The sequence below is a fragment of the Nicotiana sylvestris genome, chromosome 8 (genome assembly GCF_000393655.2).
Source record: "Nicotiana sylvestris chromosome 8, ASM39365v2, whole genome shotgun sequence".
Taxonomy (NCBI): domain Eukaryota; kingdom Viridiplantae; phylum Streptophyta; class Magnoliopsida; order Solanales; family Solanaceae; genus Nicotiana; species Nicotiana sylvestris.
This window is the reverse complement of record NC_091064.1, coordinates 183,096,845-183,168,933: the sequence shown is the minus strand read 5'-3', so window position 1 is coordinate 183,168,933 and position 72,089 is coordinate 183,096,845. Positions and strand designations below refer to the sequence as shown.

At 37.0% G+C, this 72,089-nt stretch overlaps 4 protein-coding genes across 4 annotated transcripts; 3 read left to right on the top strand and 1 right to left on the bottom strand.

The window, feature by feature from the left end:
- Positions 1-3,056: 3,056 nt before the first annotated feature.
- Positions 3,057-6,502, top strand: LOC104234452 (G-type lectin S-receptor-like serine/threonine-protein kinase SD2-5). The gene has a single exon (XM_009788015.2). The coding sequence runs from the start codon at positions 3,835-3,837 to the stop codon at positions 6,274-6,276; it is 2,442 nt and encodes an 813-aa protein (XP_009786317.1). The 5' UTR covers positions 3,057-3,834; the 3' UTR covers positions 6,277-6,502.
- A 25,217-nt stretch (positions 6,503-31,719) lies between these two features.
- On the bottom strand, positions 31,720-32,199 carry LOC138876106 (uncharacterized mitochondrial protein AtMg00810-like). The gene has a single exon (XM_070155001.1). The coding sequence runs from the start codon at positions 32,197-32,199 to the stop codon at positions 31,720-31,722; it is 480 nt and encodes a 159-aa protein (XP_070011102.1).
- Positions 32,200-36,293: 4,094 nt separating this feature from the next.
- LOC104234451 (putative L-ascorbate peroxidase 6) lies at positions 36,294-42,337 on the top strand. Its single transcript, XM_009788014.2, has 10 exons — positions 36,294-36,605; positions 36,701-36,812; positions 37,906-38,021; positions 38,373-38,443; positions 38,601-38,643; positions 38,722-38,818; positions 39,190-39,273; positions 40,980-41,101; positions 41,464-41,530; positions 41,724-42,337. The coding sequence occupies exons 1-10, from the start codon at positions 36,452-36,454 to the stop codon at positions 41,827-41,829; spliced, it is 972 nt and encodes a 323-aa protein (XP_009786316.1). The 5' UTR covers positions 36,294-36,451; the 3' UTR covers positions 41,830-42,337.
- A 1,226-nt stretch (positions 42,338-43,563) lies between these two features.
- Positions 43,564-49,811, top strand: LOC104234450 (calmodulin calcium-dependent NAD kinase-like). The gene is made up of 8 exons (XM_009788013.2): positions 43,564-43,995; positions 44,305-44,528; positions 44,627-44,691; positions 46,914-47,135; positions 47,257-47,386; positions 48,195-48,517; positions 48,782-48,926; positions 49,436-49,811. Exons 1-8 carry the CDS (start codon positions 43,812-43,814, stop codon positions 49,673-49,675), a joined length of 1,533 nt encoding a protein of 510 aa, XP_009786315.1. The 5' UTR covers positions 43,564-43,811; the 3' UTR covers positions 49,676-49,811.
- Positions 49,812-72,089: the final 22,278 nt, after the last annotated feature.

The window sequence follows — 72,089 nt, the reverse complement described above, 5'->3', positions numbered from 1 at the left end:
CCTCAAAACATCATTTACAATCATTACTCACCTCGAACCAGTCAAATCTCTAGCTCACGACGCCTTTTCCCCTCGAATCGGCCTTCACTCGCATCAAATCTATCCAAAATCAGAACGAGGACGTCAAAATATGCTAAGGGAATGAAGCCCAAGCGAAAATAATCAATTTACAACATAAATTCCGAAATTACCAAAACCCGACCCCCGGGCCCACGTCTCGGAATTCAATAAATTTTTCATCAATAGATTCCTTATCTCCCCACGAGTTCATACATATCAAAAATTCTGAAATCCCACCTCAAATGGTCCTTCAAATCCTCAATCAAAGGTCTAAATTTTCAAGCCCTAGTTCTTCAATTTTTGGCTAAATTTTCATGATTATTTAGGTGGAATTCACATTAGAATCAAGTTTTAAGTCCAAGAATTTTACCTCCAAGTGATTCCCCTTGAATCGCTCTTCAATCCCTTTCAAAAAGCTCCAAAAACGCCCAACAATAGAAGAATAAACCCTAAAATTGCGGACAAAACGAGTATTTAAACATTCTGTCCAGGCCTAAATTTCCTTCTTCGCGAACGCGGTCAAAGCCTCGCATTCGCGAAACACAAAAATTCCGTTGACCAAAATTCTTCTACGCGATCGCGACCACCCCATCGCGAACGTGATGCTTTACCCAGACAGACCTTCGCGAACGCGCTCCCTCGCCCGCGAACGCGATGAACAAAATATCCCAAAACACAGCTGGCCAATTTCTTCTATGCGAACGCGGAGCAGACCTCGCGAACGCGATGCATCGTTTCCTAGCCCTTCGCGAACGCGAAGGCCAAAGTCTCAGCCTTCTCCAGCTAACCCTTCGCGATCGCGGCTCCCCTCTCGCGAACGCGAAGAGCATTTGTCTGCAACACCGAGCAGCAGATTTCTGCAATTCTAAACTTTGATATGGTCCGATTGACCATCTGAAACTTATCCGAGGCCCTCTGAACCTCAACCAAACATGCCAACATATCCCATAACCTCATTCAAGCTTGTTCAAACCTTCGGAACGCTCAAAACAACATCGAAATACCAAATTCGCATCGGATTCAAGCCTAAGAATTCCAAAAATCTTCCAAATTACGCTTTTGATCAAAAACCCAACCAAACCACGTCCGAATGACTTGAAATTTTGTGCACACATCCCAAATGACACAACGGAGCTACTGCAACTCTCAAAATTTCATTCCGACACCTATATCAAAATCTCGCCTACAAACCGGAAATCGCCAAAATATCAACTTCGCCAATTCAAGCCTAAATCTACTCTGAGCCTCCAAAACTCATTCCGATCACACTTCCAAGTCCCAAATCACCTCCCAAAGCTAACCGAACCATCAGAACTCACATCCGAGCTCTATAACACACAAGTCAACATCCGGTTGACTTTTCCAACTTAAACTTCCTCAAAAGAGACTAAGTGTCTCAAACCTTACCAAAATCATTCCGGATTCGATCCGACCAACCCGATACCACATAACACGGATAAACAAGCAGAAATGGGGAAAACGGAACGGTAACTCATGAGGCAACTGGTCGGATCATCACAAAAATATATGTCCAAATACAACTACAATTGCGAAAAACTATTTTTCAACACAACATAAAAACTTATTTTTCCAAGTTTCAATCAAATCTATGTTCTAATACTAACTAAATCTTTTGTTTTAAAAATCATACCTAAATAACAATCACGGTTGAAGTGTAGAAGGTAAAAGTGGGAGGGTAATAATCCAAGAATTTCAATTGCAACTTTCTCATCTTTAGAAACAACCTTTACCAGCTGGTACATGAGTTGTTGCTACGGTCATTGACTCTTGTAAAAAGTTAAAAATAATTTGGTCACATTCGTGCAATCTCTGCATTTAATTATCCCAACTTCCAAACCCCTACTCAGCATTCATATCTCCCTTTCTTATAGTATTAATTAATCCCACTAGCCTACAACCCCATCTGCCCATTTAATTTTAAGTTTTCCAGATGGGTGCAGCTCAATATTATTCGCATTAATTATCCAATAAATTATTCATTAATAAGTCCAACAAGTTAACTATCGATCTGTAAGACTGTGGCTGTGGCCCACCTATTAAGGAGTATGAAAGAAAGAACTCTGTTTTTGTTTTGTTTTATTTTTTTAATTATATATTGACAACTTGATAGTGCCTGTGAATTTATATATGAATAAAGATTTTTTTATTGATGACTTTAAATTGCATATAATCTTAATAAATAAACTTATTTACACGTCAGATTTACTTAAAATTAACTGTAGGTAGATGCTCACATTAGACATATATTAACAATTTTTCAAAAAGCAACATGTTACAATTAGTTTAAATATTACTCCTAAATAATGGTTGGCCTTATAAGAAGATTTAGCCACCAAATAAATATTGGTTGCTACTTTTGTTTTTTTCCTCATGAATAACATTATACATATTTCATCCGTCTCAAATTATCTGTCATATTTCTAAAATAGTTATCTCCAATTTTTGTCATTTTACAAATGCAAGATAAAATAATTATTTTCCCCCATTTACCCTTAATAGTAGTAATTGTCCTTAAAGACTACTCAACAACAATAACAAGTCTAGTAAAAACTCACAAGTGAAGTTTGGAGAGGATAGTGTGTACACACACCTTACCGTTAATTGAAGACTACCCCTCAAATATAAAATAAATATTCAATAAAGAGAGATTATATCTAAGACATAAATAAAGATAAAATTGTAAAAAATCCATCCTATCTAATATTTTCTTAAGAGGCATTAGATAATTTGAAACGAAAGGAGTATAAGCTATACAAAAATCTACAAAATGTGAAATGTGAATAATCATGGATTAACCCCCCAAAGATTATGATGAAATGATATGTATTTCTCAAATTCGGCATTAGGTATGAGCTGCTTTTGGTCAAGAGTCGGCTTTATGTATTATAATTCCTATGTTACTACAGTATTTATTATGTAATTTTGGTTTATAATTTGTATCTAAACCAAACCACCCCTTCCTCAGTAAGTATACATGACATAAATTCTTTGTTTATAGCTAGTAGTAGTACTTTGCACGGCTATTTCTACAATTGCTGCCCAACTTCAGATCTCTCCAATTCTTTGACATAAGCATAAACAAACTAATTCATCGCTTCTCTTCCCTTTTTTTGTTTTCTTCCTCCACCCCTTATCTTATATCAAGAAAAAGCCACAGAAAACCTGCGTCTGCACTAAAAAGATCCAATTTTGTTACTTTCTTCTATTCTTTAGAATTCTTGATAGCTTCTGTCCTTCATTAATTACACGTAGTTTTTAACCATCTTCCTTCTACTTTCCTCTTTCTGGTGTTTCATTGATATTATCAGACTAAAGTTAGAAGCTTTGCAGGTTTTTTGACAACTTGGTCTCACTAGTTGGCTAAATGAATAGTACCCACCAAGTCTTATTGGTTAGTCAAGTTGTTTCTTTTGGTCTTTTTTGTGGGTCCTTTTTGTTCATTTTCCAGTCTTCACGTTTTTGGATTCTTGGACGATAATTTCAGAGCCATGTGTTTGGTTCCTTCCCAACAATATCATATGTTAGTTTCCTTGCTTCTCTCTTATCATAATTCTCATTGAGTTTTTTTCCTTTCATTTTTGGTCCTTAGCTTTCAACTGTTCAGTCTTCCTTTCTTTTTCTGTGCTTCCCTGAGAATTTTCGCTTGTTAATTATCCTTTGGTCAAAATATCATCAAATTGCTATTTCTAGATTGTTCTTGGCTTCAAAGTTTCTGAATTTAGCAGAATCTTGTTCTTAGTTTTTTTCTGTGTGATGGGGTCTTGGAGATTTTTCTATTTAGTTATCATATTCTTGTTTTTCCTATTTGTGCCTGAGACTTGTATAGCTAGTGTTCAGAATATAGGCAGTCTGAATCTTGGGTTTCAAGGGTCTCAAATGACTTGGATAGACAATGATGGGTTAATTCTTGTTTCCAACAATTCCAATTTTGCATTTGGATTTAACCCTACTAAAGATGTTACCTTGTTCCTTCTTGTGGTCATTCATGTGAGTAGCTCAACTATTGTTTGGTCTGCTAATAGAGCCTCCCCGGTTCGAAATTCGGATAATTTTATGTTTGATGAAACTGGAAATGCCTACTTGCAAAGTGGTGGATCAACAATTTGGTCTACTAATACTGCTAAGAAAGGTGTTTCTGTTATGGAATTGAAGGACTCTGGGAATTTAGTTTTGCTTGGGAAAGATGGTAGTATTATTTGGCAAAGCTTTAGCCATCCTGTTGATACAATCTTATCAGGCCAAGAGTTAACTCAAGGAATGAAACTTGTAAGCAGTCCAAACAACAATAACCTGAGCTATTCACTTGAATTTAAGTCAGGGGATATGGTTATTTCTGCAAGTTTTCAGCCTCCACAGCCTTATTGGGCTATGGGGAAAGATAATAGAAGGACCATTAATCAAGTTGGAGGAGATGTCACTTCTGCAATTCTTGATGGTAATTCTTGGAAAATTTATGATCAAAAGAAAGTGTTGCTTTGGCAGTTCATTTTCTCTGATAATAAAGATGCAAATGCTACTTGGGTGGCTGCTCTTGGAAATGATGGTTACATTACTTTTAGCATTCTTCAAGAAGGCTCCAGTGCCGCCTCCGCGACAAGAATTCCACAAGATGAATGTAGCAGGCCAGCATCTTGTGATCCGTATTTCGTTTGTTATAGTGGTAACAAGTGCCAGTGCCCATCAGCACTTCCATCTTGCAAATTTAGGATTGATTCCTTTTGCAACAAAACAAAAGATCCTGTGGAGCTTGTAGATGCTGGGGATAGTCTTGGATATTTTGCACTTGGATTTGTTTCTCCCACTGCTAAAACTGATTTAAATGGTTGCAAAGCCTCTTGTCTAGGAAATTGCTCGTGTGCTGCTATGTTCTTTGACAGCAGTTCAGGGAATTGTTTTATGTTTGACCAAATAGGAAGTTTACAAGGTTCGGCTAATGGTGCTGGTTTCAAGTCATATATTAAAGTTTCAGCTAGCCAAGGGAATGGAAATAATGGTGGAGGTGGAAAGGGACGATTACCTATTATCATTGGTATAGTCATTTCTACAACTTTTGTCATTCTTGGCCTAATTTACGGAAGTATCCGTTATCAGAGGAGAAAGAACAACAAGTTGCCGGATTCTGCAAAGGAGAGTTCAGAAGAAGACAATTTCTTGGAAGGTCTATCGGGGATGCCAATTCGTTTTAGCTACAGAGAACTTCAGAATGCAACTAATAACTTCTCAATAAAACTTGGGCAAGGTGGATTTGGTTCAGTTTACCAAGGGGTTCTTGCAGATGGGACTAGAATTGCTGTGAAGAAATTGGAAGGCGTTGGTCAGGGAAAGAAAGAATTTCGGGCAGAAGTTAGTATTATAGGCAGCATCCATCATCTTCATCTGGTGAGACTGAGAGGCTATTGTGCTGAAGGAACACACAGGCTCCTGGCTTATGAGTATATGTCCAATGGTTCTTTAGAAAAATGGCTTTTTAAGAAGAACAAGGAATTCATGTTGGACTGGGATACGAGATATAATATTGCAGTTGGTACAGCAAAAGGCCTAGCTTACCTCCACGAGGACTGTGATGTTAAAATTGTGCATTGTGACATTAAACCTGAAAATGTGCTTCTTGATGATCATTTCCTCGCCAAGGTCTCCGATTTTGGCCTGGCTAAGCTGATGACGAGAGAGCAGAGCCATGTTTTCACTACAATGAGGGGTACAAGAGGATATCTCGCGCCAGAATGGATCACAAATTATGCCATATCAGAAAAGAGTGATGTTTTTAGTTATGGGATGGTTTTGCTTGAGATAATTGGAGGTCGGAAGAATTATGATCCTTCAGAAAGTTCAGAGAAATCCCATTTTCCCTCGTATGCATTTAAGATGATGGAAGAGGGGAAATTGAAAGACCTTATCGATAGGAACTTGAAAGTTGAAGAAGAGGATGTGAGGGTTTCCACAGCAATTAAAGTTGCTTTGTGGTGTATACAGGATGACATGTCCCTTAGGCCGTCGATGGCTAAGGTTGTGCAAATGCTGGAAGGTATCTGCACTGTCCCTTCACCACCAACTGCTGCTCAAATGGGGTCGCGGCTTTTCTCAAGTTTCCTGAAATCACTAAGTGGGGATGCTACTTCATCCGGCACCTCTGCGCCATCAGACTGCAACAGTGATGCTTATCTTTCTGCTGTTCGACTCTCGGGTCCAAGATAGCATTTGCAGGAGCGACCATTGTAGATGGTTGACAGACATGTACAATGGTTTCGTACCTTTTCGTTTCTCTGTATGTATATTATTAGATTACTAGGAAAATTTTTGCCATATTAGCCATGACAAAGGTTGGAGTTTAATTGAGAATGTTTTCTATGTATATGGATCAATAATATAAATCAGTTCAAAATATACAAAGAAAAATGCATGATCTCTACTGAGTCAAGTACATCATATGTTATAATAGAACTAGCTGTCATCAAACTTGACTAAGAAACTTCATGGTTCTGTATCACATTCAAGAACCAGCAGTATCTTAGAAAATCCTATCCAACTTTTCCCACTTGGTTTCATTTCAGAGTTCTTGCAGATATGCATTAATCCAAATGAGTAGCGTTTATTTGGAGGTTGTACATGAGATAAGTGTAAATGGTAAATCAGATTCATTAACATGCAGTGAAGAATATAGCTACTTTCATCTTTTAGGTCAGATTCATTAACATGCTGTAAATAGTAAATCAGATTCATATTCTGTACAGTTTTATCTCATAATACCTAATAGCAAAATATCTATTGTAATTATGCTTTGCTTCTTCAACTGTACAAAATCAGTGTATGCAGGAAGTTGCCTGTGATTTTTTATCATTTCAAGGAAGGAGATCATTATTTCTTATTATGCTTACTGCATCATCTTGTTGACAAGATATAACACAGAGCACATAATATATATGTTATGTTGTCAAAATCTATTGTATGTAGCTACTCTTCGTTTATTTTTCTTGCAGGAGATTTTTGCTGCAAAGCTGGCTTACCTGCAACATAACTCAAGAAAACACATACAGTCGGGCTCAGTTTGTCTCGTGCAGGAGATGGAATTTTAACAAATTGTAAAGAAACCTGAGCGTGTTGAGCTTATATGTCTTGAATAAGTTGAGTAATGAAAGAAAGAAAAAATAGAAGCTTTAAAAGGGCAGCCCAGATGCACTAAGCTCTCGTAGCCGGACCACAAGTGTCTATTGTAAGCAACTTTAAAGACTCCCTTAAAAAAAACATACCAAGCTTTACTTTCTTAAAATACTAGAGAGCTCATTTTGTTAAAATATGTGTGACAGGGTCCCACAGTTTCTGGCTTAAGTCATTCTTGTTACTACAAAATAGCATAACATACAATACCTTCTTTAAGATTGGATTCTTGTCATCTTATTCATCTTAGATTTGATCTTCTGGATGACATTTGAATTGGCAATAATACAGAAAGTCAGTAACAATTGTTTTGATGTTTTCAAAACAATTGGTATTAGGTAGTTTTCATAACTGCTATGAGTATCAGATGATATATTTTTATTTATAGATATGATTTTGCTTTAGCAGCTTGTGATAGATATTCTTAAACCAACTTTCACATAAATATGACCAAGTACCTTCCTCAGTTCCATCAAAGACAGGCCATCCACATCAAGATTAGAGGATTTACAAAGAAATTCTCGTAATTAAATTACACTAACAGTCAATGTATATAATTTAAATTCATACTTTTATGAACCAAAAAAAAAAAAAAAACGTTCTTGTCAAGTTTGTTCAGTACTGACTGCTCTAGTCACCATAATAGCATTCTTATTAGTCTTGATTATCTTCATAAGAAATTATCAAGATGATTCAGTCATCATATAAATTTCAAAATGATATATTTATGCATACATCATTGCAGACCAAATAGTAGATTTAGTTGTTGATTATGGTTGAGGGAAGTCAGGCCTCAATTTAAAATTTCTTATCTACACATGATCTTCTTGCCCTCCAAGTTTATAATAAACTAGTTTGTGTATCTTGATTCATTTAGTATAAGATTTGGAACAATCACATAAGATTAGTAATTAAGGGGAAAGGGTCAAATATATCCCTCTACTTTGGTATATAGTTCATATTTACCTGTCGGGCTATATTTACCCTTACCGTTAGCCAAACTTTTTAAAAATACTCTCCACCCAATGGAAAGCCACCAAATTAATAAAATAATCATTTTAAAAATATTCATTAACTCATAACCCGTTAAGCCCATCATATAAAAATACGAAACCTAGATTTCTGAGACGTCTTAATACATTTTATTCAATTAGAGAGAAACCGAGAATGGATGGTGGTAATAGGATTAGTAAGAACTTATATTTTTGGTTCTTAGTTGTTCATGGTGGCATTAAGATGTTATTTTATCACTTTTATTTTTATATTTTTTGTGGTTATAATATGACATTCCTTTCTAATGTAATGCACACTTGAAAGTTGGTTTGTATGTTGGTCACAACTGATATATACTTTAATAATACTTGTGTTTGATTCTCCTCTAATTATTTTTTAATTTTTGTTTATTATAAGTTCAGTTGTTACTATGAGTTATGAGTATCCTATCCCATAGCTTGGGATCTAACTTTGGTTCTTAAGGCATGATTTAACGATAATTACTCATTGCCCAAATGCTCAAAGCAGAATAAGAAAATCATGGTGCGTGAATACTCATTGTCACACCTCCTTTTTCCGCCCCCGCGGGGGGTGTAGGAGTTTTTTCAGTTAAAGGACAATCGAAACGGGATTTGTTTGTTTATTTCAGAGTCGCCACTTGGGAGATTTAGGGTGTCTCAAGTCACCAATTTAATCCTGAATCGAGGAAAAGAATGACTCCATATTACAGTCTGCCCACCAGAAATCCGGATAAGGAATTCTGTTAACCCGGGAGAAGGTGTTAGGCATTCCCGAGTTCCGTGGTTCTAGCACGGTCGCTCAACTGTCATATTCGGCTTGGTTATCTGATTTTATATAAATATGAACTTATGTGCAAATTTTAACTTGCTACCGCTTTCATAATTATCATTATTATTTTTACAAGGAATTGCAACGTTGTGAAAATGTATCTCGAACCGCGTCACAATCAATGTACACGTGGTCGTCGACACACTTTGACTCCGTTGAGATTTGAATTTGGGTCACATAAATGTGCACCCAAGTTTAAGGAAATTAAATTATTAAAGGCGCGCCTAAAATGACTAGCGTATCATTTACTTTGGGTAGGGCCGTGGAATTTTGCTAAACGGTCCATCCCGAAGTCTAAGAAATTTTAAAGCAAATACTTACTGAGGGCCCCGCAATTTTGTATTTTTATTCGGCGAGGCTCATCTCATTCTTATTTTTTTAAAAGGAATTTGCAACGTCATGGACACGCATCTGGAACCACGTCACAATCAATGTACCCGTGATTAGAGACACATTTCGACTCCGCTGAAATTTGGATTTGGGTCACATAAATGTGCACCCGAGTTTAAGAAAGTAATTTAATTAAATCGCGTCTAAAGAGGCTAACGCGTTATTATCTTTGGGGAAGGCAGTGAAATTCACTAAACAGTCCATCCCAAATTCTAAGTAATTAACGCATGCATTTATGAGGGCCCCGCAATCTGTGTGTTTTATTTGGCGAGGCTCGTCTCATTTTATTTAAAAGGATAAACCTATAGTGACTACATTTCTTCTATTAAGTTCGTCTCTAAAAATAAAAGGAAATCCCTCAATTAATTACATGCTGAAAAAGTCGAACTTATTAGTTATTAGTTTACGGCTAATGCAAATGGAAAATTGCAATCGAGTTTGTACAAAGAGAGATTGCTTCCGTTCTATATTCTATTATTTAATAACACTGGAACATGAGAGATTGACGCACAATAATATCAAAACAGATTAACTATTCTTCGATTAATTTAAACTAACATTATTAGATGAAGAAGTTATACATATGCAACCTCATTACTCATTAATCAGTCAACTACATTTTTATACAAAGAAAGGAAAATTATATTCAAACACAAATCTAAACAGGAGGAATTCAACAGGAACAAAGCCTGATTAATATTTCATTTCGCTTCAAGCCGAGAGTGTACAAATGTGTACCTGGAAATGGCAGTACAAGAACAAAAGAAGGAGAAGTCAGCAGCAATAATAACACAGCAACAGCAGGTTCAGCAACACCGCAAAACCAGTAACAACCATTAGAATAACCCAGCAACGGATTGAAAAATCAGCAATACCAAAGTGCAATCGCAGTCAAAGCAGAAGAGAGACGGATATAAGATGCAGTAGTTTACTGATTTTGAATAACACTCGAGAAAAGGCAAAACGGAAATTATTCAAGTGAAAGTTCAAATTGTCTTTCTCTTTTACTCTCAAATTCTGATTTCTCAAAATTCAGTCAACTCTCTCAACTTTTTCTTCTTCTAAAAGTCTCTTCCTTTCTCTCTCTCTATGTTCTCCCCAAAAAATCTCTCTAGAAAATAATCCTCCTAATAATAATCTTCTTCTTAAGAATGTGTCAAATGACTCTATTTATAACAAGACTCTTGTCTTGAATCCTCAACCCGAAATATTCCCCAATGGCATGCTTTGTCCCCACTAATTAATGTTTTCTTTATTTTAAACCTTGTCCCCCATGCCTACATGCTTTTGTCCCCCACTATATTAAATAATTATATCAAACCCCACCCCATTACATCTTGTCTCTCATGCCTAACATAAACAATTATAATATTCCCTCACTAATTTATGTCTTGTCCCCCATTATATTAAACAATTATTATCAACCCCCCCCCATTACATCTTGTCCCCCATGCTTAACATAAAGAATTATTCAAAATGTTCAATTACCAAACTACCCCTCCGACCTTATTGCAATTACCATTTTAACCCTGAACGTACTGCAATTTACCAAACTACCCCATCAGCTATAACCAATTTACCTAATCAATCTCAACCAAAATATAGCCAATATGACCAATTTCTAAACAAATTCAACAACAAATCATATGAACACAGATGAATCATACAACTTCAAATTAATGGAAATAAATTAACCATATTGGGAACCAATCCTAGTTAACTTATACCAAAAATGGATGAGCAAAGAAACAACAATATTAACAACACAAATACATGATTCAAAACAAATCAACAAATCAAAAACCAAAACATAAACTCACATTAAATCACTAGATTAAAAACGAACTTCAAACAAAGATGAACATCAATTAAATCTATTTTAAACAACAAACACGACGGATTCAAATGATTTAAACTAACACTCTTCTATACTAAATCCTTTTAAAATTAACAGAACAAACTAAAGACAAAATTCATTGAACTTCAACTTAAAACTGAAAACCTTATAATTACTAACAATTTCTACCAGAACAAATGAAACAAACATGAAACAAACTGAAGAAAAATAAGAAAAACGATAAACACGCATTGGTCAAACAACTAACCGGATTGGAACGACGATAATCCTGAACAAAACAAATCTGCCCGGAAAGAATTATCGTGCCAACATAACCTGACAAACTCGACCCGTGTATGAACTGTTTCGACAAACTCCGACCAAAGTGAAGTAGCGATGAGCTACTGTGATGGAGAAGTCGAAGAAGAAAGCAACAATGTTCGACGAGATGGACATGGTTGGACATAGCGGAAGCAGCAGAAGGATCTTGGTTTGGGGAGTAGCCGTGACGACACAGGAGGGCGTTTGGTTGGGAGCAGCTGCGCGTCATGGCTGGATCGTAGCAGAAGCTACAAGAAGCAGTAACAGGAGCAGATTGGCCATGAAGACGATGAAGTGAAGCAGCAGCGCCATTTGCTGTTGCTGTGTCGCCTGGAGGTCGTCGAAGATGAAGGCAGAAGCAGCGGGAAGCAGAAGCAGCTTGGCCATGGCAGTCGTGATATAGTGGTGACACTACTGGTGGATCTCGACGGAGCAGCAGCAGCAGCAACACTGCTGGAGCAGCCATGGCTGCTCGTCGTAGCTGGATGCGGGCAGCAGCAGCGACGAGGAAGCAGCAGCGACGAGGAAGCAACAGTGACGAGGGTCGTTTGGACGTGACGACAATGGTGGAGCTGCTGGGAGACATTGCTGCTCGTCATGGCTGCTCGTTCATGGCTGCTTGGGGCTGTTTGAGGTCGTCCATGAATGGACGTGGTGGAGAAGACGATGAAGAAAAAGGCAAGGTGCTAGGGTGCTGTTCGTCGAGGAAGGCAGCCATGGGAGCTCGAGCTTGAGCTCGACGACGAAGAAGAAAGCAGCCTGCTTGGCTTTTGGTTTGGAGCTGTGTGTGTTTGTGTCAAAGAAGATGATGCAAAGGCAGCCATGGATGGGGTGTGAGGAAGCTTGGAGAAGATGGGGAGAAAAGAGGGGGGGATCTCTTTAAGCTTTTTTTAGGGTTTTTTGTTTTGTTTTGTTTTTTGAAATGCAAGATAGGGGGTGTTGGGTCTTTGGGTTATGGACCGGGTCGACCCGGTTTGAAATGGACCGGGTCATGGGGAAGGTTGGGCCATTTTTTGGGCTTGTAGCTTGAATTTGAAGAAGAGGTCCAATTCCGATTTTTTGTATTTTTTCTCTCTTTTCTTCTTTTATTTTTCTAAAACTAAATTCTAAAAATCCTTAAATTATTATTAAGTTATAAAAGCGCAAATTAACTCCCAATAACAATTAACGCACAATTAAGTAATAATTAAGCATAAAATTGTACAATTGGACATTAAATGCTAAAAATGCAAAAGATGCCTATTTTTGTAATTTTCAATTTTTGTAAAACAACTTAATTACTAACAATTGTAGAATTAAATCCTACATGCAAAATGCGACATATTTTTATTTTTTTTATTAATTTAACAAATAAACATGTACAGACAAATACAAATAATTATCCAAAATGTCACAAAAATTCTCAAAATTGCACACCAAGGAAAATCATTTTATTTTGAATTTTTTGGGAGTAATTCTTTCATAGGGCAAAAATCACGTGCTTACAGCTGCCCCTCTTTGCCCGAAGACACGAAGGGTTTTCGTGCAAAGATAAAGTGAGCGATTTTTGCCCATCCGAGTACTCCGTGTGAAGCATTTTTTTGAAAAAGATTTAACCGAACCTTTGCTTCAAAGGTTTCCTACATATCCCTGGCTAAAGGGGAATCAGGTTAATGTAATTCGGGAAGTTTTGGTAGCTGGGACTACCGTGGGACTGCAAGGTTACTGTTGTTGCATGCTATTACCACTGCTTACCGATCTCCTTGTTACACCGTGCTTAAAAGAATGTATAAGACTAAAAAGTATTCCTCTCGTTATACAGGTGGGCGCCTGACTTCAACAAACAACTTTGAAAAATAAAACGTCTTTCCTCTCTTCAGGCGGGCTCCTGACTTCAACAACAACTTTGAAAAATAAACGCCTTTCCTCTCTTCAGGCGGGCTCCTGATTTCAACAACAACTTTAAAAATAAAGCGCCTTTCCTCTCTTCCGGCGGGCTCCTGACTTCAACAACTTTGAAAAGTAAAACGCCTTTCCTCTCTTCAGGCGGGCTCCTGACTTCAAATAAACAACTTTTAAAATAAAAGTCATTCCTCTCTTTAGGCGGGCTCCTGACTTCAACAACAACTTTAAAAATAAAACGCCATTCCTCTCTTCAGGCGGGCTCCTGACTTCAACAACTTTGAAAAGTAAAACGCCATTCCTCTCTTCAGGCAGGCTCCTGACTTCAACAACTACTTTGAAAATAAAATGTCATTCCTTTCTTTAGGTTGGCGAGATTTAAACAACTTTTTTTTAAAAAAAACGCCTTTCCTCTCTTCAGGCGGGCTCCTGACATCAACAACTTAAAAAAATAAAACGCCTTTCCTCTCTTCAGGCGGGCTCCTGACTTCAACAAACAACTCTGAAAATAAAATGCATTTCCTCTCTTCAGGCGGGCTCCTGACTTCAATAATAACTTTAAGATAAAAATGTCATTCCTTTCTTTAGGCTGGCGAAATTTCAACAACTTTTAAAAATAAAATGCCATTCCTCTCTCAGGCGGGCTCCTGACTTCAACAACTTTGAAAAGTAAAACGTCATTCCTCTCTTCAGGCGGGCTCCTGACTTCAACAACTACTTTGAAAATAAAACGCCATTCCTTTCTTTAGGTTGGCGAGATTTAAACAACTTTAAAAATAAAACGCCTTTCCTCTCTTCAGGCGGGCTCCTGACTTCAACAACTTTGAAAATAAAATGTTATTCCTTTCTTTAGGTTGGCGAGATTTAAACAACTTTAAAAATAAAACGTCTTTCCTCTTTTCAGGCGGGCTCCTGACTTCTTCAACTTAAAATTTAACAAACTCCGTTCTACAGGCGGGCTCCTGACTTCTTCAACTTCAAAATGTCAGCCTCCATTCTCCAGGCGGGCTCTTGACTTCGACAACAACTTTTTAAAATAATTCAGCCTCCGTTCTCCAGGCGGGCTCCTGACTTCAACAACTTTGAAAATAAAATCCTATTTTGAGGGCGGATGAACCCAAAATATCCTATTTGAGGGCGGATGAACCCAAAATATCCTATTCGAGGGCGGATGAACCCAAAATATCCTATTCGAGGGCGGATGAACCCAAAATATCCTATTCGAGGGCGGATGAACCCAAAATATCCTATTCGAGGGCGGATGAACCCAAAATATCCTATTCGAGGGCGGATGAACCCAAAATATCCTCAAAACTTGAAAATGTCTTACCTCAAAACTTGCTGGGGATTATTTTGCTGGGGATGAATTTTCCTTTTCTTCCTTACCCACTCTGGGTTGTTCGACCCTCTTGAAACTTGGTCGAAACTCTGTCGAGGATGCTTCTACATCTCGATGATCCGCTGGGGATAACACTGCGAACTGCTGAGTAACCCTGCTAGGGATAACACTGCTGAGGATAACTCTGCTGAGTAAATATGTTATCTTACTCCCTCCAAAATTACTTCCTTTTAAGTAGGATGTTTCATTCCTCTGCAAACTACTTCCCCCTTCTTTTTTTTCCTTTCTTTTTTTTTTCTTTTTTTTTTTTTGCTAGCTTCTTCCTTCGAAGACTACCTCCCTTAAGACTCGTTTTGCCTTTCCCCGAAAAGAACCGCTGAGGATACCGATTTTCACCAAGCTTGTGTTGGACTCCTCGAAACTGCTGGGGATAACACTGTTGGGGAATTATTTACTTACTTGTTGGGGAATAAAATGTTATCAGCTGGGGATAACGCTGTCGAGGATAACACTGCCGGGGGATTCTGATTCCTTCAGAGCTAGTGCTTCACTCTTCGGAAGGCTGTTGGGAATGATACTGGCCTTTTGCTTTTTCTGAGCTCAAGTTTCATCCCTTTGTTTTGTCCACTGGGGAACAACTTCCTCCATTGAAACTTATTATGTTGGGGGAAACACTGGTTCAAAGACCACTTCCCTTGAGACTAGTGTTATCTTTATTCTTCCCCAAATGGGTACCTGACTTCCAGAAAATTTTCTAAATGGAAGGAAAATTTCTGCCCCAGTTTGATAACCTTTCTTGTGGCATGCATTTCCGTCATCAATGCCATTTCCTTTACCTGTTTCAAATCAAACAAAATTTGTTAGTTTAAAACGCGGTGGTTGGTTGTGATACTCCTACTGGGATGGTTTTTCCCTTTCTCCTTCTCTGCTCTACGTTCCAAACAACTTGTTGGGGATGATATTATTTGCTGGGGATGATCCCTTTCTGCTGGGGATATCCCTCTTCTTTTGTGGCATAGTTCGGAAACTGTCATTTTTCCCGACCTTTTAGTCTCGCATGAATTTCCCAAATCATGCCCATTGCTCTTCTTGATTTGTCTACAGGCTTTGGCCTTGAGGTTTATAACCTTTGATTTCGGCAAGGATATCCCTCTTGACACTCGTCAATCCTTTTGTCAATTCCCTTTTGTTGGGGATATTTTTTTTGACACTAGCCTCGCGCTTGTTCCTTACTGACTATACCACTTGGATGTACTAGTCAGATCTCATCTTGCATGATTGGAAAGTTGATGGCCTATTTTGAAGTCATCTCTCACTTGTTCTGACCAAACAGACTCTACTTGGGAATTTTCTATGAAAGGAGAAAGATAAAAAGGAACAGAATAAAAGACAAGGGAAAAAATGACTCTTTGACAAAAGAAACTATAAATAAAAACCTATCAAACGCAGATGCCGACTCTAATGGTCATGACATGCATATGTGGCCTATCCTCCGCCGTCAATCGTCTTTCAAGATCTTCCCTTGACGATTCCCCATCTGATTCCCAATCTTATTCGACTTGTAGTGCCCGAAGGGTTTTCACTATCAAGCCTCTCTCATTTTGGTTTTTCTCTCAGCTTTCATCGCCTTATGGTGTCCGTAAAGATTTTCACCAATAAGACTCTCTCATTTGTATCACTTTCCAGCTGGGGATTTGGAGTGTTGCCGGTATGACTCTTTCTGCTGGGGATTAGAGTCCTTTCTGCTATGGAACAGAGTGTTATGTTCACCGGCAAGACTCTCATTTGTCTGACTTGGCATCTTTTGAAGACTGATCAGAAGGTCTTTCTTTGGACCGTAATGTAGGTTTTGGATAGGCTAGAAAGAAAGGGTATTAAAGGCTCAAAAATAAATTTGGGGTTCAAAATTACAACCTTCGGAACCATATTTGTTTACAGCAAGCGCAACTCTTGCCCCAGTTTCTTGCTTAAGGATTATTTATTTATTATTATTTTTTACTTTTTATTACACCATGCACACTATGCACACTATGCACCCTATGACCGAGCCGTGAAGTGCCTACGTATCCTCTTTGAGGAATCAGGTCAAACGTAGTTCCCAATTCCTCTGACTTTTTTTTTTGTTATCATTTTTCTTTTCTTTTTTTTTCATTTTTTTTTTTACCTGTCATGCTTGCGTTTTCTAGTTGTTTCTACTGATTCCGAACGAGGGGTATGAAAGAAAATAAATAAGGCTCAAAAGGGGTAACGAAGGATAAAGTGTTTAGGTAGCAGAACAAAATGCCTTCGTCATTCCAGTCTTCAAAACATGCCAAGTGCAAACAACACAATTGAACATAGATTTATAGTCTCTTCTGATGGTGCTGGACTTTGACAATTATATTCACACATTTGCTTTTCATTTGTCATTTCTAAAGCACCGTTGGGCGACACTCTCACTATCATTATCATGAACGACCTTCATGCCAATTTGGCGAATCTTGCTTTTAAACGGTTTTCTTTGTGTTTTACTTGCCCTAGTTCCATATGACTCGAGCTCCGAATAATCTCAACCGTCCTTATTTCCTTTAAATGGTCTGATCACCTTTCCGGGGTTTTATGATTAACTTTTAAGATTAGGCCCAAACTGTGTGCGCATGTCATGTCAATAGAATCGGCGCTGAACAAAAATGATAAAAGGACTAAACAAAAAGATGAATGGAAATAATAAAAGACCGGATTTTGTATTAGACTACCGGTGAAATGGTTTGAATAACAAAAACAAACAACACATACCAGAATAAAATCCTAAAACAACCTGTACAAAACTTAAACAAACCGCTATGACAAAGCGGGAAGATAAGAAAGTTTGACACAAGACAATATCCGAATTACAACCCTAATAATTCGGACAACAGAAATGACAACAAAATAAGCTACCAAAAGCTTCTCTCTTGCTAACCAAGGAACGGAGCGTCCTCCCACTTCATCAAAACTGGCATCTTAGCCACTGGGCGTCGCATCAGTATCGCCAAGACCATTACCAGCTTTAATATCATCAACCTCCGTCAACAAGTCCCCAATAGGATTCGAGTGCTTCTGTTATCAGGCCTGATCCCCGCAGAGTGTGTATCATGAGGTGCAAGTAAAGGATTCTGCGCGATATTCTGGGTGTCATTGTCCGGCTTACCACAAACCAACCACCTTAACTTTCTTTGCGAAACAACCAGGTTAGAATGGACTCAGTCGGTCCTCATTATTAACAACATCTTGTTTTCTCTTTTTTTTTCTCTTTTTTCTTTCTTTTTTTTTCGATTTTTTTTTCATTTTTTCATTTTTTTTGTTGTGGTCGAATCTAATGGAGATTGCCTACGTATCATGACCCCGCATGAATCAGACCTTGCGTAGTTCGGACCAATAAAAGATAAACAATACTAAACATTTTTTTTCAATTTCCATATTAAAACAAACTGGGTTTCAAAGGTTTGAAGATGACCTACAAACTCGAAAATCAAACAACCCACATATTCTAATTAAAAGATTTACAAACTCCAAAACAAAAAGGCCAGCTTCCTTTCCCCGTTTGACAAATGCAACCAAACGGCTATTTTTGCAAATGTGGCCCCTTCCAAATCTCACATGAATTTTGAGGCCGGGGAGGATTATTTTATGACACTTTACAAACTTGTCCGTTCTTTTACGAAAATAGCCTTTCGACAACTGAAAGATACTCTAAGGCTATTTCGGCAAGAACGGTTTAAGACGCGGCCGAAGCTAGCTCGGCTTATTTTTGACAAAAATCCAAACGGTATTCTCCTGACCGCTGACTCTTTTTTTTTTAAATTATAATAAAAACCTGGTGTTGCAAACACGACTCTTCAGCGCCTCGGGGACGAAGATTTTTAAGGCTGTGCGGGTCAACTGGACCAAAATTCCTAAACATGACCCAAAAGGTGGCTGTTTATGCAAAGTCCGCCTTCCGGCGTCCCTTTCGGGAACATTCGACTATTTATGACAAAACAGCATCACCTGACTTATTTATGACTCTTTTTATCATTTTTCAAATTAGAAAACTCAATATTGCAAACACGGCCTTTCAACGTCTCGGGGACGAAGATTTTTAAGGCTGTGTGGGTCAACTGGACCAAATCTTAAAAAATGACCCAAAGGTGGCTGTTTATGCAAAGTCAGCCTCCCGGCGTCCCTTTCGGGAACATTCGGCTATTTTTGATAAAACAGCATCACCCGACTTATTTATCACAAAATTAAAATTTTGACATGTTTTTTTTTATTATTTATTTGTTTTTGGCTATTTTAGCAAAAGGTGGGGTTGGACCCGATGAGTATTGCCTACGTATCTCACATCCGGTGAGAATCAAACCCGCGTAGTTCGGGCAGATCATGAATAAGTAAATGAACTAACCCTTTTTTTTTAAAGGAAAGACTTATAAAGAAGAAATGGATCATTTTTGCAAAGAAGAATTTCTAAGAAAATATTTTTGGAATTTTACATTCAATGAAAGAAATGCTTCTAAAAGTATTTTTTGAATTTTGAATTTTCTTTTCAATTTTGAAAGAAGACGGAAAATATTTTCGGATTTTTTATTTTATTATATATATATATATATATATATATATATTTTAAATAATTAAAAAGACTTTCTAAAGAAGTCAATAATGGAAAATATTTTTGGATTTTTTGTTTTGAAAATTGGGGGTCTAAAAAACTTTTCTAGACTTTTTGGCAAGATAAATATTTTTGCAACAAATACAGATATATATATATTTTTTGGAAATAAAGAAAAACTTTTTGGATTTTTATATATATATATATTTGCAACAAAGAATAAAACCACTTTCAACGCCCGACTCTTTTAAAAACAAGACTTTTTTTCATTTTCATTTTCATGGCAAGACAAACTATTTTTTTTTTTTTTTTTGAAAAACAAGACAGAACAACGACTTTTTTTCTCTATTTTTCCTTTGCTTTTAATAAAACAAACTAATAAGACATTTTTTTTTCATTTTCTCAAAATTTCGGCAGAGTTTTGACAGTATTTGGGCATTGGGTTTTTTCAAAAATAAACAATCAATTCCCTAACCGCTATTTCTTTTTTTTTCTTTTTTTTTTCAATTTCACAATATTCCTGATATTCAAAATCGGTCAACACACAAGTCTGAATCAAATAAATGCACAAGTAGCAGCAGGTAAGATGCATCATGATGGTCATTTTTATTTTTTGGTACACCTGTCCTAGACAGACCCAACCCCTGTGTTGAGCCTCCAAAGTCAAATGCACGTGATGCAAACAAACGTTCCTACTAGGGATCCGGCATGAAGCTGAGTTATTCTAAGTTCATAACCTGGGTATTTGTTCTAGACTGTGTACCCGAGCGGACAACTCGAGTCGAGGAGGGGGCTACGTACCAGGGACCCGCGAGATCGTCCGGCTTTGTAACTTGTCCGACCTCTCTCTTATTTCAAGGTATGACACTAACAGAATAGGGAATCTCGACCAGCGAGCTTCTCCCCGGAGGTAAAAAGAGAAGGGTTTCGACACAGTTTATATACAGTTCAAATAATATCAAAGCGGTAAAAGCATCCTTTTGCACATGAAGCACATATCACATAAAAATATCAGATAATAAACAAAGCCAAATAGAAAAATTATTCTAAGCTCGAATTTCTAACCCTGAACCAGTGGTTCTGGGTTTTATCCCCAATGGAGTCGCCAGAGCTGTCACACCTCCTTTTTTCGCCCCCGCGGGGGGCGTAGGATTTTTTCCAGTTAAAGGACAATCGAAACGGGATTTGTTTGTTTATTTCAGAGTCGCCACTTGGGAGATTTAGGGTGTCCCAAGTCACCAATTTAATCCTGAATCGAGGAAAAGAATGACTCCATATTACAGTCTGCGCACCAGAAATCCGGATAAGGAATTCTGTTAACCCAGGAGAAGGTGTTAGGCATTCCCGAGTTCCGTGGTTCTAGCACGGTCGCTCAACTGTCATATTCGGCTTGATTATCTGATTTTATATAAATATGAACTTATGTGCAAATTTTAACTTGCTACCGCTTTCATAATTATCATTATTATTTTTACAAGGAATTGCAACGTTGTGAAAATGTATCTCGAACCGCGTCACAATCAATGTACCCGTGGTCGTCGACACACTTTGACTCCGTTGAGATTTGGATTTGGGTCACATAAATGTGCACCCGAGTTTAAGAAAATTAAATTATTAAAGGCGCGCCTAAAGCGACTAGCGTATCATTTACTTTGGGTAGGGCCGTGAAATTTTGCTAAACGGTCCATCCCGAAGTCTAAGAAATTTTAAAGCAAATATTTACTGAGGGCCCGCAATTTTGTATTTTTATTCGGCGAGGTTCATCTCATTCTTATTTTTTTAAAAGGAATTTGCAACGTCATGGACACGCATCTCGAACCACGTCACAATCAATGTACCCGTGATTAGAGACACATTTCGACTCCGCTGAGATTTGGATTTGGGTCACATAAATGTGCACCCGAGTTTAAGAAAGTAATTTAATTAAATCGCGTCTAAAGAGGCTAACACGTTATTATCTTTGGGGAAGGCAGTGAAATTCACTAAACAGTCCATCCTAAATTCTAAGTAATTAACGCATGCATTTATGAGGGCCCCACAATCTGTGTGTTTTATTTGGCGAGGTTCGTCTCATTTTATTTAAAAGGATAAACCTATAGTGACTACATTTCTTCTATTAAGTTCGTCTCTAAAAATAAAAGGAAATCCCTCAATTAATTACATGCTGAAAAAGTCGAACTTATTAGTTATTAGTTTACGGCTAATGCAAATGGAAAATTGCAATCGAGTTTGTACAAAGAGAGATTGCTTCCGTTCTATATTCTATTATTTAATAACACTGGAACATGAGATTTACGCACAATAATATCAAAACAGATTACTTGTTCTTTGATTAATTTAAACTAACATTATTAGATGAAGAAGTTATGCAACCTCGTTACTCATTAATCAGTCAACTACATTTTTATACAAAGAAAGGAAAATTATATTCAAACACAAATTTAAACAGGAGGAATTCAACAGGAACAAAACCTGATTAATATTTCATTTCGCTTCAAGCCGAGAGTACAAATGTGTACCTGGAAATGGCAGTACAAGAACAAAAGAAGGAGAAGTCAGCAGCAATAATAACACAGCAACAGCAGGTTCAGCAACACCGCAAAACCAGTAACAACCAGTAGAATAACCCAGCAACGGATTGAAAAATCAGCAATACCAAAGTGCAATCACAGTCAAAGCAGAAGAGAGACGGATATAAGATGCTGTAGTTTACTGATTTTGAATAACACTCGAGAAAAGGCAAAATGGAAATTATTCAAGTGAAAGTTCAAATTGTCTTTCTCTTTTACTCTCAAATTCTGATTTCTCAAAATCCAGTCAACTCTCTCAACTTTTTCTTCTTCTAAAAGTCTCTTCCTTTCTCTCTCTCTATGTTCTCCCCAAAAAATCTCTCTAGAAAATAATCCTCCTAATAATAATCTTCTTCTTAAGAATGTGTCAAATGACTCTATTTATAACAAGACTCTTGTCTTGAATCCCCAACCCGAAATATTCCCCAATGACATGATTTGTCCCCACTAATTAATGTTTTCTTTATTTTAAACCTTGTCCCCCATGCCTACATGCTTTTGTCCCCCACTACATTAAATAATTATATCAAACCCCACCCCATTATATTTTATCCCCCATGCCTAACATAAACAATTACAATATTCCCCCACTAATTTATGTCTTGTCCCCTATTATATTAAACAATTATTATCAACCCCACCCCATTGCATTTTGTCCCCATGCTTAACATAAAAAATTATTCAAAATGTTCAATTACCAAACTACCCCTCCGACCTTATTGCAATTACCATTTTAACCCTGAACGTACTGCAATTTACCAAACTACCCCATCAGCTATAACCAATTCACCTAATCAATCTCAACCAAAATATAGCCAATATGACCAATTTCTAAACAAATTCAACAACAAATCATATCAACACAGATGAATCATACAACTTCAATTAATGGAAATAAATTAACCATATTGGGAACCAATCCTGGTTAACTTATACCAAAAATAGATGAGCAAGGAAACAACAATATTAACAACACAAATACATGATTCAAAACAAATCAACAAATCAAAAACCAAAACATAAACTCACATTAAATCACTGGATTAAAAACGAACTTCAAACAAAGATGAACATCAATTAAATCTATTTTAAACAACAAACACGACAGATTCAAATGATTTAAACTAACACTCTTCTATACTAAATCCTTTTAAAATTAACAGAACAAACTAAAGACAAAATTCATTGAACTTCAACTTAAAACTAAAAACCTTATAATTACTAACAATTTCTACCAGAACAAATGAAACAAACATGAAACAAACTGAAGAAAAACAAGAAAAATGATAAACACGCATTGGTTAAACAATTAACCGGATTGGAACGACGATAATCCTGAACAAAACAAATCTGCCCGGAAAGAATTATCGTGCCAACATAACCCGACAAACTCGACCCGTGTATGAACTGTTTCGACAAACTCCGACCAAAGTGAAGTAGCGACGAGCTACTGTGATGGAGAAGTCGAAGAAGAAAGCAACAATGTTCGACGAGATGGACATGGTTGGACATAGCGGAAGCAGCAGAAGGATCTTGGTTTTGGGAGTAGCCGCGACGACACATGAGGGCGTTTGGTTGGGAGCAGCTGCTCGTCATGGCTGGATTGTAGCAGAAGCTTCAAGAAGCAGTAACAGGAGCAGCTTGGCCATGAAGACGATGAAGTGAAGCAGCAGCGCCATTTGCTGTTGTTGCGTCGCCTGGAGGTCGTCGAAGATGAAGGCAGAAGCAGCGGGAAGCAGAAGTAGAAGCAGCTTGGCCATGGCAGTCGTGATATACTGGTGACACTACTGGTTGATCTCGACGGAGCAGCAGCAGCAACACTGCTGGAGCAGCCATGGCTGCTCGTCGTAGCTGGACGCGGGCAGCAGCAGCGACGAGGAAGCAGCAGCGACGAGGAAGCAGCAGCGACGAGGGTCGTTTGGACGTGACGACAATGGTGGAGCTGCTGGGAGACATTGCTGCTCATCATGGCTGCTCGTTCATGGCTGCTTGGGGCTGTTTGAGGTCATCCATGACTGGACGTGGTGGAGAAGACGACGAAGAAAAAGGCAAGGTGCTAGGGTGCTGTTCGTCGAGGAAGGCAACCATGGGAGCTCGAGCTCGAGCTCGACGACGAAGAAGAAAGCAGCCTGCTTGGCTTTTTGTTTGGAGATGTGTGTGTTTGTGTCGAAGAAGATGATGCAAGGGCAGCCATGGATGGGGTGTGAGGAAGCTTGGAGAAGATGGAGAGAAAAGAGGGGGGGGGGCGGATCTCTTTAGGCTTTTTTTAGGGTTTTTTGTTTTGTTTTGTTTTTTGAAATGCAAGATAGGGGGGTGTTGGGTCTTTGGGGTTATGGACCGGGTCGACCCGGTTTGAAATGGACCGGGTCATGGGGAAGGTTGGGCCATTTTTTGGGCATGTAGCTTGAATTTGAAGAAGAGGCCCAATTCCGATTTTTTGTATTTTTGCTCTCTTTTCTTCTTTTATTTTTCTAAAACTAAATTCTAAAAATCTTTAAATTATTATTAAGTTATAAAAGCGCAAATTAACTCCCAATAATAATTAACGCACAATTAAGTAATAATTAAGCATAAAATTGTACAATTGGACATTAAATGCTAAAAATACAAAAGATGCCTATTTTTGTAATTTTCAATTTTTGTAAAACAACTTAATTACTAACAATTGTAGAATTAAATCCTACATGCAAAATGCGACATATTTTTTTTTATTAATTTAACAAATAAACATGCACAGACAAATACAAATAATTATCCAAAATGTCACAAAAATTCTCAAAATTACACACCGAGGAAAATCATTTTATTTTGAATTTTTTTGGGAGTAATTATTTCATAGGGCAAAAATCACGTGTTTACACTCATCAACAAAGTCTCACTATTGGAGGAAGAAATACCTAGGTAGCGGCCTTAAGAATTTAGAATTGTCAACCTAATAAGATGCTTTAAACATTCAAGGCATGGCGGAAAGAAAATCATGGTGAATACTCGGTACAGTTCGACATAATGAAAAAAAATAAAGAGAGAATATAATAAACATGCAATAAGGATATTAAAAGAATTGGGACTAAATATATAAATAAATATATGATTGTCAGTATTTTTATGTCTTTCACTTTTTGATTTCAACAAGTGACTACGAAGGAGATGATTAATCTATAAGGAAGAAGTGCAAGGGTTTAACAAAAGGGGTCTTTTTTTAATTTGGTGGCTTTCCGTTAAGTGAAGGATATTTCAAAAAGTTTGGCTAACGGTAAGAGTAGATGTGGCCCGATAATTATGCTAACGTACGTCGTCTGAGAAGTAGCCATAGGGAGAAAGCGAGGACGACCTAAACGAGAGCCACTCGTGACGGTCGGAGAAGCCATAAGTGCTATGGTAATCGCAAATACACTAGTTACAGGATCTACTCAACAAGTAACCTCCCCAATCAGAAGCCAATTTCAACCTAGTGCTCGAAACTAGGTTCTCCGAGCAATACCTAGGGACCAGCGAAAAGGCTACTCAGTGCAATTTAGATGAATGTGATTGTATCGTCATGCGAAGGCACACCAGTAAGTGTAGAAGTGGAAAATATGAAGGACAAATAAAATAGCAGGAGCTGACCTAAAATCCAATGGGACAGTAACAGAAGAGGAGACTGTTACGCCAAAGCCACATGTAGAGGCTCCGGTGCAGGGAAACACATGGGCAAACTTGTTTGTTGGCAACATATCTTCAGAAAATGATATGGTATTATCATACATCCCACCAGAAATAGTAGATGGTAATATTGTGGTCAAACTAGATAAGGATGAAATTGATGTTCAAAATAAAAAGTGGGAGTGTGCCCTAATTATCTATGTAATTGGGGATACACCAATGTACAAATTTATGGAGAGGTAAATAGCTCAAACTTGGAGTCGAGTGATAATTCCAGATATGTACTTACATGAAGATGGCTATTACATAGCTAAGTTTAATATACTTGGTGATTTTAAAGACATTCTCAACGGAGGTCCATATACAATCAATGGGAGACCATTGATTTTAAAACAATGGACTCAAAATTTTGATCTTAAGGCAGAGTTTCTGATTGAGATACCTTTGTGGATTACTCTTCCTAAGCTCCCAATGAGCTACTGGGGAAACAAGACTTTGAGTCAATTGGCCAGTGCCATTGGAAAGCCTTTGTTTGCAGATGAATGCACAACAAAGTAGATACGTATTTCTTATGCTAGGATTCTGGTAGAAGCTAATGTCACAAAAAAACTTCCAACAGAATTGACATTGCAAGAGCCTTCTGGGAAAATATTTCAGCAACAAGTAGAGTATGAATAGAAACCGCACTACTGCACAAATTGTATGAAGATTGGGCATGACTGTGCATTGAATAAGAGAACACATAAGGAAGAGCAGCCTCAAGAAAGAAAAAAGCAGGGTAAAGTTACTATGAGATGGCAAATTAAAGGGCAGGGACAACATCAGCCAACATAACCAAATAATGGAACAAGCAAATCATTGGTACAGGAAATTACTACTATTCTAACAACTGCTGAAATCACTGGGAAACCAGCAGTAACAAAGGATAAAGGGAAAATAATTGAAAGTCAAAGCAATGTGGAAGAATGGCTTGTGCTCACAAGCAATAGAAGGTTAGTGGCAGGAAAAACATCAATACCAATTAAGAATGGATTTCAGATCTTACAAAGAGAAGAGGAGAGCAGAGAGAACCCTATGCTACCTGATGGGCAGCTAGAATTGTCATACAATAATGAATTGGCTAATTTGGAATATTAGGGGATTGAATAAGAGGTATAAACAAAAAGAAATAAAGCAGTATATAAAGGATAAACATATCAAGCTGGCTGGAATAGTTGAAACAAAGGTTAAAGAAGCCAAAACATGATAGGTGATTAGTAAAATAACACCTGGATGGAACATGCTGGCTAATTATGAATATGCTGTGAATAGAAGGGTGTGGATTGTATGGGATGACCAAATGTATGCAGTGCAACCACTTGACAAAAAAGACCAGTTCATTCACTGCCAAGTAACAAGGAAACAAAGTGGGCTGCAATGTTACCTCATTGTAGTGTATGGACAAAATACTGTTGATCAAAGGAAGAATCTATGGCAACACATTAAAAGAATAGCAAAAGCAACCACAAGACCTTGGATGTTAGGGGAGATTTCAATACAATACTCACACCCCAAGATAGAATATCTAAGGTACCTGTGACTAATACAGACATAAGGGAACTTGTTGAACTGTGCCATGATATATGCATTACAGAGCTGCCTTGGAGAGGGGATTACTTTACATGGACTAACAAGCAACAAGGTGAAGATAGTGTGGAGTCGTATAGATAGGGTGTTTGTAAATGGTATATGGATGATGAACTATGACCATCTAATCACTGAATATGGGGAACCTTATATCTCAGATCACAATCCCATGTGTATCAATATAAGGCAACCTAAGATTCACACCAAATGCCCTTTCAGATTTTTCAATGTGTGGACCAATCATCCAGCTTTTAAAATGATAGTAGCTGAAAGCTGGAACAGGAACAAGGCAGCAAGGAAAATGAAAAATATCTGCTCAAGCTTAAAGAGATGAAAAGTCAGTTTAGAAATTTAAATGCAACTGAATTTAGAGGAGTAGCTGAAAAGATAAAACAAGTTAGACAAGCTATCTTTTACATACAAAGCCAGATGCAAACAAACTACACTGATCTGTTACAAGACCAAGAGAAAAAATGGTTACATAAGCTGGAAACATGGTCACTAGTGGAAGAAGGAATTCTACAGCAAAAGGCTCGAGCTAATTGGATCAAATTGGGAGATTCCAACAATAAGTTCTTTTCTGCAGTCATCAAGAAGAGGCAGCAAAAAAGCAAATCACTGAATTACAAGTATTATCAGGTAGTCATATAACAGAGCCAAAAGCTATCAAGGAGGAGATAGTTGACTTTTACAAAAGCTTGATGGGAACCAGTGCACATGTTTTACCTGCTGTTAAAATGATGGTGATGAGAAATGGGCCAACCTTAACACAGCAGCAGCAACAAAAACTGAATGCAGAAGTAACTGATCAAGAGATATATATAAGGGGATGAAAGGTATAAGAAGTCATAAAGCTCCTGGTATAGATGGTTATAATGCAGAAATTTTCAAGAAAGCTTGACCAGTGATCAAAGAAGAGGTATATGTAGAAGTGGAAGAATTCTTTTACACAGGGGTGATGTTTCCAACAATCAATTGCACTACCATTACTTTACTGGCTAAAATCCCTAATCCTGTGATAATCAAGGACTTTAGACCCATTGCCTGTTGTACTATGTTATACAAGCACATCTCAAAAGTCATCTCTAGCAAATTACAGAAGATAATGCCACATATCATTTCTAAAGCACAAGCATGGTTTATTCCTAGAAGGAAAATAGCTGATAACATCATATTAGCTCATGAATTAGTCAAGGCTTACAACAGGAAACATATTTCTCCTAGATGCATGTTGAAGGTTGACATGATGAAAGATTATGACTCGGTGGAATGGGTATATTTGGAGCAGCTATTGGAGTATCTATGCTTCCTTACAAAGTTCATCCAATGGGTGAAAATATGTGTGTCAACAGTAAGTTACTCGATCATGATCAATGGTGAATTGACAAAGCCTTTTGTAGCTACCAAAGGACTTAGACAGGGTGACCCCATGTCACCACTTCTATTTGCTATTACAATGGAATACTTAAGCAGATTACTTAGAGGATTGAAACAAGATAAACATTACAAATTTCATCCAAGGTGTGGCAGACTCAACATAACTCACCTCAGTTTTGCCGATAATTTGCTGATGTTTGCCAGAGGTGATAGTAATTCAGTTCAAGCTTTGCACACCTGCTTTAAACAATTCTCAGCAACCTATGGATTACAAGATAATCTCACTAAGAGTGCCATTTATTTTGGTGGTGTGACACAGACAGAAAAGGAGAAAATTTTACAAGATACTGGTTAATCCATAGGGAAACTACCTTTTAAATACTTGGGGATTCCTCTGGACACAAAGAATTTAACTGCTATGCAATGGCAACCACTGATCGAAAAAATAGTAGCAAGAATTTTCTCTTGGACTGTTCGGAAGCTGTCTTATGCTGGTAGAGTGCAGTTAGCACATACAGGGATATTTGGCAATCAATCATATTGGGCTCAAGTGTTCATTTTGCCAACTAAAGTGATGAAATTATTAGAGGCCTGTTGTAGAAGTTACATATGGTCTGGCACCAATACAATTACAAAAAGAGAATTGATAGATTGGGAGAAAATATGTCTGCCTAAATCAGCAGGAGGCTATAATCTAATGAATCTCCAAGTGTCGAACAAGGCAGTCATCAGAAAAATTCACTGGGATTTGGCATAAAAGAAAGATAAAGCTTGCATAAGATGGATCCACACATACTACATCAAGTGACAAAATATGCTGGAAATGAATATACCTCAACAGACAAGTTGGATGGTAAGGAATATTATGGAAGCAAGGAAGATAATACAAAAAGTGTCAGAAGTAAAGCAAAGACAAAGTGTTACTAAACAGATTTATCTAGGTATACTGGAAACCACAACAAAGTTGTATGAAGGTCTTTGATGTTTCACAATGAAGCTAGACCTAAGCAGTATTCACAATGTGGATCCAATGCCATGGAAGAATGTAAACAACAGATAGGCTAACTAAATGGGGAATCCAAGTAAGTCCAAGATACAACTTATGTAATAGTGCAGATGAATCACATATACATCTATTTGGTGAATGCAACTTCTCCAGAGCAGTGTGGTGGAGATTACTGAAATGGCTGCAAATGTGTGATGCTCCAGTAATCCCTTGGACGCAGGTGGTTACATGGGTGATCATACAATCCAAAGGAAAGTCGTACAAAGCTAGAATAATGAAAATGATATATGCTGAATACATTTATGGGATATTGAAGGAGAGGAACAATAGAAGTTTTGAAGATAAATCAAATAATGCAGAATAAATAGCTAGAGAAGTGACATGTATATGCAACATTAAAGCACAAGGGATAGTAAGAATAAAGATGCAGCAGCTCCAATTCTGAAGGCAAGAACAAAGATTGACCAGCAACACTTATATAATGTCCAATATGTACTGCTTATAGTATAGGTATAGTGATAGAAGAATGTAAAGAATATAGTGAGTCGAGGATGACTTTGCTGATTTGTAATGACTTCTTTGGTGATTAATGAAAATATAATTACCAAAAAGAAGGTATATTTGGCCCTTTTTCTTTAACTAAAATATGTTCTTAACCACAAACAATCGAACATGTTTGCTTCTCCCGATTTACTGGTTATTTAAGAGCCCGTTTGGACATAAGAATTTTTTTACTTTTTTTCGAAAAATTTTAACTTTTTTCGGAATTTGTGTTTGGCCATAAAATTTCCAATTTTCACTTGAAGACAAAAATATGAACAACTCCGAAAAACTGTTTTTCAATACTATCACTCAGATTACTCACAAAACTTCAAAAATAACCCTAAAATTTATCTCCAAACACAGCTCTAATTTCAAATACCATTTTTATTTTAAAAAATCACTTTTTTAATTTTTTTTTTTTACAATTCTTGTGTCCAAACGCCCACTAAGTATTTTATGAATTTTTATCATGGAATCAAGATGGATAATCACATGAGTAAAACTTGAAGTAAATTACATATAGAAAAAAAAAGGTTAAAACAGTTCCAAAAAATATATATATATATCCTCCTCTCCATTTGATTCCCTTTGACCCTTTTTATTAGAGTTATTGCTCCTTTGGTGAATATGAAATAGAACAATTTTATCCTCGGATAAAAAGTGATCTTGAATTTATTTTTGCTATTACTAAAGGGGCTCAAAATTGCCTTTTTGGGACTAATAGGGCTCATTTTGTATACTTTTTTAATTTGTATTTAGTGTTTTTAGCCCAAATTATATTTCACATGTCATTGTTATTAATTAACCTAAAATGGAACATATTTATCCTTATAGGATGTGTATGATTCAGTTTGATATGCAAATCTTTATAAATTGACAATACTCATCGAATCACCAATTCTAGAAACAAAGAAAAAAGAAAGAACAAAGAACGGAAATTGAGAGCATATGCAAAGCTCAAATCTGATCTTCTATATGAATTGAATTGTATACAAAACATGTAAGCTAGCCACTATATATATACATGTATATAGCTACTCTAACCAACTGACAGTTATAACCAGTTGAACACTCAAAGTTTCACTAACTACTTAATTAACTACTTTAACTAACTTCCTATTCAGCTGTCTCAACAACTAACTATGGTACATCAAGGCAAGTAGCTAACTCCTTCACAAACCCCCTCAAGCTAGGTGCTATGAAGATATTCTTCATGCCTAGCTTGGATAATAGTTAATGACGTTGTGTGATGCCTAGCCCCTTGGTGAGAATATCAATTGGTTGGTCTGATGAAAAAATATGGAAAAGCTGAACTAGGCCAATTTGCACCTTTTTTCGAATGAAATGACAGTCGATATCAATATGTTTGGTGCGTTCATAAAATACTGGATTGGCAGCTATTTGGATGGCAGATTTACTGTCACAAAATATGGATAAAGGTTTGTGGATGTGCACTCCTAATTCCTTAAATAAGCCAGCCACCCAAATAACTTCAGCTACTATTCAAGCCAAGTAGTGATATTTAGCTTCTGCTGAACTTCTTGATATGGTTGTCTGTTTCTTGGACTTCCATGGAATGATGAAATTGCCAAATTTGATTAAGTACCCAGTGATGGACCACCTGGTGTTTGGACATGAACCCCAATCAGCATCACAAAAAGCTGTGAGCTGAGTAGAAGCCTCTGCAGACAGCAAAACTCTAAGGCCAGATGACTGTTTCACATTCTTAACCATCCTGATGGCTGCCTCCATGTGGGAGATTTTGGGGCAATGCATGAACTGGCTGAGATATTGCACTGCAAAAGCAACGTCTGGCCTAGTCATAATCAAATAAAGAAGTCTTCCAATCAACCTTTGGTCCTCATTAGGATCATCAAGAACTCTATCATCACCAACTCCAAACTGAGTATCAAACTCAAGTGTTGTAAGCTTCTGATTGACCTCTAAAGGTACCTTAGCTGGTTTGGATCCGGACAACCCCATATCTAAAATGAGCATTAAAGCATACTTCCTTTAGTGCATTAGAATTCCCTCCTCACTCCTTGCAAATTCAATGTCTAAGAAAAATTTCAGTTCACCTAAATCCTTGATTTTGAAAACATGTTGTAAGTATGCTTTAGTTTGTTAGATCAAGTCAGCATCATCTCCTGTGATGAGCAAGTCATCGACGTAAATCAAGACTATAACTATTTTCCCTTGAACCTTTCTGGTGAATAAGGAGTAACCCAAGTGGCTTTGAACAAAACCAGAAGCTGTCAAAGAAGATGTGAGCTTGATATTCCACTGCCTAGAGGCTTGTTTAATCCCATACAGTGATTTAAGTAGTCGACAAACTTGTTGATCTCCTGCACAAGAGAAGCCCTGTGGAAATTGCATATATACTTCTTCGGTTAAATTACCCTGCAAAAAAAGAGTTATAAACATCCATTTGGTGAATGTTCCATCTATGCATGGCTGCCAAGGAGAGGACAGTTGTCACTGTCACCATTTTAACAACTGTGGAGAATGTTTATTGATAGTCTAACCCCTCTCTCTGATTATATTCTTTTGCGACCAATCTTGCCTTAAACCTCTCCACTTCTCCTATAGACTTGTACTTGATCTTATAAACCCATCGACAACCAATAGCTTTCTTCCCCTTTGGTAAAGGAACCACAACCCATGTCTTGTTGTCTTGCAATACTCGGATCTCTATTTGCATTGCCTCTATCCATCTGGGATCCTTAGATGCCTTTGTATAAGATTTAGGCTTAGTGGCTGTAGAAAATTTGGTGATGAAACTTTGATACTTAGGATCTAAGTATTTATAGTTTATGACATATAAAATAGGATATATGCATGTACGTGCTCCTAATTTCTTGTCTTCCCTCACATAATCCTTAAGCCATATTGGGGGCTTAGTTGTTCTGGATGACTTTCATTCAGTCAAACCTACTGCCTGTGATTCTTCAATTTCTTCCATGTGATCAATATGATCTGCTATATTTCCATGAGGCTCAGAAATCTCACCATTCTCCTTATCAAGCTGTTATGAAGTGTTGTGATCTTCTTGTGGAATTTGATTATGTGGTGGCATAATGGCTTCAGTGTGTTGAGCAGGTAAAACACTTATGCATGCAATATCTAGATCATCCACTACACAAAATCTCTACAATTTTGTTACATTAGTGACCAGATTACTTTGAGCTGTTTGACAATTCAGAAAAGGAAATATACTTTCATGGAACACAACATCTCTACTAATAAAGCACACTTTATTAGATAAATTATAAAGCTTGTATCATTTCTGATAAACACCATATCCCAGTAAAATTGATTTTATTGCTCTTGCACCAAATTTATCCTACTTTGGTAGTGTAGTTGCATAACAAAGACATCCTATCACTCTCATATGAGACAAAGATGGTGGTCTATTGTATAGCATTTCAAAAGGTGATTTTTCCTTTAGGACAGTAGATGGAACTCTGTTTATTATGTATGTTGTTGCTTCCACACAAGATACCCAAAAATGAATTAGCAAATTGGCTTGAAATTTGTTTGCTCTTGCTGTTTCTAGAATATGTATATGCTTCCTCTCAACCACTATATTTTATTTAGGATTGTATGGGCAGGAGCTTTGATGCAAGATCTCATGGTGTGTGAATAACTCATTGCAAGTCATGTTAAAAAAACTCAGATCCATTATTTGATCTGAAACTTTTAATCATTTTTCCAAATTGATTAAGTATTATTGCAACGAAGATTTTAAGAATTTCAAAAACATCTGACTTCACCCTCATTAGAAACAGCCATGTCCATCTAGTATGATCATAAACTAGAGTCAAAAAATAGTTCATTCCATTGTAAGTTGTGGCCTTATAGGACTCCATACATCCATGTGTATCAAATGAAAATGTGTTTCTGCTCTACTAGTGCTAACTGGAAAAGGCAGCCTTGTTTGTCTAGATAAAGGACATACATCACAATACTATAAATGAAAGGCTTCTTTATTTCTAACTGCAGAAATTCTTCTAATAATTGCCATATGCACATGACCTAATCTTCTATGTCAAACTTCAGGTTCCATCATCTGTTCTACTGCATAGATTTTATTCCATTTAATCCAGCCTCTTTACAATGTGTCCTCGGCACATATAGACCCTCTTCTTCACTACCAGTCGCCTTCATTATCCCAGTGTAGAGGTCCTGAAATACAAAATGTCCAGGAAAGAACATTGCACAACAATTTAGTTCCTTGGTCAGTTTGGACACTAACAAGAGATTGAACTTAAAGCTTGGCACACAAAGTACATCCTTAAGAACATCACCTCCTGTTAAAGAACTGTTTCCTATTTCTGTGACCTTAGCAGAGTCTCCTGTGGGCATCTGTATATTACCTGCACTACCTATTTTACTATCATTCAACAATAAGCATTCATTTCCTGTCATGAGTGCACTTGTCTCTGATGTAGAAGCTTTACTGAGCATGTTAAGCAGCATGTTGTATTGCTCCTGTGTGATCATTGGAGTAGCACTGTTGGCTTGATTGTTTGCATTTGTTTCAGATTGCAGGGGACTACCATCAACAACATTAGCTCTAGCTTATGCTTGAAACCTAGAGGGTATCTAATTAACTTGTAGCAGTTCTCCTTGTGGTGTCTTTTCTTGTTGCGGTAACCACAATGCATCAGTTTAAAACAACCATCTCTTGTATGCCCTTTTACATGACAGTACTCACATTTAATATTCCAGTTTATTTTCTGCCTTGGTACATTGTTTCTAGTTGTGAACATAGCAGCTGACTCCATAGCTTCTGCAGTTACATGATTACTTCCTGCCACCAGTTTCTGACTCTCATCCTGAACAATTAGAGCGTGTGCTTGATTCACATTGATCATCTTCGACTTCATGAGGATTTGGCTCCTTGTCTGGCTATATCCTTCATTTAATCCCATTAGAAATTGTAGTAAACGTTGATATTGTAGATGCCCTGCAAAATTCTTCGACTTTTCACAATCACATGAAGGAGGTAGCATCATTGAATCATACTCGTCCCATAAATCTTTCAACCTTGAATAATATACAGATACTAATGATGTTCCCTGAGTCAAAGCAAAGATCTCTTTATGAAGAGAATACAGACATGATTCATTCACCTTATTAAGTCATTCCTACAATTCCTTCCAGACCAAATATGCATTCGAACGAAAAAGAATTCCACTCAACAATTCTTTGCTCATATTACCAGTAAGCCATGAAACAACTATTGCATTACATCTATCCAATTGGTGCCCTAAGGTTGGCCCAAATGTGTCCCTAGTGATCGTTCCATCTATAAAACCTAGCTTATTCCTTCCTAGGAGTGTAACTCGCATCGCTCTATCCAACAAAGTGTAATTCCCCACACCTACGAGCTGAATGCCAAACAGATAATGAACCAGGAGCATCAGAAGGATGAAGATACAGGGGATGGTTGTGGTCAATGAGCACTGAAGCTGGAACAAATGTCCCCAAATCAGATATCTCATCAATCGCCATTAAAATTTTCAGTTATACAGAACACAGAACTGTAAATTTGAAGGAAATAATAAAAGATTATGAACAAAATCGAAAATAACAAACAAATCTAGGGTTCGTCGCAGATACGAATTAGGATTCGAAGTTTTCACGAGAAATGTCGATGAATCTCTCGATCGTCTTCAATCTGCGAAGAACAATCCCTAGATCATATCTACGGGCAGCTCTGATACCATGATAAAACTCATCGAATCACCAAATCTAGAAATAAAGAAGAAAGGAAGAACAAAGGACGAAAATTGAGAGTACATGCAGAGCTCAAATGTAATTTTCTATATGAATTGAATATATACAAAACTTGTAAGCTAGCCACTATATATACATGTATATAGCTACTCTAACCAACTAACAGTTGTAATTAGTTGTACACTCAAACTTTCACTAACTACATAATTAATCACTTTAACTAACTTCGTATTCAGCTAACTCAGCAACTAACTATAGTACATCAACGCAAGTAGCTAACTCCTTCACATAAATTAGCACTCTCTATATTAGTTTTTAATTTGTTTTCGGTATGAGGGGAGAGATTTTCTTCTTTCTCCTTCTTTTGTTTGCTTCTTTTTTATTTTTTTGTATCACAGAAAATTTCATTCAGAAAAAGAAAAAGGAAAAAGGATAATTGTGCTGTCAAAGAAGTTGAGAGTTTGGATAACGTAAAAAAAAGGCGCGGTTAAGGATGAGTCACACAGTCGCCGTCGATCGTTGGGTTCTCAGTTCCGGCGCTTCCTCCTTTACCTCCACTTCCAACTTCTACTTCCCCACCAAATTCACTAGAAGCCCTCATTTTGGCGGCAACATAATTCGAGCTTCCGCCACCACCAGCGGTTCAAGTAAGCATTGAACCTTTAATTTATGAAACATTGCTGAAGGATTTTGCATTTAATTCGAGATGGCTATTTTTTCTTTTTCTTTTTTGGAATTGCAGATGAAAGTGTAATTTGCAAATCGTTATTATGTGGAAGGAGAGCTTTACTGTCTTTAGCTACCTTGTCTCTCGTTATGCCGTGTGATAGAGTTAACAATAGCTTTGCTGCTGAGTACGTCTCAAATGCATTCCTTTTTAAGAAATGTGTACTATTGAATTTTTAAAGTTTAGAACTGCTTTCTTGTTCATTCCTTTTTTTGTAGCTCAGTTTGGATTTCACTTTCTTTTAAAAGGAAACGATTAGAGAGATCCAAATTGTGGTGTTAACTATCAAGAAATCCGATACCGCAAAGTTAAGCAATTTGCAAATAAGCCTAGTGGTCAGTAGCGGAACCAGGAATATAAACAAGGGATTCAAAAATGTCACCGTTGGGATTTGAACCTGACCTAATTTTGAACCCCTTTGCCACTTTACTAGAACTTTCCCTTAAGTCAAGGGGATTCAACACCTTGTATATAATCAAGGAACTAGTTTTGCCCAACGTAGAGGTGCTGAAATCATGTTTATTCAAAAGAGGCAGTGTTTAGCCCGCATAATCTACATTTTTCGATTAGTTTATTTATGGATGAGTCCTATGTGCAAGTTCAATTTGAGAGTTCTCTAAAGTTGTGAATGCATGCTCCTTTCCCAATGATTCTATACCCCTTTTAGATTACAAATATATAGAAAAGATATGAGAGATTTAGATTTTGAAGAGGAAGGATACTATTCGCTTAATGTGAATCTAGTTTCTCCAACTTTCTCCAGAAGCATCAACCATTTCTGTTTGGAGAGAATCTTATTCCAAAACTGATGATTAATGATTTCCTCATGGAAGGTACTTCGTCAAATGTTCTTGAAGCATGTGGTTTGGTAGTAGAACGTTGAAATACGAAATATTCGTAGAGTCATCCCTATGTGAAGATTGGTAGTTACTGCTTGGACTTAACAAAACATGCATAGATCGAGTATGCTTGATCACCTTTTCTGCTTTTATATCAGCAGAGACAAGTTTGCAATTATAGGATGAATTAGAGAAAGTAATTCATAAGAGAGAGGTTCCTAGAAGTTCTGTTAACTTCAAACCTCTCCAAATTTTAATTTCATAACTAAGATCTCAGCAAAATTTGCTTGACAATGTAATTATTTGTTTCAGTTTATTTCTTTTAAGCAATGTTACCCCACGTTTGTATTCCTTAAAAGAGATGTAAATTTTTTTCGGCAGTGAGAGTTTTCGCTTAAGGGAAGAGATCAGGAAGGTATTATCCAAGGGCAAGGCTGCTGGTGTACTTCGCCTTGTATTCCATGATGCAGGAACTTTTCAAGTTGATGAGAAAATTGGTAATTCCTTGAAACACTTTCCTTTTTCTCTCCCTACCAAAAGAAAAAAAGAAAAGAAAAGAAATTGATACAGAAGAAACAAGAAGGATGTTTTTTCCAAACATTAGCAACTTCCAATTGCAAGCTTTGTAATCTATCGCCTCTTTTAGATTCTGCAGAGCTGGTCTAAAAGGGTTATAACATCACAAAATGCAGATTGAAATGCTTCTAACATCATTCACCTGCAAACCCTGGATATATCTTTTTTAGTCTTTATCCAAAAAATTGTGTAATATGCATATGTACTTGAAAGAAGATGTTGGTCTTCCATTCCTGGATGCATGATATCAACCTCAATTGCTCTTATATTAGGGGGTATGAATGGCTCTATAGTTTTTGAACTCGACAGACCCGAAAACAAAGGCCTTAAGAAATCTATAAAGGTAAGCAGTTTTATTGTTGCTTTTGTTTTCACCATCCTTGTGAATAGTATGTAGAAATTCTCATTTTAGATTTTAGTTATTTACCATTTCCAAAGACTGATGAACTCTCATATGGATTTCAACCAGCTAACATCTCGGTCCATGCATTGTTCTTCAGATTCTGGAGAAAGCAAAGAGTCAAATAGGTGTTGTGCAACCAGGTAAACTGTTCAGACAATAAACTTCTGTTAGTTCATTTTCTACCAGCGTGACTTTTTTATTGATGGCTTTGTTGTCAGTCTCGTGGGCTGATATAATAGCTTTGGCTGGAGCAGAAGCTGTTTCATTGTGTGGTGGACCTAGCATCCCGATTAAGCTGGGCAGAATTGATTCACTGTAATGGTCTACCTTTTAGTTTTTCATATTAGTTATGTTCTGCTAAATAAGAGGTAGATTCATTGATGAATGTGGAGCTATATTTCCTTGCTACGATCTTTTCATTTACATTTTTGTAGAAATAGGATGCAAAGATTTAGTAATCATGATCATCTGAATATCTTTAATTTAGCGATTGACAAGCAACTTACAATCTTGATTGAAGCCTTTGCAACTAAATTATTTCCATTTCAAAGAGAAAAAAGATTGAGTAGCAGATGGTAGAGCAGTTATCAAGATGAAACCCTTTATACATGTAGCGACCATATTCAGGTGATTGACGTAATTTATCTACAGTATCTACATTCTGATAGCTGACTTTGATTTTGTAGGGTGCCTGATCCTGAAGGAAAACTTCCTGAAGAATCACTTGATGCTACTAGTTTGAAGCAATGTTTTGAAAGAAAAGGTTTCTCGTGAGTCTAATGGCCATACTCGAATCTGCTGTTTATTTTTATTTTATCTTGGTGCTCTCCTTGTGCTCCATACCATTATTCAATTAGCATTGACATATAGTTATGCCATTCATGTAATTTGACTGGGTTTATTTTTTGCAGTTGCTGTTAGCGAGCAAATAGATAATCCTGTTTGTATTTTTCATGTTTCTTCTGCCTCTGATTTAGTGGATAAAAATCACTGTAGGGGATTCCCCCCCCTTTCAATAGCTTCTCCAGATGAAGTAATGAGACTTGCAATTCATACAAACTTTTGCTTCTTTCTTGGCATTTCTATGGTTTTCTTCACTTGCAACATTCTGTGTTTAATTTTCACAGATGTTGAGTAATATACATAAAACTGTTGTACTCAGGTTAAGCGCATCTCCAAATGAACTGGCCTTATAGCATCAGTATGTGATATATGTATCCATTCTATAATTAGTTTCTAATGCTAAACCCTTTTTAACAAATATTAAATGCAGTATAGACAAATGTGGTGATAAATAACATATGTTATCACTGTAGCTTATGTGGATAAATAAGAAAATTTGGTAATTCATATCGTGGAGTAATGTTAGTTCTGTCTTGTTTATGTGGAAGTGACCTCTCATTAGTTCTGCTATATTTCGTGAGGCATGTGAAGTACTTCTGTATTTCGTACGTCTCATATGCATCTTGTTTCTCTTTCTCCAGTGTTACAATCTCACACAGTGTCATCATATTCTCAGACTTTTCAAAAGCTGGTTTTTGTTATCTTCCTTGTGATCGTTTCTGATTTGGGATCTTGTTTATTATCGCTTTCTTATCCTTCTGAGTTTCTAATGCATGGCTATGAGACTCATAGTTTAGCTCCATGTCCCATTTACGTGATGCATAATAATAAGAACTTGAACAACAGCTACAATTTCAAGAACTTGGCTTTATTAGACAGTTAAATTAAGGTACACAATGTGGTGGCATTTGATGAACCAAGTACATACAGAAAGTCACATTTTCTTGTACTAATACAAATACGGTATATAAGTCATAAAATTTTTAACCTCCATGACATACACAATTTTTCTAAATCGTGCATAAGGAGCATATGACGCAGCCAGTCTCTAAGGTAGTCATTTTGAACATTAGATCTGTTGGTGTTATCCAAGGCCACGTTAAGAAACTCATCTGAGATGATACTTTTAGAGGAAGAAAGAGGCATTTATTTTAAATATATTCAAAGTATTCAATAGCACTTTTTTCTTTTGCATATATGCTTTTCTTTGTAAGGCAATTTGTATTCAATATGTCATTATGGTGTCAATCTTAGTATGATATTTTGTGACTGATTGCATGACTAATTGCCCGTATCCTTCCCCCCCTGCCTCTAGGTTAAGGAACTTCAGTTTAGCTGCACAAAATACAATAGTTCACTATGATATTTTGCCTCCTTTATTTAGCTGCATCAGTTCTGTACTTTGGGTTGAGAATGTCATCGACTGACAATTCAAAACCCAAAAGACATATCTCACATTGGTATGTGTAGAGAGCTCTATTCAAATATTTAGTTTTTGATAATCATGCTAGCCAATTGCTATAGGTCTGAGCAGTCCAGCCTCCTTGCTCGCCTATTCTTGGATTAAAAGCTAGATCTGTTGATTATCACCGTTAAGATATTCCGCCTGATGGATTGTGCATTTTGTTGGCAGAACTCAGGAACTTGTTGCCTTGTCTGGCGCGCATACTCTAGGAAGTAAAGGATTTGGGAATCCAGTTGTCTTTGATAATGCATACTTCAAGATACTCATGGAGAAGCCATGGTTATCCTCAGGTGATGAATGACATTTATATGCATACTTATATCTGAGTTATTGAAATAAATGTCAAACACACGTCAGAAACTATGCAGCAGTGATAGTCTTATCTTTCTGAAATGGAAATACCTGATACCTACATGGTTAGAGTTTAGATGATTGTTACACAGAAAATTGCTAAGCAAGACTAGGCTTCCGAATTAGCTAAACTGCAAACTGCTTATGCTTCACTATTTATGAGGAATGATGACACTCTTTCTGATAATAGAAGACCTCCTATTTCTTAGAATTCCTTTCATACGAAAATGGTCATAGAACATAATTTCCTTTTTTAGTATCTTCAACCGTGTAGTATTTTAAATCTCTTTTATCTATACAGCTGGCATGACTAGTATGGTTGGCCTTCCTTCTGATAGGGCACTTGTTGAAGATGATGAATGTGTAAGGTAATGTTTTCTCTGACCTTATGTTATGGTGGTTCCTTTATTGTGGTTACTTTATCCTGACAAAAGCTAATGATGTCAGGCGTACGCCTCTGCTAGCGAAATGCAGAATTTTCAATTCACTAATCTAGTTTCAGTTCCCAAGTTATAGACTTGCTATTTGGTAATGATATGTCTTTCATGCTTCTTGAAACAGATGGATCTCAAAGTATGCTGAGGATCAGAGTTTATTTTTTGAAGATTTCAAGAATGCCTATACCAAACTTGTTGACACTGGTGCAACTTGGAAGAAATCATTGTAGTCCTCAAGATTAATCAGCAATACCTCGTCATAGCAAGTGAGTTGTTTTGGTATAAACAAGATTCCATGACACAACAACAAATGCAGTCAATGCCAATTTTTGGTTACATGGGCAATCTTGCGATAGGCAAATCCTGAACGGAGAAGTTGCAGCTGAAGGTTAGAAAATGAAAGAATTACGACTTGGAAGAAAAAGATGCAAAGTCAAAACTTTAAAGGAGAGGCTTGCCTCTCTCTACCAATCAATGTTTAAACTTGGCCCCCATTGATCAACAACAGCGTCTGCAAGCCACTACTTGTCCTACTCCTACAGGATCATAAGAAATGTTATCTTGTTCCACTTGATCTAAAGAAATGTATGAGAACCAAAGGAGGGAAAATGCATGTAGTAGTATAATACAGCTTCATTTTGGTGTTCATATCACTATGTCAAATTGTTTTCTGTAAACATTGAGTGATATAATTATGTCCAGAGGGTAATTTTACTAATTAAAGGTTTTGAAGCCCCACTTAAATCTCATTCTTTAGCATTTGTTCTTAGTCTTGGCTTTACTCCGGAAAGGATGACTTATCAAAGAAAAGTGATCACCTTAATATGTAAATTTGGTTTTTTCCCCTTTTTCTTTTGGGACAAGCTTTTCATTTTCTTTTTAAAGGATGTGATTTTATTCGGGTTTTTTTTTGGGTTTGGGGTTTTTTTTGGGAGGGTGGGGGTGGGGTGGTGAGTAGGCTTATATCCTGAAGGAGCTGTATATAGGACTAAGACGAGTTTATAAAAAGTGACATGGACAACGAGAATTTATATAGTCGACTTCAACCTACATGAAGTTATTGTGTCATGCACATTTGGTGTTGACACTGGGCTATAAGATGATGAAGACATGAGAGAGGATGCAACCAATGCAATCAAACAGATAACTTCAATTCCCACCTGCTGTCCAATCTTATCTTGCATGCAATTAATATCTTTTTTTTTCCATTCTAATAGTTTTCACTAGTTTTGTTCCCTTCTTCAGATAATAGTTATGAACCTGAATGCCCCATCAAGAAACTAGAAAACGAAAAGCCACTTGTTCTATTTCATTGTGTCTTTATCTATAAAGTTTCTTGACAAGTCCTGTTTACTTTTTATTTTGTCAATCCAAGGGGTATTCCTCCAAGAGTTCTCCCTTCTCTTTGAAAAAGCAATTTCACTGTGGTTTTGTAATGAGATTGATAATTCGAATGGTCAGTTACGTGAAACCTTAAATAGATAGAGACCGAACTCCTTTTTTGTGATTTAGGAGTTATAGGATTGTTTTTAACTTCCAAAGTGTATAAAGAATAGTATTGAATAGGATACATTAGTAATGTTGGGTTTAGTAATATTAGGATTAGTTATGCTGAGATTATTTTTTATTACTGTTTTATTTGGGAGTACTAAAAAATAATAAGCAACGCTTAAATTTTTTATTATTTTTATTCATTTACAAAAATACCCTCCACATTCTTTAGCTATGTATAAGAATAGTAGTGATATAACAATTTTGTCTTTATATATACTCGTTCAGGTATTAAAAATTATGATACTGCTAATACCATGGTTTGCTATTTAAAACTCTAGTATTACTAATGCCATATTGGTGCTTTAGAAAAAAATCCGCATAAATGCTTTTCTCATTTTCATGAAGGAAAACAAAAAGAATAATTTATCAAGACAGATAACCAATTTATTAGTCATATAGTGTTAACACGTGTTCTTGACATTCAAACAACCATAACGATTAACATGCAACAGCCTAAGCTCCATGAACAATCCCTTAATCTGCTATTTTCCTTAATTTTTGCTTTAACCAGATCTCAAATCCAAACCTTTTTTCTTCATTATGTTCTTCTTATTTTCTCAAGAAATGAAAAAAAGTCCAATCAATTATCTAAAATGGTCTCTTTGATCTCTACTTCTAATCAAGCCATTTCAACATTATTATAACTGATCTTTTTTGCATGGGAAATGCCATGGCTTCTTCAAAACCATCATATATCATTGTAGCATCTTCAATTGGATTAATTCTTGCTGCTGCTGTGCATTATCGCCTCAAGAAAATTCGTGACCAAAAAATTGTTCCTCGTACTAAAGTTACCAATACTGGTCAGATCCTTAGGTTTGAGAGCTTTTCTCATTATGTAGGTAATTTTCCATGAATCCCTTCTACGATTTTTTTTTGTATAATAGTGTTGTTCGAGTCAGTTTGCGCATACCTCGATTATTTAATCGTGTACCTGTGTACCTCCGGCCAGCAAAGATATTGAATAATTCGGTTCGAGAACGCTTAGGCAGATGAAAAGAAATCACATAGTAGTATTTTTGTTTTTGTTGGGATTTGAACACAGACTGTCATGATTTTCATCCACTTCATTAAGCTAGGCCATCGTCTTTAGAATTTTCTATTGTTACCTTTTTTATGATTAGTGATGTTAGTCATGTATGAATATGCAGCTAGACAAATGGGATTTGCTGATAAGAGGGAATGTCCACATTTATGCAAATTAGCTGCTGAATATATAAGAAAATCAGAAGGGTGTGAAGAAGATATATACAACTTCTTTTCTAATGAACCAGATGCTGATTCACTCTTTATAAAGCTAGTTGAAGAATTTGAGAGATGCATCCTTAGTTACTTTGCATTTCATTGGTGCCATGCTTCTCATATGATCAGCCAGGTAAATTCATTTAAAGGATAGCTTTTTTTATCTCTCTGTGTTTCTAATTCAAGTAATTAAGATGCTAATTAATTTCCTCTTGTTACGTGATCTTTCAGATTTTGGGTGCTGATCATGCAGAGCCCAAAAAGAAGCTGAAAAACATTGTCATGGCTGCCACTAGGTACAACAACCCAATAATTAGGACATATTTTCAGTACTACCTTCAAATTAGATTTAACTCATATACACTAACACTAACAGTATGCTGAAGGGCTAACAGTATGCTGAAGGAGGGCCTTGGAGCAACGGTAAAGTTGTGTCTGTGTAATCTATAGGTCATGGCTCGAGTCGTGGAAGCAACCACTAATGCTTGCATTAGGTTAGGTTGTCTACATCATTTCCCTTCGTGTGCGGCCCTTCCTCGGACCCTACGTGAACGTGGGATGCCTTGTGCATCGGGCAACCATTTTACACTAACAATATACTTAGAGCATGTTTGGAAAGCCACCTTGGAAATGGATTTGGATGTAATTACACAGTTTGGCATGTTTGTTTGGCCAAGTAATTACTTGGTCAGCATGGAATTGGGTGTAATTGGATGGGTGTAATTACACTCTCCAATTCTCAGGGGAGGGGGGAGTAAGAATTGGTGGTAATTACACTGTGTAATTACAAGATTGCTTTTTAGTTTCTTTACTTTTTATTTTTATTTTTATTTATTTTCTTTATAAATTTTTATTTCTATTATTTTAATTTTTTAATTTTATTTTTACTTTTAATTTTTTTTGAAATTTTAAAATATATTTTTCTTTGTATATTATTTATTTTTTATTTCTCTATCTTTACTTCTTGTGATTCCATGTAATTGCTTACATTTTATTTTTTTATTTTTTTATTATTCTATTTTTGAAATTACACCTCCTAATATTAGGGACTCCTGCAGGTAGGGGTGTTCAAACCGAACCGGAAAATCGCACCAAACCGAAAAACCAAACCAAACCGATTAAAAACCCCGACTAGGTTTGGTTTGACTTGGTTTGGTATTGAGTAAAAAAACCAAACCGACATATAAATATATTTTTATTTATATTTTTAAGACTTTATAGTAAATTTTCTTTAGAAAATGTAGAAATATTTGGGATCCTCTCATGTATTAACCTTGAAAGCGTAAATTAACGAAAAATTATTGTTAGACGACTAAGAAAATAACTATCATGTGTTACTAAAAAAATTCTCTCATTAGAATATTTTAATAGATCATATGTTTGTCAATTTTTTTCCATATTTACTAAACATATATTCACTTATCAAAGCTTTATCTATAATTTTAACAAAGTAAGATTGAAATAATATTCATGTAACAAAAAAACCCAAAAATCCGAAAAACCCGACAAAACCGAACCAATCCAAACCGAATAGTTGGTTTGGTTTTGATAAAAACCGAACCAACCCAGTCCATGTACACCCCTACCTGCAGGTAATAAGAAGCTTGAAAAATGAAGCCCATTTTTTTGAAATCCCACTATAGTAATAATGAGTCACTAACAAACTTGGTATATAATGAGTGATGCAATTAAAGTGAAATTTCGTTGTTGAGTGTGGTTATAAGCTTATCATGTTTCCTAATCTTAAGTTATAGTGGAACTTACCATTATTATGTTGGAATTTGACATATGTTAAACTATTTTTTTTTTTTTTAAATTGTGCTAATTCATGGTTCCAATGCACTTGTTTTAGTAGTATTGGCTCACATTGTATGTTGTTCATTTTTGAGTTAGAATTGATAAATTAGTTTTATTAAATATTTGAATAATGCTATGACATTATATTTATAAATATTAATTTATTTCATCAAACATGAATTCCACGTTGTTCTTATAAAATATATATAAATTATTTTTATAATATTAGTTATAAATAAATGATTACTAATTAATGTATATATGCACGAAAAATATACATCTTAAATATCAAATATAATATCATTTATACTTATAAAAGTTTATAGGCATATATTTATTATATTAACTTTTAATTTTTGATAATTACTTATTTTTAAATTTAATCTAACTGTGTAATTACACTTGTGCAACCAAACAGTAAACTTGTAATTACACTATAACAAATAAACAGGTTATCGTAATTACACAACTACCCTAATAATTACATCAATTCCAATTACCTGGTGGCTTTCCAAACATACCCTTAACAAAATTTTACACTATCAATCAATTTAACCTATTATAGAAGATTACTTACCTTATTTTTTTAGGTAACTAATTCCACTTATTATGGACAGTTATATCTAGTTATAATATTTTACAAATGACATGATAGTCAAAGTTTCTACCTATACTCTGTGGAATTTGGCATATTACTAACACTGTCTTCTTCATTAAAAAGGGAACAAAGATTTGAAAGGGTGACAAAGAATCTGAAGGTAGCAAGAGTATTTACAACCTTAGTTGAAGAGATGAAAGCAATAGGGCTTGTTTCAACAGATGATTCACAGTGCACAGATGTTATGGTTCCAATGGCTCATAAAGATAGAAGCCCTGTCCTCCTCTTTATGGGTGGTGGTATGGGAGCTGGCAAAAGCACTGTGCTTAAGGACATTCTCAAGGAGTAAGAATATATGGCTACTTAATTAATTTTGTAAATAACTAAACAAAGTATAATGTGGATTTATTATGAATTCTTTATGTAAGATACTAATATGGAGTTGTCTGCATAAATTTTTGTTTAGACCATTTTGGGCAGGAGCAGCAGCTAATGCTGTAGTAATAGAGGCAGATGCTTTCAAAGAATCAGATGTCATTTACAAAGCCCTTAGCTCTAGGGGACATCATAATGACATGCTTCGAACTGCTGAGTTGGTAAATATATGCTTCTTAAACTCTCAATTTAAAGCCATCAAAATGAGCTTAGCCCGCGAGATTAGTCCAACCTAACCTGCTTAAAGGCTGGGTAGGGCAAGCATGTGTTGCGTTTCAAGCCTTTTCAAATGAAAGGTTGGATTGGGCTGTTAAATTCTATAGTCCGCTAGGACGGATTGGCTCAACCCGTTTTGACAACTCTAAATATCCCGCTTGCTCCTATATATCACTTCTCAATCATACCCATTGGCGAACCTACATTTTAATACTAGTGCGTGCTCAAGCACCCATTGTTTTTTACCCATACACTCTATATTCATATAGGATACTAGTAATATCATGAATTTAGATTTAGTGAGCACCCAATCTCATGAAATGGTAGTAGCAACTTTACAACTGAAGGTAGTTGAACTACATTCATGATTCTAAAGTTTGGGATTTGCTCGTGGAAGCAGCTACTAAAGAATGCATTAGGGTAGATTGTCTACATCACACTCCATGTGGTGCGACCCTTCCTCGGATCCTGCATAAACGCAGGATGCCATATGTACCGAGTTGCCAAAAAGAAAAAAAAGGATCGACCTGAAAAACGAAATAGAAAATATACCACTCCTGAGATTATCTTACCTAACTAGCTAGGTCAATAATCTCTTTGTACCTTGAGTTAAGGAGAGAGCAAACAATTGTCCTACTTTCAACTTAATGGATTTTGCCAATTTTGAGATTATGTTTTATCTGGTTCTAATTCTTTTAATTATAGTGGTTAAGGAATAATATGGCAAAAGTTGCATTGAAATGTAATATGCAGGTACATCAATCATCAACAGATGCAGCATCATCCCTGCTAGTAACAGCACTAAATGAAGGGAGGGATGTGATAATGGATGGTACACTCTCATGGATACCCTTTGTAGTGCAGACTATAACCATGGCCAGAAATGTTCACCGGCGCCGTTACCGCATGGGTGTTGGTTACAGAATAGAGGATGATGGAACTGTTACTGAAAACTACTGGGAACAGCTGAATGAAGAACAAGAGGCCACTGATGGGAATAGAAAAAGAAGACCTTATAGAATAGAATTGGTTGGAGTTGTTTGTGATGCTTATTTAGCTGTCATTAGAGGAATAAGGTATGAAATTATCTACCTATAATATGTCAAAAAAGAAATAAAAGTTACATTTGTCATAAAATATAATATTTGTACTAAGTTCGCTCTGATGTAAGTAGTATTATAGTACTTTCGTACTCACTGACTTAAAATCTTAGCTCTGCCTTTTCCTGATAGCTAGCATTTCTACCTAACTTGAACTTCTAGATATTAATACCAAGTAGAATAGTCAATTTTTTCTAGTACTAGTACTAGTATTAATTGTGAATTTGTGGTTGTTTACAGGAGAGCAATCATGTGTAGAAGAGCAGTAAGAGTTAATTCACAGCTGAAATCACACAAGAGATTTGCAAGTGCATTCCATACATACTGTCAGCTAGTAGACAATGCTAGATTATACTCCACTAATGCATTGGAAGGCCCCCCTAAGGTACAACCAAACAACTTCCTACAAAATCTTCTTACTTTTGTTTTTTGTTTCATTTGTCTCTGCCTATAGGTCATTTCTTACCTATAGATCACAGGTTTCAGCTGTCGAAATAGCCATTAATGCTTGTATTACGGCAAGTTATCTACATCACACCCTTTGAGGTGCGGCCATTTCCTGGACCCTGCTTGAAAATAGGATGCTTTGTGCACCGGCTTGCCCTTCATTTGTCTTTGCCTGAAGGAAGCCCTGGAGCAACGGTAAAGTTGTCTCTGTGTGACCTATAACTCACGGGTTTGAGCCGTAAAATCAGTCACACTGATTCTTGCACCCCTTTGGGATGTGGCCTTTTCCCCTATTTTGCGCGAACGCGGAATACTTCGTGCGCCGAGTCGCCCTTTTCATTTGTCACAGCTTGCACATTCTTATAATTTGCCTATCATATGGCACATTGTAATACTAAATGGCATATATACAGCTGACTCTTTATTGATTAATTCTTTTCTCAACAGTTGATAGGGTGGAAGGAGAAAGACAAGACACTATTAGTTGATCCAGATGAGATAGATGTACTGAAAATGGTGGGAAGGTTGAATGATGGAGCAAACTCCATATATGAACTTTACAAGAATCCACATCCAGCTTTTCAAGCAGGTTCTGTTTGGAAAGATATTGTCTTGTCACCTTCTAGGTTGAACATTCAGAAAGAACTCAAGTATTCCATTCAGAAAGTTGAAAGGATGAGACCCTAGCTCATCACTTAATTACTAGTAGTACTTCTCATAAATTAAACTGCATATTATTTGTATTTAATTATCACAAACTTATTGCTGCACACAATTAATTTTATGTGTGCAAAATTTATAGGAAACTAGTGGTAGAAATTAAATTGACATATTCTTATTTTATAGTATAAGATGATTACAAGTGTCTTAAACTTTTCGATTTTAATTTACAAAATTTTTGGATCATATCAAGATTCAGTTTCATGAATCCACAACCTTGTGTTCCATTACGTCGTGGCTATAGCGGGTAGTTCCATGTTTATAAATAATGGTAATATTCTTCAAATTTGGTAGCCGTTATATTTAAATAGCTATAGCTTTAACCAAAGATTCCTCTGACTAACATTCAGAGATTTTATAACTACAATAGTAGTAGTACTATTTTTTATTAGGATCGATGTTTACGAGTACGATTATTTAATTGTTATATCCGATACTATGAAGTATGAACTATTCTTTTCCATTTAAAACAGTTCGAGGGAACACAAATCTTATAAAAACAAATTGTTTATACTACACTAGTTTCAAGATTCAGCACGTTTTATGGTCTAAAGTGTCATGTTATATTTGCTTATTTTCATTTTTTTTTTCTTTTTTTTTCTTTGTGAGGAAGCTCAAAGAGGGGGAAAATGGTTAATTTCACAAAAAAATTCTCATCATAATAGTAAAGTAATGAAACTATGTTTTTGTTACGTTAAGTACGGGCATTTGTATCTATATCCGCTTTTTGGGTCACGTTTTAATTTGTGCTCACTTTGCAAAAAAAATTGCAAGCGTACCCACTTTTTCGCGTAACTTCAGCATACGGGGCAGGAGTAGCAAAGACAATCACGCAAAACTTCAGCATTCTAGTAGACGGGCCTAAAGTAGCAAAAATTGTTGAACCAAGTGTGCTGAAGTTTTTGTTTGTAATTGCTGAACTTAAGCATAGTAGCTGAAGTTTTGTTCTCCATTTGCTGAAGTTTTTGTTTGTAATTGCTGAACTTAAGCATAGTAGCTGAAGTTTTGTTCTCTATTTGCTGATGTGATGAGTCATCACTTGCTTTTAAATTGAATTTTGTGTTCCGAGGCCTTGAAAGCCTCATTTAGTGTCACCTCGATTTTCGTGCGCAATCCGGGCGCGTAGCCGGAAAACTTAAATGTGAAAATCTGTGAAAAATAAGTTTTGACTATAGAATGAATTAATTTTGACTTCGGTAAACGTTTTGGGTAAACAAACTCGGACCCGTGATTTGACGGTCCCGGAGGGCCCGTAGGAAATTATGGGACTTAGGCGTATGCCGGGAATCGAATTCTGAAGTCCCAAGCCCGAGAAATGAATTTTTTTAAAGTGTTGATTTCCTGTTAATTCAAGTTGTTAAAAGGATTAAAATGAAAGAGTTAGAATTTCTATATATTTCGTGGCTTGCCTAGCTTCTACGAGTAGGCGTCATCACGACCCCCGAGGGTGGGAAATCGGGTCGTGATAAGTTGGTATCAGAGCTCTAGGTTACACAGGTCTCACAATTCACGGACAAGCTTAGTAGAGTCTAAGGGATCGGTACGGGGACGTCTGTATTTATCCTCTAGAGGCTACAGAGTTAGGAAAAACTTCACATTTGTTCTTTCTGTCGTGCGGTTTGGTTTCTCAAATACTAATTAAATTTCTACTTTGTTCTTTCGCAGATGACGAGAACACACGCTTCCTCATCCACCGCTCAGCAGCCCGAGCCCCCAGTAGCAGCTCCCACGAGGGGCAGAGGGCGAGGCCGTGCTAGAGGCCGAGGTAGGGGCAGAGCTCAGCCCTGAGCAGCAACACCAGTGGCGGAGCCTCAGGTTGACTTTGATGACAAGATTCCGGCCCCAGCAGTTCCGGTGGGCCCAGCTCAGGTCCCAGAGGGGTTTATTGCCACCCCAGTTCTTCAGGATGCTCTGGTCCATCTAGTGGGCCTTATGGAGAGTGTCACCCGGGCAGGCTTGCTTCCTGTAGCACCAGCCATCTCTCAGGCTGGAGGAGGAGCCCAGACTACTGCTACTTGCACTTCGGAGCAGGTAGCTCCCCAGATTCAGACTCCAGCGGTTCAGCCAGTTGGAGCAGATCAGCCGGGTGTGGTAGCTTAGACCGGTAATGGAGCAGCTATGTCTGTCGATGCTTTATGGAGGCTGGATATGTTCACCAAGCTCTTCACTACTACTTTTAGCGGTGCATCTACTGAGGATCCCCAGGATTATTTAGACAGTTGTCACGAGGTTCTCAGGAACATGGGGATAGTTGAGACCAATAGGGTCGATTTTGCCACTTTTCGCTTGTCTGGATCCTTCAAGACTTGGTGGAGAGATTATTGCTTGGCTAGACTAGCTGGATCGCCAACTTTGACTTGGGAGCAGTTTGCACAACTATTTTTGGAGAAGTTTCTCCCCATCACTCAGAGAGAGGCCTATCGGAGGCAGTTTGAGCGTCTCCAGCAGGGTTGCATGACTGTTACCCAGTATGAGACCAGATTCATCGACTTGGCTCGTCATGCTCTTGTCATACTTCCTACCGAGAGAGAATGGGTGAGGAGGTTTATTTGACGGTCTTATTCAGCCGATTCATCTTCAGATGGCTAGGAAGGCAAGGAGTGAGATCACTTTCTAGGAGGCGACCAATGTGGCCAGGAGAGTGGAGATGGTTCTATCACAGGGAGATGGTCATGGGTCGGACAAGAGGCCCCGTCATTCAGGCAGATTCAGTGGTGCCTCGTCTGGAGGCAGGAATTCGTATGGTAGAGGCCATCCTCCTAGGCCCTTTTAGTCAACACTTCAGGTTTCTCACGGTGCTTCAGGTGGCTGTGGTTCTCACATGCAGTATTCTAATCAGAAGCCCTACAGTGCACCACCAGCTCCTATCAGTGCACCACGGCTCCAGAGTTTTCGGGGTGGTCATTCAGGTCGCCAGGGTCAATCTCAGTTTCCTCAGCCACAGCACTCAGGTGGATGCTATGAGTGTGGTGAGTATGGTCATATCAGGAGGGCTTGTCCGAGATTGGTGGGTACTCAGTCGCAGCAGCAGGGTTCTCGTGCTATGGTTCAGGCACCAGGTGTTCCACAGCCCGCCCAGCCAGCTAGAGGTGGGGGTAGAGGTGCTAGAGGTAGAGGTAGAGGTGCTAGAGGTGGAGCTCAGACCGCTAGAGGTACAGGCCAGCCAGCTGCAGGCCGTCCCAGAGAGGTAGTCCAGGATGGTGGGGCTCAGCTCCGATGTTATGCTCTTCCAGCCAGGCCCGAGACTGAGGTTTCAGATGCGGTTATCATATGTATTGTTCTGGTTTGTGATAAAGATGCTTTAGTGTTATTTGATCCAGGGTCTACATACTCGTACGTGTCATCTTATTTTGCACCGTATCTGGTTATGCCTAGTGATTCATTGAGTGTTCCTGTTTATGTGTCTACACCGGTGGGTGATTCTATCATGGTAAATCGAGTCCATAGCTCTTGTATAGTTGTGATTGGTTGTCTTGAGACTCGAGTAGATTTGTTGCTTCTGGACATGGTCGACTTCAATGCTATATTGGGGATGGACTGGTTATCACCTTACCACGCTATCTTGGACTATCATGCCAAGACTGTAACCTTAGCTTTACCGGGTTCGCCTTGTTTAGAGTGGAGAGGTACTCTTGGTCATTCTACCTGTAGTGTTATCTCTTATGTGAAGGCTCGATGTATGGTCGATAAGGGATGTTTGGCCTATTTGGTGTATGTTCGTGATTCTAGTGTTGAGGTTCCTTCCATTGATTCTGTACCTGTTGTTCATGAATTTCCTGAGGTATTCCCTTCAGACCTTCCAGGTATGCCACCTGACAGAGATATTGACTTTTGCATTGATTTGGCTCCGTGCACTCAGCCCATTTCTATCCCGCCGTATCGTATGGCCCCACCTGAGTTGAAAGAGTTGAAGGAGCAGTTGCAAGACTTGCTTGAGAAGGGTTTCATTAGACCCAGTGTTTCCCCTTGGGGTGCGCCGGTGTTGTTTGTTAATAAGAAGGATGGGTCGATGAGAATGTGTATTGATTACCGGCAGTTGAACAAGGTTACAATCAAGAATAAGTATCCATTGTCGAGGATTGATGATTTGTTTGATCAGCTTCAGGGTGCCAAGGTATTTTCGAAGATTGACTTGAGATCTGGCTATCATCAATTGAGGATTAGGACATCCGATGTCCCTAAGACAACTTTCCGCACTCGGTACGGGCATTATGAGTTCTTGGTTATGTTATTCGGGTTGACAAATGCCCCAGCAGCTTTTATGGATTTGATGAACCGAGTGCTCATGCCTTATTTGGACTCGTTCGTGATAGTCTTCATTGATAATATTTTGATTTATTCCCACAGCCGAGAGGAGCACGAGCGACATCTCAGAGTGGTTCTTCAGACTCTGAGGGATAGTCAGTAATATGCTAAGTTCTCGAAGTGTGAGTTCTGGTTGAGTTCAGTTGCATTCCTAGGTCATGTTGTATCAGCATAGGGTATTCAGGTTGATCCGAAGAAGATTGAGGCAGTCAAGAACTGGCCTAGACCAGCATCAGCTATAGAGATTCGGAGTTTCTGGGGATTGGCAGGCTACTATTGTCGGTTCGTGGAGGGGTTCTCATCTATCGCAGCCCCGATGACCAGGTTGACCCAGAAGGGTGCCCAGTTCAAATGGTTGGACGAGTGTGAGGCGAGCTTTCAGAAGCTCAAGACAGCCCTGACTACGGCACCGGTGTTGATTTTGCCCACTGGTTCAGGGCCTTATACAGTTTATTGCAATGCATCTCGTATTGGGCTTGGTGCAGTGTTGATGCAGGATGGCAAGGTCATTGCCTATGCTTCGCAGCAGTTGAAGATTCATGAGAAGAACTATCTGGTTCATGATTTGGAGTTGGCAGCCATTGTTCATGCATTGAAGATTTGGAGGCATTATTTGTATGGCGTGGCATGCGAGGTGTTCACGGATCATAAGAGTCTTCAGTATTTGTTCAAGCAAAAGGAGTTAAATTTGAGGCAGAGGAGGTGGTTGGAGTTGTTGAAAGACTATGATATCACTATGTTATATCATTCGGGAAAGGCCAATGTGGTGGCCGATGCTTTGAGTAGGAAGTCAGCTAGTATGGACAGTCTTGCTTATATTCCGGTCAGCGAGAGATCGCTTACTTTGGATATTCAGACTTTGGCCAATCAGTTCGTGAGGTTGGATGTTTCTGAGCCCAGCCATGTGTTAGCTTGCACAGTCGCTCGTTCTTCGTTATTAGAGCGTATCCGTGATCGGCAGTATGATGATCCCCATTTGTGTGTCCTTAGAGACACGATGCAGCGCGGAGGTGCCAAGCAGGTTACCTTACATGATGATGGAGTTTTGAGATTGCAGTGTCGATTTTGTGTGACAAATATGGATGGACTTCGGGAGTTGATTTTAGAGGAGGCCCATAGCTCCCGATACTCTATTCATCCGGGCACCGCAAAGGTGTATCAGGATTTGTGGCAGCATTATTGGTAGCGGAGAATGAAGAAGGATATCTTTACATATATGGCTTGGTATTTGAATTGTTAGCAGGTTAAGTACGAGCATCAGAGGCCTGGTGGTTTATTTTAGAGGATTGAGCTTCCCGAGTGGAAGTGGGAATGGGTCACTATGGATTTCGTTGTTGGACTCCCACAAACTCTGAGGAAGTTCGACGCAATGTGGGTCATTGTTGATAGACTAACCAAGTCAGTGCATTTCATTCCTATGGCAGTCTCCTATTCTTCTGAGAGGTTAGCTGAGATCTATATCTGGGAGATTGTTCTCCTTCATGGTGTGCCCGTGTCTATCATTTCGGACCGAGGTACGTAGTTTACCTCACGCTTCTAGAGAGCAGTTCAGCGAGAGTTGGGCACTCGGGTTGAGTTGAGCAACATTTCATCCTCAGACGGACAGTCAGTCCGAGCGGACTATTCAGATTTTGGAGGATATGCTCCGAGCTTGTGTCATTGACTTTGGAGGCTCGTGGGATTAGTTTTTGCCTTTAGTAGAGTTTGCCTACAACAACAGCTACCAGTCGAGTATCCAGATGGCTCCTTATGAGGCTTTATATGGTAGGCGGTATCGGTCTCCAGTTGGATGATTTGAGCCGGGAGAGGCTCGGTTGTTGGGTACGGATCTGGTTCAGGAGGCCTTGGACAAGGTCAGGATTATTCAGGATATGCTTCGTACAGCTCAGTCCAGGCAAAAGAGTTATACCGACCCCAAGGTTTGAGATTTGGCTTTCATGGTCGGTGAGCGGGTATTGCTTCGAGTGTCGCCTATGAAGGGCGTGATGAGATTTGGGAAGAAGGGCAAGCTTAGCCCTAGGTTCATTGGCCCGTTTGAGATTCTTGATCGAGTGGGAGAGGTGGCTTATAGACTTGCATTGTCGCCGAGCTTATCAGCCGTGCATCCAGTGTTTCATGTGTCCATGCTTCAAAAGTATCACGACGATCCATCCCACGTGTTAGATTTCAGCACTGTCCAGTTGGACAAGGACTTGTCTTATGAGGAGGTGCCGGTAGATATTCTAGACCGGCAGGTTCGTCAGTTGAGATCGAAGAGTTTTCCTTCTGTTCGTGTTCAGTGGAGAGGTTAGCCTCCTGAGGCATCGACGTGGGAGTCCGAGTTCGATATGCGGAGCCGTTATCCCTATCTTTTTCCTGACTCAGGTACTTCCTTCTTCTGTCTATTCGAGGACGAACAATTATTTTAGAGGTAGAGAATGTGATGACCCAAAAGGTCATCACTTGCTTTTAAATTGAATTCTGTGTTTCGAGGCCTTGAAAACCTCATTTAGCGTCACCTCAATTTGTGTGCGCAGTCAGAGTGCGTAGCCGGAAAGCCTAAATGTGAAAATCTGTGAAAAATGATAAATTTTGACTGTAAAATGAATTAATTTGACTTCGATCAACGTTTTGGGTAAACGGACCCGGACCCGTGATTTGACGGTCCCGGAGGGTCCGTAGGAAATTATGAGACTTGGGCGTATGCCCAAATTCGAATTCCAAAGTCCCAAGCCCGAGAAATAAATTTTTTAAAGTGTTGATTTCCTGTTAATTCAAGTTGTTAAAAGGATTAAAATAAAAGAGTTAGAATTTCTATATATTTCGTGGCTTGCCTAGCTTCTACGAGTAGGCGCCATCACGACCCTCGAGGGTGGGAAATCCGGGCCGTGACAGCTGAAGTTTTTGTTTTTAATTGCACTAAATAAGCTGAATTCTTTTTGTCCTGGATTCATTAGTTTTGTCATTAAGCTTTTTCAAAAATTTCAGCAAAAGATGCTGAAGTTATTTAGTTCATTTATTAAAACTTCAGCACTAAATAAGCTGAAGTTTTTTTGTCCTGGATTCATTAGTTTTGTCATTAAGCTTTTTCAAAAACTTCAGCAGAAGATGCTTGTCACACCTCCTTTTTGCCTACGCCCGCAGGGGCGTAAAGGGAGTTTTTCCAATTAAAGGACAATCGAAACGGGATTTATGTATTTAATTCAGAGTCGCCACTTGGGAGATTTATGGTGTCCCAAGTCTCCGGTTGAATCCCGAATCGAGGAAAAGATTGACTCTGTATTACAGTCCGCGAACCAGAAATCCGGATAAGGAATTCTGTTAACCCGGGAGAAGGTGTTAGGCATTCCCGAATTCCGTGGTTCTAGCACGGTCGCTCAACTGTCATATTCGGCTTATTTATCTGATTTTAATACAATTATGAACCGATGTGCCAATTTTAACTCTTTCCCGCTTTCATTGTTGTTATTTTAAGAGAGAACTGCAACGTCGCGAAAACACGTCTCGAACCACGCCACATCAATGCACCCGCGGTTATTGACGCATTTCGACTCCGATGAGATTTGGATTTGGGTCTCATAAATGTGCACCCGAGTTTAAGAAAGTAAATTATTAAAGGCGCGCCTAAAGCGACTAGCATATCATTATTTTGGGTAAGGCCGTGAAACTTTGCTAAACGGCCCATCCCGAAGTCTAAGTAATTTTACCAACACGTATAGAGGGCCGCGCAGCTTGTGTATTTTTGTTTGTCGAGGCTCGTCTCATTCATTATTATTATTATTATTATTATTTAAAAAAAAAAATTGCAACGTCGTGGAAATGCATCTCGAACCACGTCACAATCAATGTATCCGTGATTAGCGACACATTTCGACTTCATTGAGATTTGGATTTGGGTCACATAAATGTGCACCCGGGTTTAAGAAGGTAATGTTATTTAAAGTGCGCGCCTAAAGAGACTAACGCGTGGTTATTTTGGGAAATGGCCGTGAAGTTCGCTAAGCGGCCGATCCCGAGTTCTAAGTAATTAATACACACATTTGTGAGGGCCCCGCAATCTGTGCATTTTATTTGGCGAGGCTCATCTCGTGTATTTTAAAAAAGACGATCCTAAAGTGACTACATTTTTCTATTAAGTTCGCCTCTAAACACAAAATGAAGGTCCCAACCAATTGTTACTTAACTTTATTGTACGATTTTTAAGGATGGTCTTGTGATCGAGCCCGTTTCCTACGACCAGATTTCATGCGTTATTCGGGCCAAGTTCAGCGTTCAACTCACAGAAGCAGATTCGAGTCTGATTTAACATACACAGGCTATTGCCAATTGCTTTACATGATGAAGCCAAACCCAATATTTCAACTTTTCGAGCAAATGGGCTGCCAACAATCATTATCTACCTACTGTTGACAATATTAAAACCTTCATAGCTAGTGAAACTAACAAGTTTAAACAGACAGGTTCAATAGAACAAACTCATGCTATCTTCATCATATTCCACTTATTTAACTAAACAGTTTGACAATAATGGGCATGCTTAACTATTCGGGAAAAGCACAGTTAACTGGAAGTTTGATTTTTAATTCTATGATACTAAAGTTGGTATTAAACTACTAAATTTACAACTAAGAAAGGCAAGTTAATGGTCCAATACAGTCCTTATCAGATACAAACTCCACAGTCCACATTCTTCATGGAGTTATAAAGATAGACTATACAACTTATCATTTATCTACTAAATTCTAGATGCACTAAGTACTACACTACTCGAGCATTTTCTTTTCACTTCTACATCTCACAGCTACATCACAATGTGATTCGAAAGTGTACCTGGTAATAGACAATAGAAGAAGAAGAGGAGGATCAGCAGAGCGGTAGCAAACAACAACAGCAATAACCAGCAACACAGTAACAGAACAACTCAGTAACAGATTTAAAAAGACCAGCAGAATTCTAGCAATACCCAATAAAACAGTAGCAAATAACCAATAGCAAACTCAGGAAAAACCACTTGAAACCCCAGAAATACCAACCAGCAACACCAATGAAACAGTAACAGTACTAGTTTTGATATTCAGCAGTAAAAGAAAAGACCTCACTTTTCAGTTTCTTAGCTCTCAAACACTGAACTTTTTAGGATTAAAACCAGCCTGTTTTTTCTCAAATTACTGAACTCTTAACTGTTAAAAATCCAGTCTAGACTCTCTGAAAAAAACCAAAAGAAAAACTGATTTTTCTCTCCCAAAAAAATAGCCCCCTTAAACTGTGTCCAACTCCTCTCATTTATAGCCAAACTTTTATTCTTTCCAGCTCTTAGGAGCATTAAGCTAATTAAGAAAGTATTTCTGCTCATGATATTCCTCAACCACTACTACATGTTTCGTTCTCTTTTTAATTCACTTGTTCCCCACTACCCTTGTCTTTTCTTTATTTAATTCCCTTATTCCCCACTACTATATATCCCGTTTCAATAATTAATTCACATATTATGGGTACTTTTTACTTTAATTACTCCCAATAAACCTCTCATACTATTATTGATTCTCATCCCACTATTATGGGACAATACACTAGTTTAATGGTTATATTGGTACCTTTGTTGTCAGACCACTCTCATTAACCATTTCAAACTTCTCAAATCCCAAACTACCCTCCTGAATGCCCTGAACTACTATCCTACCTCAACCCCTTTCAATCTGTACCAAATCCATCAGCTATAACCAATTCAACTAAGTTAGAAATCCTAACAATTGACTAATTAAACACATGAAACTAACACCCAACCAACGACATTAGGACAATTCAACAAAGCCAGATTCATATCAGAACAAACTTAACAGAACAAACAAGTAGATCCAAATCACTAAACACAATCATCAATTGAACTCAAAACAGTAGGAAAGTCGTCAAAATGCACACACATATAATTTCAACGAATATGCAGTAGGATACTTCATGCGAAAATTTTATCAAAATAAACCCACATATTAAAACGAAACCACAAATAGGTCCGTGAATAGCATAGATTCGAGGTAAGAGATATGACCTTTACTACTGCACTTTCTTGCTCTGTTACACACAGTGAAAACGAAACTCCAAAGAAAAAGCCAAATCCGTGAACGAGCTATGGCTGACCTTTATGCTAACGATCCGACGTCGAACAATGTTGAACTTCCGATGAAACACAACTTCGTTCACAACACTGTTTCGACGCTTTACTAACAAACACGGACTCGGACGGAACCTCGATGCACTGCCTCGACGTACGACTGAGCACGACCTCGGATGGCTGGTCTCGTTTTGGACTGGAGGGTGGTTATAGAGAAGGTGAGTCGATGGGTTGGGGGTCATTTTGTTCGCTGGTCGTTCGTCTGTGGTCGAAGAGTTGATGGAGTCGACGGTGGTCATTGGTAGTAGGGCTGGCATGAAGGGAGGTGGTCATTTGGACGAAGCTGTTGGTGGCTGCTGGACGTGGTCGTGGTGGACGTGAGGTGGGCTATTTCAGGTGGTCGACGAGTTGATGGAGTCGACGGTGGTCGTTGGTAGTAGGGCTGGCGTGAAGGGAAGTGGTCGTTTGGACGAAGCTGGTGGTGGCTACTGGACGTGGTCGTTTGGACGAAGCTGGTGGTGGCTACTGGACGTGGTCGTGGTGGACATGAGGCGGGCTGGGGTGGTCGTTCGAGTTTTGGGTGGTTGGCTGTGTGTGTGTGTGTTTTTGTTGAAGATGGGAGATGAAAGGGGCGGGTGGTTTTAGGGTTTTTTGGTTAGGGATTGGAAATGAAAATGAAATGAAGAAAGGGGGGGGTGGTCGTTTGGGCTATGGAGCAGACCGGGTCGGGGATGGGGTATGGGCCGGGTATCTGGGCTGTCTTGGACGGGTTTCAATTTCAAGGGGAAGAAAATTGTTTGGGATGATGGACTTTAAATTGATTTGGCCCAAATATGACTTAACACTCTTTTATTTTGCTTTTCTTTTTCTTAAACTAATAAAACTAAAATTCCAAAAATCCTAAATTAACTTATAGGATTAGATTAATTTATAAAAGTACTAATTAACTTTTAATAACAATTAACACACACAATTAAATAAAATCACACAACTTGGACATTAAATGCTAAAATGCAAAAATACATTATTTTTGTAAAACAAACTTAATTACTCCTAATTGTAGAGTTAAATCCTAAATGCAAATGCGACATATTTTTTGTATTTTTTATTAATTAAATTTAAAAAATTAAACATGTACAGACAAATACAAATAATTATCCAAAAATGCCACGAAAATTCTCAAAATTGCACACAAAGGAAAATTGTTTTATTTTGAATTTTTTGGGAGTAATTCTCATATAGGGCGAAAATCACGTGCTCACAATGCTGAAGTTATTTAGTTCATTTATATAAACTTCAGCACTAAATAAGCTGAAGTTTTTTTTGTCCTGGATTCATTTGTTTTGTCATAAAGCTTTTTCAAAAACTTCAGCAGAAGATGATGAAGTTATTTAGTTCATTTGTAAACACTTCAGCACTATATAAGCTGAAGTTTTTGAAAAAGCTTTCTAACATACTAGATAAATAATCACCTTATTCTTTCATAGTGTATTACTACTATAAAATATCAGATTTCCAACAGTATCTAAATCATAAATTTTGGAAACAATAAACGTGAAAAGAATAGAATTACGTGGAAATATTCACAAATTATTGTCTACTAACTTATGTAATTATTTATAATTTTTTTTTTAAATAATCTGATAAACATACTTATGGCAATCATCCCATGAACTGAAATTTCATAGCAGCAACAACAGCAGCAGAAGAAATAAACAGCAGCAGCAGCAACAGAAGAAGAAGAAGAAGAAGAAGAAGAAGAAGAAGAAGAAGAAGAAGAAGAAAACGAAGGAGGAGAAGGAGGAGGAGAAAGGGGGCTGAAGTTGTTTAAAAAGTGGGTACAAGTTAAAAAATATTTTAAAAATGGGTATAGGTTAAATGGGGGCGACCAAATAGGTCGCTCCGTGCAATTTTTACGTTAAGTACTGATCAAGTTTATTCAATATAGCGTAAAGTGAATACCTAAAGACCCCTTAAACTTGGTGCATTTTGCTCAGGCCCCCCTTAAACTTTACCTAGTCCGAATTACCCCCTTGTACTTGGTTTTTTCATCGTCTTTACCCCCCCCCCAAATGGCCACCCGGCAGAGAAAGTGATTTCAGATGTACTTTGACGCGTAGAATGAAAAATAACAGCCACATTTATCGTTTAATTGGGAGAATACAGATTAAAATACCACTCCTTTACTTTTTAACCATTTCAACAACCATTTCTTTATATTCTTCAATATAATTTCTTTCATCCTCCACTAAAGTACTATTTTTTTCTTCTTTTCTCATTTTTCTTTTTTTCATTTCTTTCTTTGTTAGATACTTTTTAGTCACTCGCTTCCATTACTTATTATATTACTGTTGTTATTATCTGTTGCTTTATTTTTACCGTTTCTTAAGAGGAGGGTCTATCGAAAATAACCTATCTGCTTTTATAGGGTAGGGGTAAGGTTGTGTACACACTACCCTCCCCAGACCCCACGTTTGAGATTAAGATGGGTTTTTTGTTATTGTTGTTGTTGTTGTTTGTTAGTCTTATTTATTGGTTGCCTCTGTTAGTGGGTTACTATTGTTTATAAAGAGAGTTACAGTGATGAGTTGATTGGAATTTGTACTTTCGAGAAACTCAGATTTTCTAACTCCCTAAACCCAAACCAAAAGCCAACAGAGATAGGTTGGAAGTACGAGCTTGGGAAATCGTCTGATGAAATCCCTAAAATTTCTCTAACAGATATAAGAGAGTGTCTCCTTTGAAACTTTGAAACTGAGAAAAATATCAATGCTTTGTAATTTTTAGGTTGGGAAGTTTTTTTTACTTTTTGAACTTCAGACTAAATTATTTAAGTTCAAGTAATTAAAAAGTTATTTTTTTGCCAATGTCGACAATCACATCAGCTATTATTCCAATATGGTAGGCGTGTGATTACACGCTTATAAGCTTGGTATAGGTTAAGGAGGTAGGGACTATGAAAGGACCATGTACAAAAGGGTAATTAGGACTAGGTAAAGTTTAAAGGGGACCTGGATAAACCACGCCAAGTTTAGAGGGGTCTATAATTATTCTTCCAATTATTTTTATTATGCTCTGAAAATACAAATTACTAGAAAGTTAAATTTCCGAAGTCGGGACCTTCACTTGACATGTCAACCGTTTGTCCGTTTTCCATTATGTAAACTCCATGTCAATAGAAAAAACTTCCACGTGTAAAGTTTTGACTATTCATATTTTAAATAAAATACAGTCAGACTCATCTATAACAGCGTCCCTATATAACAACACTTCACTATAAAAGCCAAGCTTTTTCAGAACTAATTTTCATGTTATGTTATAATATATGTTCTATATAACAGCACTTCGCTATAACATCAAAAAATATTCGGAACAAACGAGGTTGTTATATAGAGGTTTGATTGTATGATTAAAATATTGAAATGAGACATATATACGATCAAAATCGGGTTTGCCCTTTTAGATGACTAATCGAGACCAGAGCATGATGGGCCAAGGTTCAGCCTCGAGTTATATCGAACCATGATGCAAAGTTAGGTTGCCAAGCTCGTGGCCCTAAGACCGATTAAGATTGAGATTGACCAAGATCGAGACTGAGCAAGATAGAGATCGAGGGAAGCTTACCGAGACAAGTAATGGAAAGCTAAAATATCCGCAATCGAGCGAGGATCACGACACAAATCCTGGCATGTATCAAGAAGAGGCCGAAAATTAGTTAATAATGCGATTCCTTACCTCATATATAATTGTATATGTCACACCTCCTTTTTTCCTACACCCCGAAAAAGGTATAAGGGAGTTTTTTCCAACTTAAAGTGACAATCGAAACGGGATTCATTTATTATTAAAAATTCAGAGTCGCCACTTGGGATAATTTATGGTGTCCCAAGTCACCGGTTCAAATCCCGAATCGAGGAAAAGATTGACTCTGTTTTACAGTCCGCGAACACAGAAATCCGGGTAAGAAATTCTATTAACCCGGGAGAAGGTGTTAGGCATTTCCGAGCTCCGTGGTTCTAGCACGGTTGCTCAACTGTTATAATTGGACTATTATCTGATTTTAATACATGTTTTAGCCTATGGTTCAATTTTAACTTATTAACCGCTCTTATTCATTTTTAGGAAGATTGCAACGTCATTTAAAATATGTCTTGAACCACGTCACATAAATGCACCCGCGGTCCACGACACATTTTATTTAACGTTGTTGGGATTTGGATTTGGGTCACATGAAATGCACACCCGAGTTTAGGAAGGTAATTTCAAATTACGCGCCTAAAGCAACTACGCATTTTTCAACTTTGCGAGGGCCATAGAAAATTCGCTAAATGGCATGCTTCGAATTCTAAGGATTTAAAATTAATTAAATGAGGGCCATGAGTTTTGATGTTTTATTGTGGATGGAGTGGTATAAATTGATAAGTACAAAAGTCCTAAAGAAATGGGATAGCTATATGTATATCACTGGAGCCTTTTGTTATAGCATACTACAATTCAGAAAAGTGGAGTTGGCATTTATGTGAAAATAACAAAAGACAGGTGCCAGCTTTGGGTTCATCTCTATATCATCTTCAAAAGACCGACTTTCGTTTTCAAATTCTAGAAAGAAACTAACAAAAATTTATAACAAAATAATGAATCTTAAATGACCATATGAGCACAAAAAAAAAACCATGCTGAGAACTATTCGGATGAACCAGAAGGAACAAAACAAACATGGACATACAAAAATGCATTTTAAACTTGATTATAACAAAGAACACTTAAAGTAATTAATTTATTTAACACTATGCTAAAGAGAAAGTTGTAGTATCACCACTATAACTTCTACAGTACCATTTTGAAGCAGAGGAAGTTGAATCTTCACATGGTTAATTTAAGAAAATATGCAGTCAATAACATAAACTGAAGATAAGATCATTCCACTAATGCAATCTATTTTTTTTTACATCTTAATGTTGACAAATTGTTCAACTTCACATACTTCTTTAAATTTCAAAATATGAACATGGTGCTACATGAACTTGAAATCTAAATGTAAACAAAACAATACATGCTGGTTACAAGTCATGAGCCAAGAAAAAAAGAAGAAAAAAAAACCAGACAGAGTCATGAACATACTAAAATAGCGTTAACATTTGCAAATCTCAATTCACTCAATCAAAGAAACATCATTCATGCGAACAGATTAAATACGAAAGAAACTTTATCAAAAGAACCAAATCAATTTGCTTCTGCTTCAATAAAGATGCTCCGACATTTTTTAACTCAAGAGCTTGAATTACATACCTACAAGAGAGTGAATTCAAATGAATAAAATCTGAAAGTTGTAGAGTCAATACAGCAGCAACAACAAAATCTCTATCAACTCTTCTTCAAACCCAAGATTCAAGACCCGAAATATTGAAAGAAAAATTTAATGAAAAATTTCAACCTAAATTTCTCTCCTCCCCCTCTCTTTTTTTTTCCTTTCTTCTTCTAAAATTTTCTCTTCTATTTATAGCAAAATTTTTGAGATTTTTCAGATTTTTTTAAAAAATATTTTATTATTTTATTATTTTTTAATTAAAAGAAATCCCACTTACAAATTGCTTTTATTTTTTTTATAAAAATAAATCCCACCTTTCTTTACTTTTATTTTTTAAATTCCAACTTTAATTACTTTTATCTTATTTAAAATCCCACTTTTTTTACTTTTTAAAAGAGAATTCCACTTATTTAACTTTTCTTAAAAAACAATCTACTTTCTTTTGCTTTTCTTTTAAAAATGCTACTTTCTTTTACTTTAAAGTTTTATTTTATTTTCAGATACCTTTATATTTGTTTTTTAATTCCAACTTTCTTTTACTTTTTATTTTTTTAAAATTTTCACAAAACTTTACTTTTATTTTTTTAAAATTTTCACAAAACTTTACTTTTATTTTTTTAATTTTTTACTTTCTTTTACTTTTTAAAAGAGAATTCCACCTACTTTTACTTTTATTTTTTTATTCAATACTTCCCTTTTTTTATTTTTTAAATCACTCCTGAAAATTAAAAAAAATTAATATTTTTTCGGAATTAAAAGAGGCTACTTGCACGTTGTTTTCAAACATAAGCCTTTCAACTTGTCGCTTCCGCTTTCCGATTTCAGCCCGGTAGCCTTCCTCTCTCACTAACCAGCCCCACTGTTCCTGTGAATTATCCGTAAATTGTTGGACGTGAGCTCTTTTAGCAGGTCTCTGACGAATCTGGAACCTTTTCCCGAACCAAACATCGTACTTTGGGTCTACCTCACCCTTAGCCAGTTCTCGAACCATAGTCTTGGGCTCAAAGAATCTACATTCGTGCCACAGCTTTCTAATTTTTCCTTCGGGGAACACAAATCCTGGACTCAACTCAATGGCGTGCTTGATTAGATCCTCATCAGTGGGAATTACCTGAAATCTTCCTAGTTGGCGCAGTACCCGATGAGGAGCATATGGTTGGATACTGCGAACTCCCATCAAAAGAATTTGACATTCCTCGGCCGCCATGTATATTACCTCAGTATCAGGCAACCACCCAAATGGCCATTCAATTTGGTCAGTTGTTGTTGTCCTTAATCGTGCAAGCCACGCTTCGACACCTTCAGGGAATACAACGCCTGTCATCCGTTTCTCAAAACCACTGATACAATTTTGTTTGGTCAACCCGTGATTCATGTATCCTACTCGGTGACAAAGGTGTTCTTGCATCCACAGCTGGAGTAACAGATTGCATCCTTGGAAGAAATTGCCTCCTTCTCGGGATATAGTTAAGGCTCGGTAGATTTCGGACAAAACCAAAGGGACCACAGTACTGTTAGTTTTCTTGACTGCAACATCAGCCATCCCTACAAAGCCTATCTCTATTTTCTTATCTTTACGTGGACAAACCACGACCCCCAGAAATGCTGTTATGAATGCCAAAGTACGTCTCACCTCCCACTTGTTCCTGTTTCCTGCATGAGTTAATCCGAGATTCGGCTCTTCAAAACCTCGAGGAACACTGTACCGTTGATATAAGAATTGGAGAGCACAACACCCTTTCGACAAGTCATCATTTTGTACCTTCCGACTAATATTTAACAACTCCAAAAACCCATGCGGAGATACCGGTCTTGGTGAAAGCAAATATTGCCCCCTTAATTTTCCATTCATTCCCGCATATCCTGCGATTTCTTCTAGCATAGGTGAAAGCTCAAAGTCGACAAAACGGAATACATTGCGGGTTGGGTCCCAGAACGGTATTAGAGCATCGATGATATATGTCCTTGGCTTGATATTCAACAGATCGACAAAACCTCCCAAAACTCTTTCCACTATCTTTTTACTATCATTTTCCATATCATTCCACCACATATGGAGTTGCAAAGGGACCTCGCTACAGACTGAGAACGGTTCATTTTGACTTGTGCTCATCCTGCACATTTATTATGGTGATTAAAGAAGGAAAAACTTTTATTTGACTCAAAAACTATCTATATTCCAAATGACTCGGCTTTCAAATACGGCCTTTGAGAACGAAGATTTTTTTTTTGAAAAGTAAGACGTCTAAAGAAATATTTTTGAATTTTAACTTCTTTTTCTTTTTTTTTCTTTTATTTTGAAATTTCGAAAAACTTTTAAAGAAGAAAGAAAATATTTTTGGACTATTATTCTGAATTTATGAAAGAAATACTACAAAAGAAAAAAAATATTTTTGAATTTTCTTTTGAATTTTTAAACAAATAATTTGGATTTTGAGAGAGATTAAAAGGAAATATTTTTGTATTATATATTTTTTTTAAAAAACAAAATTGAGGTCTAAAAGAAAGACTTTCTAAAGAAGCGAGTAATGTTAAATATTTTTGGATTTTTTTTTTGAATACGGTGGGCCGAAACCAAAGAGGTTTGCCTACGTATCTCACATCCGGTGAGAATCAGACCCGCGTAGTTCGGGCTATAAACTAACTAATTTTTGAAAACAAACATATTTTTTCCCTTTTCTTTTATAGCAAAAAAAACTATTTTTCATTTTCATTTTTTTTTCTTTTTTGAAAACAAAGCAAATTAAAATAAAAGACTCATTCCTACACACTTTCTGCTTTTTAAACAAACAATTTTAAAAGTAAAAATATATATATATTTTTTCAAAATTTCGGCAGTGTTCCGACAGTACTTGGACACTGATTTTTTCTAAATTAATCATCTAACTCTCCACTTGCTATTTTTCTTTTCTTTTTTTTTTTATTATTTTATTATTACTTCTTTTTTTTTAAATTTTTTTTTACATTCCCGAGATTCAGAAGCCGGTCAACATGCAAGACCGAGCAAATAAATGCACATAAAATAAATAATATGCATCAGGATGGTCTTTATTTCAGGTTGCTAGCCCTAGACGGACCCAACCCCTGTGTTGAGTCCCCTAAGTCAAAATGCACATGATGCAAATAAGCGTTCCTATTAGGGATCCGGCATGAGGCTGAGTTATTCTAGGTTCAGAACCTGGGTGTTTGTTCTAGGCCTGGCTTACCCGAGCAGACAGCCCGAGCCGAGGGGGAGGCAGCGTACCGGGAATACAAAAGCTTCACCAGCTTTGCAACTTATCCAACCTCGTTCTAAATTGGAAATTAGACATTATACAGAAAAGAAGTCACACGAAGTGCACCCTTCTTCATGATTTAGAAGACTCAGAGAGGAGATGGGTTTCAGCATAGTTTATATACAGTTCACATAATATCAAAGCGGTAAAAGCAGTCAATTAGCACATTAAGCACAAATCATGTAACAAAATCAAACGAAGCCAAATACAACAATTATTCCAAGCTCGAATTCTGAACCCTGAACCAGAGATTCTGGGTTCGGTCCCCAGCAAAGTTGCCAGAGCTGTCACACCTCCTTTTTCCGCCCCGCGAGGGGTGAAGGAGTTTTTTCCAATTAAAGGACAACCGAAACGGGGATTTGTTTATTTATTTTAGAGTCGCCACTAGGGAGATTTATGGTGTCCCAAGTCACTGGTTGAATCCCGAATCGAGGAAAGAATGACTCTGTTTAACAGTCCGCGAATCAGAAATCCGGATAAGGAATTCTGTTAACCCGAGAGAAGGTGTTAGGCATTCCCGGATTCCGTGGTTCTAGCACGGTCGCTCAACTATTATATTTGGCTTATTTATCTGATTTTTTTTAAACAATTAAGAACTTATATGCAAATTTAACTTTGACCCGCTTTTATCATTATTGTTATTATTATTATTTTATACAAGAATTGCAACATCGTGAAAACGCATCTCGAATCACGTCACAACCAGTGTACACGTGATTTGTTGACGCATTTTGACTCCGCCAAGATTGGGATTTGAGTTACATAAATGCACACCCATGTTTAAGAAAATACCCTTATTAAATACGCGCCTAAAGACTACGCGTTGCTATACTTTTTGGTAGGACCGTGAAAATTACTAAGCGATCCATCCTAGAATTTAAGTATTTTTTTTTAAAAAAAAATAAATAAGATTGGAGGACCCGGCAAAATTTTTTTTTTGTATTGTTTATATTTATTTTTTTTAGCGAAATCCTCTCTTATTTTATGAATATCCTAAAATGACTACATTTTTTTTATTTCTTATTTTTTGTCTATAAATATAAAATCAATCTTTACATACTTAAAAATAACATATTAAATACTAGTTTAAAACAAATATTAGTGGAAAGAAATATTACTAAAATTGTAATTATAAATACAATATGGAATTGTCAAATAATTTTTTAAAAGAAACTAATTATCCCATAACCGGATTAAAATCATATTGTTAGATGACTTGAGCTATTGAAATTAATTATTTACATCTACTGAAAATTAGAAACAATCTTGATTACTAATGCGTATTTCTAAAATTTAATTAATTTAACCTTAACTAACCTTGTTTTAATTCAAATCATGTCCTAATACTTGATTCGCAAAATTAATTTAAATTCATGTTTTAACTAAATTTAGCTACATGATTTCGATTAACTTAATGTTGGCGATACTAAAACCCTTATAAATAGTGAACTTAATCAATTTTGCCAAAACTGATTTAATAAAGTCATTTTTTCGTTATTTTCTTCTTATTCTAATTATTAGACAGTTTAATCAGTAATGAACATGCTTAAATATATACTACCTAATAATCAGGTTAAAGCAAAGCATTATTTAATACATCGCTACAATATGCCTAATTATGCAAAACGACGACGATTTACAGAATAATATTACATGAAATAACCTAAATACAATTAATAAAAAAAAGCTAAATTAAAAATTTAAAATTCCATTCTTCATTTCAGCTTACAAAATGCCAAAATTACAGTTGTGTACCTGGTATTGTCAATATAAGAAGAAGAATGTCAGCCACGTAGTACGTAACACAGCAACAACAATAATAACCAGCAATCCAGTCATCAGAAATCCTAGTGACAGATTTGAAAATCAAAATAAAATCCAGAAACACCGACAACAAACAACGGACAGAAGCCAAGGGAATTTTTTCAGATTTGAAAGACTAATTAATGTTTAACCCTTAAGTTCTAATCCCGTATATCAGAATATTTATCAGGTGTATACTACTCTCTCTTTTAATTTCCAGCTCCTTTTTTATTTGTATTTTTTTTTCTTTTTGTTTCTTTCTTTTTGAAAGTTTTAATATTTTTCGGAATTTTTCTTTCTCTCTCTTCAATCTTCAGCCCTTTTTTTTCTCTCTGTCCCCTCTTTTAAAATCTGATCAAGTCCCCCTATTTATCCCCATCTTTCAGCATTTATTAAACATAAAACTCACTATCTTCCCACTCATCCTCTTTTAATCCCACTACCTAATGTTTTGTCCTCCCACTACATTAAACAAATACCCCATTATATCTTGTCCCTCATGCTTATATTAAACAATTGCATTATTCCCCACCATTCTATCTTGTCCCCCCATTATTGATTATTTTAATATTATCTTAATCTTAATGGACAGAACACTCAAAATAAATATTTATTCAGAATTTTAATTCCAAAAATACCCCTCTGACCTTACTGAAAATACCATTTTGACCCTGAAAACATTGTAATTTACCAATCTACCCCGTCAGCTATAACAAGTTCAACTAATCAATTCTAACCAAAATATAGCAGCTATAACCAATTCCTAATCAGATTTTATGAACAAAACAAACTATATGATGAACAACAAGAAACAACTGGAATTATTTTGATTGAACAATCTTTTTAAACAACAAATCTATTTTCAGATTCAACAATAATAACAAACAAATATATTCAAAGCATGAGCTCAAATTCAAATCAAACTTAAACAAAAATAAATAAACAGATTCAAATCACTAAACTCAAATAATCAATTGATCTTCAAATTAAATCCAACAAAATACAACAAAGATACATGATTCAAACTAAATCAAAAAATTAAAAATCAAAACATAAACTCACATTAAATCACTGAATTAAAAATGAATTTCAAACAAAATGAAACGAATTAAATCTATATTAAACAACAAACAACGGATTCAAGCGATTTAAACTAACACTCTTCTATATTAAAATTAAATCCTTTTAAATTAATAAAACAAACTGAAAAATAATTAATTGAATCTTCAACTTAAATCTAACAACATTATAATTAAACTAACAATTTCTTCATAGAAATAAACAAGAAAAATGAAACAAGCTGAAGAAAATAACAAAATGATAAACATGAAATTAATATCGAGCATATCTAATTTTAGATCCGAAAATATCAAACAAATTACGGACAGAAATGAAACTTAAACCAACTAACCGGATTGGAACGACGATGAACTCGAACGAAACAAATCTGCCCGAAAACAATTATCGCACCAAAATAACTCGACGCCGAAGACGACCACGAACGGACCATCGAAGAAGATGGTCGTTTGGTGTCGTTTGAAAAACAAAGCAGAAGGCAGCAGCAACGGTGAAGCATGACGAAGCAGAAGATGAAGTTGTGGT

Bases quoted from the DNA above. Each gene is read 5' to 3' on its own strand.
- LOC104234452 (XM_009788015.2), top strand. From the start codon at position 3,835: ATGGGGTCTTGGAGATTTTTCTATTTAGTTATCATATTCTTGTTTTTC.
- LOC104234450 (XM_009788013.2), top strand. From the start codon at position 43,812: ATGGGAAATGCCATGGCTTCTTCAAAACCATCATATATCATTGTAGCA. The intron at 44,529-44,626 runs GTAAATTCATTT...GTGATCTTTCAG, and splicing joins CTTCTCATATGATCAGCCAG to ATTTTGGGTGCTGATCATGC. The intron at 48,518-48,781 runs GTATGAAATTAT...GGTTGTTTACAG, and splicing joins GCTGTCATTAGAGGAATAAG to GAGAGCAATCATGTGTAGAA.
- LOC138876106 (XM_070155001.1), bottom strand. From the start codon at position 32,199: ATGGGGTTGTCCGGATCCAAACCAGCTAAGGTACCTTTAGAGGTCAAT.
- LOC104234451 (XM_009788014.2), top strand. From the start codon at position 36,452: ATGAGTCACACAGTCGCCGTCGATCGTTGGGTTCTCAGTTCCGGCGCT. The intron at 36,606-36,700 runs GTAAGCATTGAA...TTGGAATTGCAG, and splicing joins CGCCACCACCAGCGGTTCAA to ATGAAAGTGTAATTTGCAAA. The intron at 38,819-39,189 runs GTAATGGTCTAC...TTGATTTTGTAG, and splicing joins CTGGGCAGAATTGATTCACT to GGTGCCTGATCCTGAAGGAA.